At 45.6% G+C, this 66,853-nt stretch overlaps 4 protein-coding genes across 6 annotated transcripts; 2 read left to right on the top strand and 2 right to left on the bottom strand.

Moving 5' to 3' along the window:
- Positions 1-15,009: 15,009 nt before the first annotated feature.
- On the bottom strand, positions 15,010-29,899 carry bbox1 (butyrobetaine (gamma), 2-oxoglutarate dioxygenase (gamma-butyrobetaine hydroxylase) 1). Of its 2 annotated transcripts, XM_030377944.1 has the most exons (9): positions 29,756-29,864; positions 29,114-29,185; positions 28,228-28,731; positions 25,342-25,456; positions 17,991-18,189; positions 17,214-17,319; positions 16,888-17,084; positions 16,425-16,591; positions 15,010-16,074 (listed from the first exon to the last, which is right to left on the bottom strand). In XM_030377944.1, the coding sequence occupies exons 3-9, from the start codon at positions 28,708-28,710 to the stop codon at positions 15,908-15,910; spliced, it is 1,434 nt and encodes a 477-aa protein (XP_030233804.1). In that variant the 5' UTR covers positions 28,711-28,731; positions 29,114-29,185; positions 29,756-29,864; the 3' UTR covers positions 15,010-15,907. The 2 variants fall into 2 exon arrangements, with proteins under 2 accessions (XP_030233804.1, XP_030233802.1); XM_030377942.1 differs by lacking the exon at positions 29,114-29,185 and having other exon boundaries at positions 29,756-29,899.
- A 920-nt stretch (positions 29,900-30,819) lies between these two features.
- Positions 30,820-32,507, bottom strand: fibinb (fin bud initiation factor b). Its single transcript, XM_030377965.1, has one exon. It carries the CDS (start codon positions 32,151-32,153, stop codon positions 31,536-31,538), a length of 618 nt encoding a protein of 205 aa, XP_030233825.1. The 5' UTR covers positions 32,154-32,507; the 3' UTR covers positions 30,820-31,535.
- Positions 32,508-35,970: 3,463 nt separating this feature from the next.
- On the top strand, positions 35,971-37,624 carry LOC115559206 (placenta-specific gene 8 protein). Its single transcript, XM_030377983.1, has 5 exons — positions 35,971-36,201; positions 36,314-36,408; positions 36,499-36,623; positions 36,743-36,857; positions 37,047-37,624. Exons 2-4 carry the CDS (start codon positions 36,324-36,326, stop codon positions 36,845-36,847), a joined length of 315 nt encoding a protein of 104 aa, XP_030233843.1. The 5' UTR covers positions 35,971-36,201; positions 36,314-36,323; the 3' UTR covers positions 36,848-36,857; positions 37,047-37,624.
- A 14,428-nt stretch (positions 37,625-52,052) lies between these two features.
- Positions 52,053-58,149, top strand: LOC115559175 (cell surface glycoprotein 1). Of its 2 annotated transcripts, none has more exons than XM_030377918.1 (4): positions 52,053-52,139; positions 54,453-55,800; positions 56,893-57,060; positions 57,451-58,149. In XM_030377918.1, exons 2-4 carry the CDS (start codon positions 54,468-54,470, stop codon positions 57,582-57,584), a joined length of 1,635 nt encoding a protein of 544 aa, XP_030233778.1. In that variant the 5' UTR covers positions 52,053-52,139; positions 54,453-54,467; the 3' UTR covers positions 57,585-58,149. The 2 variants fall into 2 exon arrangements, with proteins under 2 accessions (XP_030233778.1, XP_030233777.1); XM_030377917.1 differs by lacking the exon at positions 52,053-52,139 and adding an exon at positions 52,815-53,197.
- Positions 58,150-66,853: the final 8,704 nt, after the last annotated feature.

The raw sequence follows: 66,853 nt of genomic DNA, 5'->3' as shown, positions 1-66,853 counted from the left end.
AAAACATACCTGTTTTAAGTAAAAATATGCTTTTCAACACTCTGGCCACCTTGATCAGCACTGCTGACTCAGCAGTAATGAAATGTTTCATTTCTTTTTTTGAAATGAAACAAAAAAAGATTACATACATTTCCAGCATTTGTAGGGACAGAATACCATCAATGACCAGCACCCCAGAAAGTCACTGAATGAAATGACAGTAAACTAAATATTCACATGACATCACACAACACTAGGCTACTTCTTTTTTTGTTAGCATGTTTTTGCAACTTGGCGACATGGACATCTTTTAATCTAATTCATCACTCCGTGTTTTAGAAAGTGGTTCTAAGGCGTAGAAAGTGACCGTCTAATTACAATAATGTTATATTTCAATAACCCCATGTACCCCCACTGTCGATATTTATCCATTAAAACATAGGGGGTAACATTGTCTTTTTTATCAAATAAAACATGGGGGGTAACACTGTCGTTTTTCATTGGTCGTCATGAAAAAAACCATAAGGGGTAACACTGTTGTTTTTTATTGGTCGTCATGAAAAAAAACATAAGGGGTAACACTGTCGATATTTATCAATTAGTAGATAGGTTGTTTTTATGAAATGAAACATGAGGGGTGACACTGTCGTTTTTCTTTGGTCGTCATGAAAAAAACCATAAGGGGTAACACTGTTGTTTTTTATTGGTCGTCATGAAAAAAAACATAAAGACTGTCGTTTTTCTCAAATGAAACATGAGGGGTAACTGTCATTTTTTATTGGTCGTCATGAAAAAAAACATAAGGGGTAACGCTGTTGTTTTTTTATTGGTCGTCATGGATAAAAACATAAGGGGTAAAACTGTCGATATTCATCAAATAAAACATAGGGGGTAACACTGTTGTTTTTCTTTGGTCGTCATGAGAAAAAAAACACAAGGGGTAACACTGTCGTTTTTATCAAATGAAACATGAGGGGTAACACTGTCGATATTTATCAAATAAAACATAGGGGGTAACACTGTCCTTTTTTATCGGTCGTCATGAAAAAAACATACCTGTTTTAAGTAAAAATATGCTTTTCAACACTCTGGCCACCTTGATCAGCACTGCTGACTCAGCAGTAATGAAATGTTTCATTTCTTTTTTTGAAATGAAACAAAAAAAGATTACATACATTTCCAGCATTTGTAGGGACAGAATACCATCAATGACCAGCACCCCAGAAAGTCACTGAATGAAATGACAGTAAACTAAATATTCACATGACATCACACAACACTAGGCTACTTCTTTTTTTGTTAGCATGTTTTTGCAACTTGGCGACATGGACATCTTTTAATCTAATTCATCACTCCGTGTTTTAGAAAGTGGTTCTAAGGCGTAGAAAGTGAACGTCTAATTACAATAATGTTATATTTCAGTAACCCCATTCCCCCCACTGTCGATATTTATCCATTAAAACATAGGGGGTAACATTGTCTTTTTTATCAAATAAAACATGGGGGGTAACACTGTCGTTTTTCTTTGGTCGTCATGAAAAACACCATAAGGGGTAACACTGTTGTTTTTTATTGGTCGTCATGAAAAAAAACATAAGGGGTAACACTGTCGATATTTATCAATTAGTAGATAGGGGATAACACTGTCTTTTTTATCAAATAAAACATGGGGGGTAACACTGTTGTTTTTTATTGGTCGTCATGAAAAAAAACATAAGGGGTAACACTGTTGTTTTTTATTGGTCGTCATGAAAAAAAACATAAGAACTGTCGTTTTTCTCAAATGAAACATGAGGGGTAACTGTCTTTTTTTATTGGTCGTCATGAAAAAAAACATAAGGGGTAACGCTGTTGTTTTTTTATTGGTCGTCATGAATAAAAACATAAGGGGTAACACTGTTGTTTTTTATTGGTCGTCATGAAAAAAAACATAAGGGGTAACACTGTTGTCTTTGTCAAATAAAATATAAAGGGTACCACTCGTATTTTATTGGTCGTCATGAAAAAAAACAAAAGGAAATAATGGAAATACACACATACATTTTAATGTCATGTATATCCTCTTTATTGATGATTGATTATTGTGTATTTTCATCGCCTCAGTGGTGCAGTGGTGTGCACTCTGCCTAAGCCACTGGAGACCGCGGCTCAATTTCTGAGAAAAACACAATATCATTCATTTTAAACGTAATGCTATCATGTCTATTGCACTGCCATATATAATCTCAGACACAATTCAATGAAAAGTCTCTTTGGGAAGTGGAGAGAGCTGTGAGCTATCCACCTGGAGACCGGGGTTCAAGTCCGGTTGGCGTACACTGTTGGAAGTCTCTTATTTCTATTTCATGCGAATTAAAAAGTCAATTATAACCATTGTGATGAATTTATTCTGGTTCTTGATGGTGCATTGATTAGTTCGGAGGTTAACACTCTAAATAGCTCAGGTTCGGATCCCCGCAAAAACGTAGACAGGGGTACCACCGTCGATATTTATTGGTCAACATGGAAAAAACATGAGCGGTAACTCTGTCGTTTTTTATCGGCCGTCATGAAATGAACATAAGGGGTAAAACTGTCGATATTTATCAAATAAAACATAGGGGGTAAGACTGTTGTTTTTCTTTGGTCGTCATGAGAAAAAAAACACAAGGGGTAACACTGTCGTTTTTATCAAATGAAACATGAGGGGTAACACTGTCGATATTTATCAAATAAAACATAGGGGGTAACACCGTCCTTTTTTATCGGTCGTCATGAAAAAAACATAAGGGGTAACACTGTCGATATTTATCCATTAAAACATAGGGGGTAACATTGTCTTTTTTATCAAATAAAACATGAGGGGTGACACTGTCGTTTTTCTTTGGTGGTCATGAAAAAAACCATAAGGGGTAACACTGTTGTTTTTTATTGGTCGTCATGAAAAAAAACATAAGGGGTAACACTGTCATTTTTTATTGGTCGTCATGAAAAAAAACATAAGGGGTATCACTGTCGATATTTATCAATTAGTACATAGGGGGTAACACTGTCGTTTTTATGAAATGAAACATGAGTATGGAGTCAGAACAGTCTCATTATTAATGAATGCACAGAGAAGGATTCACAAATGTATTTTGTGATTTATACATAAATTACTCTCTTCTCACAAATACATTTCAATGCACACACAAATGGATATCGGCATGTATAAATGTAAAATAAATCCATAAACAAAAATAAGTTTCACAAACATATTTCTGATCCACACACAAATATGTCTTGTTTTAAATAAAGGTAATATAAATCCATAAATATATTAATTTAAAAAAGATTTGCAATTCTCATCAAAAATGTATTTGGATGTTGTTACATTTATGTACAAACTATTAAACTTGAATTTACAAGACGCTTTTCATTTGTGAGCTTGTTTGCATTTGTGTGTGAAACTGTCTGCATTTATGTGTGGATTTTTGAGACTCTCCTGACGTCGCTAGATTCACAAATGCATTTTTTTCAACAAGGAACTCTCTGTAGCCAATCAGATGCCTCCCTCGTTTTCAGCCAATCACATGGCTGCAGTTCCGACCTCTGAGTCCAGCCTCCGAGCCTCCCGGTTCTCTGTCAAATGTCTACTCTATCGGAAAGAACATGTTTTTTTGAATGATCGTACATAACAATCTCTAGGTGGTGAAGAAGTGAATGCTGCGTCACGACACTTTTTCCATCTAATTTCGACTGGGTTTTGGGATGATCGGTGCCGTTAAAGTAGTAAACGGCACCGACGTAAAAACCCAGTCACAGCAGTCATGTGGTTGACTGAAAACGAGGGAGGCATCTGATTGGCTACAGAGACTTCCTTGTTGAAAAAAATGCATTTGTGAATCTAGCGACGTCAGGAGAGTCTCAAAAATCCACGCATAAATACAGACCAGTTCCCACACAAATGCAAGTAAGTTCACAAATGAAAAACGTCTTGTAAATACAAGTTTAACAGTTTGTATATAAATGTTACAACATCCATGCGAATTAAAAAGTCAAGTATAACCATTGTGATGAATTTATTCTGTGTCTTGATGGTGCATTGATAAGTTTGGAGGTTAACACTCTAAACAGCTCAGGTTTGGATCCCCGCAATAACGTAGACAGGGGTACTACTGTCGATTTTTATTGGTCAACATGGAAAAAACATGAGCGGTAACTCTGTCGTTTTTTATCGGCCGTCATGAAATGAACATAAGGGGTAAAACTGTCGATATTTATCAAATCAAACATAGGGGGTAACACTGTTGTTTTTCTTTGGTCGTCATGAGAAAAAAAACACAAGGGGTAACACTGTCGTTTTTATCAAATGAAACATGAGGGGTAACACTGTTGATATTTAACAAATAAAACATAGGGGGTAACACTGTCCTTTTTTATCGGTCGTCATGAAAAAAACACAAGGGGTAACACTGTCGTTTTTATCAAATGAAACATCAGGGGTGACACTGTCGTTTTTATCAAATGAAACATGAGGGGTAACACTGTCAATATTTATCCATTAAAACATAGGGGGTAACACTGTCGATATTTATCAATTAGTAGATAGGGGGTAACACTGTCGTTTTTATGAAATGAAACATTAGGGGTGACACTGTCGTTTTTCTTTGGTCGTCATGAAAAAAAACATAAGGGGTACCACTGTTGTTTTTTATTGGTCGTCATGAAAAAAAACATAAGGGGTAACACTGTTGTTTTTTATTGGTCGTCATGAAAAAAAACATAAGGGGCAACACTGTTGTTTTTTATTGGTCGTCATGAAAAAAAAAATATATGAAAAAAAAAAAAATTGTCCTTGTCAAATAAAATATAAGGGGTAACACTGTTGTTTTTATCAAAAGATACGTAAAGGGTAACACTGTCGTTCTTTATCTGTCGTCATGAAAAACCCATAAGGGGTAACACTGTCGAAATGTATCGGATAAAACATAGGGGGTAACACTGTCGTTTTTATCAAATGAAACATTAGGGGTGACACTGTTGTTTTTTATTGGTCTAAATGAAAAAAAACATAAGGGGTGACCCTGGCGTTTTTTATTGGTCGTCATGGAAAAAAAACATAAGGGGTAACACTGTTTTTTTTTTATTGGTCGTCAGGAAAAAAAAACACAAGGGGTAACACTGTTGTTTTTTATTGGTCGTCATGAAAAAAAACATAAAGGGTAACACTGTTGTCTTTGTCAAATAAAATATAAGGGATAACACTGTCATTTTTTATTGGTCGTCATGAAAAAAAACATAAGGGGTAACACTGTCGATATTTATCAATTAGTACATAGGGGGTAACACTGTCGTTTTTATGAAATGGAACATGAGGGGTGACAATGTTATTTTTTATTGGTCGTCATGATAAAAAACATAAGGGGTAACACTGTTGTTTTTTATTGGTCGTCATGAATAAAAACATAAGGGGTAACACTGTTGTTTTTTATTGGTCGTCATGAAAAAAAACATGGGGGGTAACACTGTTGTCTTTGTCAAACAAAATATAAGGGGTAACGCTGTCGTATTTTATTGGTCGTCATGAAAAAAAACATTTGAAAAAAAAAAATCCTTGTCAAATACAATATAAGGGGTAACACTGTTGTTTTTATCAAAAGATACGTAAAGGGTAACACTGTTGTTTTCTTTATCTGTCGTCATGAAAAACCCATAAGGGGTAACACTCTCGAAATTTATCGAATAAAACATAGGGGGTAACACTGTCGTTTTTATCAAATGAAACATGAGGGGTGACACTGTTGTTTTTTATTGGTCTAAATGAAAAAGAACATAATGGGTGACCCTGTCGTTTTTTATTGGTCATCATGAAAAAAAACATAAGGGGTAACACTGTTTTTTTTTATTGGTCGTCATGAAAAAAAACACAAGGGGTAACACTTTTTTTTTATTGGTCGTCAGGAAAAAAAACACAAGGGGTAACACTGTTGTTTTTTATTGGTCGTCATGAAAAAAAACATAAAGGGTAACACTGTTGTCTTTGTCAAATAAAATATAAGGGGTAACACTGTCATTTTTTATTGGTCGTCATGAAAAAAAACATAAGGGGTAACACTGTCGATATTTATCTATTAGTACATAGGGGGTAACACTGTCGTTTTTATGAAATGAAACATAAGGGGTGACTCTGTTGTTTTTTATTGGTCGTCATGATAAAAAACATAAGGGGTAACACTGTTGTTTTTTATTGGTCGTCATGAAAAAAAACATAAGGGGTAACACTGTTGTTTTTTATTGGTCGTCATGAATAAAAACATAAGGGGTAACACTGTTGTTTTTTATTGGTCGTCATGAAAAAAAACATGGGGGGTAACACTGTTGTCTTTGTCAAACAAAATATAAGGGGTAACACTGTCGTATTTTATTGGTCGTCATGAAAAAAAACATTTGAAAAAAAAAAATCCTTGTCAAATACAATATAAGGGGTAACACTGTTGTTTTTATCAAAAGATACGTAAAGGGTAACACTGTTGTTTTCTTTATCTGTCGTCATGAAAAACCCATAAGGGGTAACACTCTCGAAATTTATCGAATAAAACATAGGGGGTAACACTGTCGTTTTTATCAAATGAAACATGAGGGGTGACACTGTTGTTTTTTATTGGTCTAAATGAAAAAGAACATAATGGGTGACCCTGTCGTTTTTTATTGGTCATCATGAAAAAAAACATAAGTGGTAACACTGTTTTTTTTTATTGGTCGTCATGAAAAAAAACACAAGGGGTAACACTTTTTTTTTATTGGTCGTCAGGAAAAAAAACACAAGGGGTAACACTGTTGTTTTTTATTGGTCGTCATGAAAAAAAACATAAAGGGTAACACTGTTGTCTTTGTCAAATAAAATATAAGGGGTAACACTGTCATTTTTTATTGGTCGTCATGAAAAAAAACATAAGGGCACTGTCGATATTTATCTATTAGTACATAGGGGGTAACACTGTCGTTTTTATGAAATGAAACATAAGGGGTGACTCTGTTGTTTTTTATTGGTTGTCATGATAAAAAACATAAGGGGTAACACTGTTGTTTTTTATTGGTCGTCATGAAAAAAAACATAAGGGGTAACACTGTTGTTTTTTATTGGTCGTCATGAATAAAAACATAAGGGGTAACACTGTTGTTTTTTATTGGTCGTCATGAAAAAAAACATAAGGGGTAACACTGTCGTTTTTATCAAATGACACATGAGGGGTGACACTGTTGTTTTGTATTGGTCGTCATGAAAAAAACCATAATGGGTGACCCTGTCGTTTTTTATTGGTCGTCATGAAAAAAAACACAAGGGGTAACACTGTTTTTTATTGGTCGTCATGAAAAACACTTAAGGGGTAGCAGTTTCGTTTTTTATTGGTCGTCATGAAAAAAAACCAAAGGGAAATAATAGAAATACACACACACATTTTAATGTCATGTATATCCTCTTTATTGATGATTGATTATTGTGTATTTGTATCGCCTCAGTGGTGCAGTGGTGTGCACTCTGCATAACCCACTGGAGACCGCGGCTCAATTTCTGAGGGAAAAAAAATATCTTTTATTTTAAAAGTAATGCTATCATGTCCATTGCACTGCCATATATAACCTCAGACATAATTAAATTAAAAATCTCAGTGGGAAGTGGAGAGAGCTGTGAGCTAACCCCCTGGAGACCGGGGTTAAAGTCCGGTTGATGTCCTCTGTTGGAAGTCTCTTATTTCTATTTCATGCGAATTATAAAGTCAAGTATAACCATTGTGATGACTTTATTCTGTGTTTTGATGGTGCATTGATAAGTTCGGAGGTTAACACTCTAAACCGCTCAGTTTCGGATCCCCGCAAAAACGTTGACAGGGGTACTATCGTTATTTGTTGGTAAACATGAGGGGTAACTCTGTTGTTTTTTATCGGCCGTCATGAAATAAACATAAGGGGTAACACTGTCGATATTTAGCAAATAAAACATAGGGGGTAACACTGTTGTTTTTCTTTGGTCGTCATGAAAAAAAACACAAAGGGTAACACTGTCGTTTTTATCAAATGAAACATAAGGGGTAGCGCTGTCCTTTTATATCGGTCGTCATGAAAAAAACATAAGGGGTAACACTTTCGATATTTATCCATTAAAACATAGAGGGTAACATTGTCGTTTTTTATCAAATGAAACATGAGGGGTGACACTGTCCATTTTCTTTGGTCGTCATGAAAAAAAACATAAGGGGTAACCCTGTCATTTTTTATTGGTCGTCATGAAAAAAAACATAAGGGGTAACACTGTTGATATTTATCTATTAAAACATAGGGGGTAACACTGTCTTTTTTATCAAATGAAACAAGAGGGGTGACAATGTCGTTTTTCTTTGGTCGTCATGAAAAAAACCATAAGGGGTAACACTTGTTTTTTATTGGTCGTCATGAAAAAAAACATAAGGGGTAACACTATTGTTTTTAATTGGTCGTCATGTAAAAAAACATAAGGGGTAACACTGTTGTTTTTTTATTGGTTGTCATGATAAAAAACATAAGGGGTAACACTGTTGTTTTTTATTGGTCGTCATGAAAAAAAACATAAGGGGTAACACTGTTGTTTTTTATTGGTCGTCATGAATAAAAACATAAGGGGTAACACTGTTGTTTTTTATTGGTCGTCATGAAAAAAAACATAAGGGGTAACACTGTCGTTTTTATCAAATGACACATGAGGGGTGACACTGTTGTTTTGTATTGGTCGTCATGAAAAAAACCATAATGGGTGACCCTGTCGTTTTTTATTGGTCGTCATGAAAAAAAACACAAGGGGTAACACTGTTTTTTATTGGTCGTCATGAAAAACACTTAAGGGGTAGCAGTTTCGTTTTTTATTGGTCGTCATGAAAAAAAACCAAAGGGAAATAATAGAAATACACACACACATTTTAACGTCATGTATATCCTCTTTATTGATGATTGATTATTGTGTATTTGTATCGCCTCAGTGGTGCAGTGGTGTGCACTCTGCATAACCCACTGGAGACCGCGGCTCAATTTCTGAGGGAAAAAAAATATCTTTTATTTTAAAAGTAATGCTATCATGTCCATTGCACTGCCATATATAACCTCAGACATAATTAAATTAAAAATCTCAGTGGGAAGTGGAGAGAGCTGTGAGCTAACCCCCTGGAGACCGGGGTTAAAGTCCGGTTGATGTCCTCTGTTGGAAGTCTCTTATTTCTATTTCATGCGAATTATAAAGTCAAGTATAACCATTGTGATGACTTTATTCTGTGTTTTGATGGTGCATTGATGGTGCATTGATAAGTTCGGAGGTTAACACTCTAAACCGCTCTGTTTCGGATCCCCGCAAAAACGTTGACAGGGGTACTATCGTTATTTGTTGGTAAACATGAGGGGTAACTCTGTTGTTTTTTATCGGCCGTCATGAAATAAACATAAGGGGTAACACTGTCGATATTTAGCAAATAAAACATAGGGGGTAACACTGTTGTTTTTCTTTGGTCGTCATGAAAAAAAACACAAAGGGTAACACTGTCGTTTTTATCAAATGAAACATAAGGGGTAGCGCTGTCCTTTTATATCGGTCGTCATGAAAAAAACATAAGGGGTAACACTTTCGATATTTATCCATTAAAACATAGAGGGTAACATTGTCGTTTTTTATCAAATGAAACATGAGGGGTGACACTGTCCATTTTCTTTGGTCGTCATGAAAAAAAACATAAGGGGTAACCCTGTCATTTTTTATTGGTCGTCATGAAAAAAAACATAAGGGGTAACACTGTTGATATTTATCTATTAAAACATAGGGGGTAACACTGTCTTTTTTATCAAATGAAACAAGAGGGGTGACAATGTCGTTTTTCTTTGGTCGTCATGAAAAAAACCATAAGGGGTTACACTTGTTTTTTATTGGTCGTCATGAAAAAAAACATAAGGGGTAACACTATTGTTTTTAATTGGTCGTCATGTAAAAAAACATAAGGGGTAACACTGTTGTTTTTTTATTGGTCGTCATGAAAACTAACATAAGGGGTAACACTGTTGTTTTTAATTGGTCGTCATGTAAAAAAACATAAGGGGTAACACTTGTGTTTTTTTATTGGTCGTCATGAAAACTAACATAAGGGGTAACACTGTTGTTTTTTATTGGTCGTCATGAAAAAAAAACAAGGGGTAACACTGTTGTTTTTTATTGGTATTCATGAAAAAAACATAAGGGGTAACACTGTTTTCTTTGTCGAATAAAATATGAGGGGTAACACTGTTGTTTTTCATCAGTCATCATGGGAAAAAAACATAGGGTCTAACACTGTTGTTTTCATCAAATGAAACCTATAGGATAACACTGTATAGAATAGAATAGAAACACACACGCGCACACACACACACACACACACGCACACACAGTGCCGCCGCTCCCATAAGACGCGCTGCACGTAGGGCCTCAAGTCCTGAGGGGGGCCCCAAAAATTAAAAAAATAGGCTGTCTCTGTTTACAAAGTAAAGTTTGTAAATATTTGTGTAAATAGTTTCTGCTTGTAAATCTTTGCTTCATAGAAGAATTTTTCTTACTTGTATACTTCTGGTTTTAAGTTTGTATTTATGGATAACTATTTAATTTAAAAGATTTTGGACATTCCAATACTGTGTGTACTGTATGTATGTTTTGGCTGTTCTGTGAACTGTGTTTACAAAGTAGATTTAACTTTTGCGTTTTAATAAACTGGCAGAAACCAATTTTTTTTTTTCGGGGGGGGGGCCCATAAAGGAGTTATGCTTATGGCCCCAAAATAGCTAGCAGCGGCACTGCACACACACACAGACGGATCCGATCGGGATTTCCGTTGCGATGGGTTTCCTCCATCAGTGACTTATACAATAAACAAATTATGTAAAATAAAACCCCTCTTTCGTTTGAAAATAATAGCATGCAAATATTTTGAATAGGCCTCCATCTTTGTTATACTTTTAAAATGTTCCTATATTATGAAGGTATTATTGTAGCAAAAGTCTTTAGCACCTGTAACTGCGGAATTTGAATGCGTACACTAAAGTCACAGCAAATTTGAAGTCGTATATATTTATTTTGCATGTGTACTCTAAAGTCACAAATGTGTAACAGTACATTTGTAGTCGTAAAAAATATATATATATTTTTTATACCATTGTAAACACAAAATAGGGTCTACGAGTACGCTAATCTGTGTTACAGGTGCACAAATCCTTTTGCTACAATTATTGCAGCGCAGTTGGTGCAAAACACATTCGCACACCCGTGTTTCATAATCTGAGAACATGCCCAAAAGGGCTGCATTCGTAAACCCAAATTTGAACAAATGCATCAGAAGTTGCACATCTGTGAACGCTATGTTAATTCAGCATTTTAATGAGCGAGCACAAAACCATTTTACAACTGCTCGAATCTGCTCCTGCAAGTCTCAGCTGTGGGGATTTTTGCAGGTTGTTTTGCAACACGCCTAGGTGGTAAATGTGTAGCAAAAGTATTCGTATCCGTAGATGACAGAGCGTCCGTGAGCGGGACAAAATAGTCCCGCCCATAATTTCCTAATCCAATGAAAATCGCCGGCAGGGATGCATTTCTCAAATTACAGTGACGGCTGGTGGTGATTTTGGGTGGGTGGGCTAAAGAATGCATTACATTTATCAATACTTCACAGGGCTCCAGACGTCATGAGGTCACCTTTATATCTCTGTTCATAACTTTCATATAATGTGAATGATTTTTAAACAAGATTAAGGTGTAGAGAAAGGCATGTCTTTATTTGAAGCACAATTATAAATAAAAAGAAAAATAAGGTGTTTAAAGTGCTTCACTGAGCTGAAATTGAACATTTCGAACTAAACCATTAAGCAAAATAAAACTTTTTTTGTGCTTAAAGTATTACATAATTAAAATGTTGACTGGTCTCCCTTTGCGCAAAATGCGGCTGTAGACGATCACACACTCTTTGGTAGAGACGTCTGTGTCGCCGTCAATCATGAAGGACATGTAGGCCTATGTGGCGTTTCCGACGTCCGCAGCTGTCTTTTGCTTTAAGGTGTCGCCCATTAGGCCAACTGCAATGAATTGTGCACATTCCATCTCATTGCTATACGTCGGGTTGATGTTTAATCCATTTCTCTTCATGAGAATAATTTCGGATTTAAATTGAGAATGGCAACTCCTCTTTGGCAATGTTGTATGCAACATTAAATGAGATCATTTCCGATTCCTTAGAGAACCTTATTGTTACTACCTGTCGCTGAAATGCAGCTTGGAGGGGCCACTTTCTCTACACACTTGTCACGTCATGTTGGGTTATTTAGACAGCTTTTTAAATGTTTCGATACGAAACGTAGTTGACCCGCTTACAAATGCACTATTACCGGCCATATTCTGACCGCACTCCTGACAGTAAATCTGTACATCGTTTGGTTGATGTGTCCCCAATCTTTTCACTTCCAATTTTTCCTCCAAAGACATTAAAGAAAACCGATTAGAAAGTAAATAATCCACTTCATCCATTTTCATGCTAACGCCCGCCATACTGCACTTGCGCTACTGTGCTGTGATTAGTCGAAGGTCACTGTACTGTAGCTTATAGCTTACACGCTGATATTTTAAAACAGAAATGCGAAATGCATCCTGGGATATTTAACGGTCCCAAGTCCACACCATGGACATATTGGGCTAGCCCCACCAGTAAGTAAAATAATCTCCGTCCACTTCAACGCAGAAACACTCTGAGCATGCGCATTTCAATGTTTCAAGTCCAATACACATTGCATTGGGCTGGTGGGGTTAGAGCCCCTCTTGCCCCTCCAGAACTCAGCCGGAAGAAGCAAGCCAGGGTCGACTAAAAATTTAATAAAAGCGCCGAACTTATTATTTTACAGTAGGGGAGATTATTTAAAAAAAAATATAGATACATAAAAAAATATGCATCTTCTATTTTTTATTTATTTCGTTTTTTTCATTTTCTGTTTCTTTTCTTATTGTGAGAGTAGCGACTTGCCCCGAATGACCATTCGCCCTGGTCATTCTGACCTGTGACATTTAGAATTGTCGGCCCTCCTCATTTTTTTCCGGTCATTGACCGTTAATAACCGAAAACGGAAACTCTGCTATAAACCGGCCTAACTTTCACCGTCAACACCGAACCCCTTCTTCTTCGCACGGCTGTCAACATCCGAAACATACGCTAGTTCGATTTTCTCAAACAGCAGTTTCAAGTACGGGTAGCATAGAACTAACGTTAGCCAAGTGGGGGCTCCATGATTGCTAAATCTAATGAGAGGGGTAAAATTGCCATTAAGGAAGGAAAGCATAGTATGCCTTGCGACTGTGCTTCGCAGTATGCCTTTGCGAAACCCAGTATGCCTTTCGAAACACCTCGTGATTGGTCGATGAAACGCTACCAGGAACGCCTAAAGGGCGTTCTTGTTTCATGACGGAAACGTCCAAGCCTGCAGCTGGACCCTTCTCCATAGAGGCGGGCCCATTTGAAACGCGACTTGAATCTGACGATTCTGATTGGACAATGACAGATAATAGGTCTAGAACACTGAAAACTACTTTTGCCGTGATAGAATAAAAAAATTAAAAAAATAATCCTCTTTCTCCCAGTTGGTAGTGCGTCGCCCAAATCGCCCCTATACACCATCCGCCCCTGACTGTTCTACTATAAACATAATATGATATACTATCCAAACACTATGTGACACAACTTGTATTAACAATATAATGACAAAGGTTATAAGCTGTAAGAAACGCGCTAAACTATTGGTTGGGAAGCCGGTCCAAAAAGTTTGCAATGGTTTTTGGGAGGAGTAGTTCCTTCACTCGTTCATAAAATAATGTTCACTGTGAAATCAGACGGCCCAGCATCCTAATCAACATAAACCCAAATAAACAGGTCTGTTTATTTGGGTTTTTATATTCAAAATAAACGTCAAGCACGAGCAAGATGGATTTCCCGAACCAATCAGGGAATGGATGATGGGTGGGAAATGAGCCCGGAGAAATGTGAGCTCTTAATAGTCCGAGTCAGAAGCCAACTCAGTCGACCGGAACAGATGTTCTCACAGAGCGTTTCACCACTAATAGCTGACGGATGGCTTTAGCATTTCTAACAAATTGCATTCAAATGTATTCATTTTTGGATTTGGTTTCTTATTCTTTCATCTGCATTGACAGACAATGTGTGTGTGTGTGTGTGTGTGTGTGTGTGTGTGTGTGTGTGTGTGTGTGTGTGTGTGTGTGTGTGTGTGTGTGTGTGTGTGTGTGTGTGTGATGATAGACTGAATTAGGACGTATGTTTGGCATTGGCATTGGCATTGACGTCTATTGGTTAACTGAAACATTTCCACGGGCATTATCTAATTTGACCAATGTCCTGACAGCTGCACTGCACCTGTCTGCTTAAACTCAACCATCACCTTCACTTCAAACAATGAGATTCTTTATTTGTGATGCAAGCGGTTGTAAGACCGAAGCTGTTTTCAATCCTCATGCGAGCGTGATGCATGGAGACAGAGATGAGCTGCGTGTTTGATTTCACGCATATAAATCCGTGCTACAGCTATACATAGAAGAGATAGAAGCCATTGAGATGTAGCAGGCTAACAGCCCCCCCCATCATTGAAATCATTCTGCTTTATAGTTAAACCCTGCAGGAGTCCTACACAGCCAGCCCCTCCCCCATGCTGCCAGCCCCTCCCCCATGCTGCCAGCCCCGCCCCCATGCTGCCAGCCCCGCCCCCATGCTGACAAAGCTTCAGGTTCCCTCCAGCTCCACGGTGGACAATAAGCCGCTCCGAGTGAGGGTTTCAGTCTAATCCCAGGTCACTCATTGACCGGTCATGATCAGTGACTGACTCACTGATAACCTGGTTCTCCGATAACTCGGGTCTAATCGAGTCCCAATGCTGTGGAGATTGCAGCGCGAGTCCCAGAAATGGACCTGGAGCCTTCCAATAAAACAGGTGGAATCTTTTGACTAATTCTCATTCTAAGAACACCATCCACTCATAATGCATCGTCTCATTCCAAATGGGATGTTTTATTGTTTTACATGCATCTCATCATACATACATACTTGACGCCATTGTTAATAAATGAAAGTTCACTTTACATTGTATTACTTTTGTATTCATCTCTTCATTTATCTACCAAGAAATTGTAACTTTTGAGTCAAAATCTTAACACTTAAATACTTTTTTTAACTTCATTAGAAAATATACAAGGCATTTAAAATACACTTGCCATGGGGTGTGAACACCTAGAAAAATAATTTAAATTTAGAAAAATCACCACTCAAACTATATTGCCACACCTCTTAAATCTAAAACTTAGAATGAAAAAATATAGATCTGTGTTGCTGGTTGCCTTTCTGGCCTTTCCCCTGACAAAAATTTACCTTTTTGTAGTTTCTAAATTTATTTAGATAAGATACAATTGTTACTTTATAAATCTAAGGCAGGTTTTACTCCATACACATGGTATGTATGGTATTCATTAGGTCTTAATGGGGTATTCCTGTGGTATTCGTTTGGTATTCACTTGGTATTCAGCATGGTCCTGTGGCGTTATTTGTGATTGTGATGTTTACCTCAGGTGTCCGGTCGATCTCCTAGCTCTGCTAGCGCAATGCTCTGCTAACTCGAGGCTATGCTAGCTCCATGCTCTGCTAGTTCGATGCTTCTTTCAGCTGGATGCTCTGCTAGCTGGAGGCCGGAGGCTCTGCTAGCTGGAGGCTGGAGGCTCTGCTAGCTGGAGGCTGGAGGCTCTGCTAGCTGGAGGCTGGAGGCTCTGCTAGCTGGAGGCTGGAGGCTCTGCTAGCTGGAGGCTGGAGGCTCTGCTAGCTGGAGGCTCTGCTAGCTGGAGGCTCTGCTAGCTGGAGGCTGGAGGCTCTGCTAGCTGGAGGCTGGAGGCTCAGTGCCGGTCCTCGCGGCCGACGGCATGGCGGAGGATCCGAAGGCGGGACATGACCTCGTCCCAGTCCAGGTACGCCCCCTCCAGGTGGCGCCGCTTCTCGCTGGAGCTGGTGTAGCTCTGACGCCCGTGGAGCAGCCGCCAGTTGTCAAAGGTCACGATGTCGCCTGAGACAACAACAACAATGTGTTGCAGGCGGACGTTTCACAAGATGGATGATCAGTCAAAACTTACTTTAAGGAGGGGCTTAAGTCTTCCTGGTAGTTACGTCTCCAGCTCTAAAGCATTCACAGTGGAGCATCACCTTGAGGAGGGCTGCCTGCTTGGGCATGTGGGACTTCATTCTGTCTCGCTACTCCCAATACCGGTTATAAAGACTTTGTGGTCATTGCAAAGTCAAGTTACTAAAGCGACAAAGTAAGTAAGTAAAAGGGATTTGTTCCTAACTTCTAAACCATCATCCTCCCCTACGTCAGTGTGATGCTGATTTTCTCATCATAAAGAGGTGCACCCTGACCTGGCTCCATGCGGTATGTCACCACGTTGGTTGGGCGGTTCATGATGTCCACATAGGCCTTCAGCGCTCTGTAGAACTCCTGGACCTGTTCCAGGGGCAGGTCCAGCACCGAGTCTCTGGTGGCGTTGTTGTAGTTGATCCTGGAGACCTGACCCTCACAGTCCACGCTGCTCCCCACATCAGGACCAGGGATACAGAGGAGAGGTTAACAGCCAGTCGGAGCGCCCGGCAGTTCTCTACCTCTTCTATCGTATTACTTATAGCCCTGGGCCTATCACAGAGCTCGTGCTGTCGGGGCTAGAGAACATCAGTAATCTGACCAGCAGATGGCAGTATTCCCCTTACAAAACCACATTCCATCCCCCACACAGCCCTGTATTTACACCCAGTTATTGTATTCGTACAAAGGTTTTTCTTTCCTACACAGATACAGTCATGAATGTGGAGATCGCACGGCACTCACTCGATGATGTGGTTCTTGGAATGCACCCTGAAGTCGCAGTAGTCCTCTCCCATGTCAGAGAAGTCCACCCTGAGTGAGCTGAGGGTCCGGAAGGCCTGCGGGTCTTCTCTCCGCAGGACCTCGGCCATGTGGAAGCCGTCCACCACCTGGCTCTCGCCCCCCAGCTCCGCCTGCTGGATGCAGTGCAGGAACTGGACCTACGGGGGTCAGAAACGCAGACACTCCCCCATCAGATGGCGTTGTGGCAACGTGCCCCACACCTGTCCCCCATTGTTACAACGGAGATAAAAGGACCCTTCAAAGCTGCTGTGGAAGGAGAGACTCACTCCAGGCGGATGGTGCAGCGCAGGGTAGTCTGTGTGGAGGCTGAGGTCACCCGCTGTGTAGGCTACATTGACCGCCATCGCCTTGTCCTGGACCTGCCAAGTTGGGCTGCACAAAGACAGGATGTTCATCTCCTCCACTCCGCTACTCCATTCATTTCATCTCAACTCGCTGTTGATCAAATGCGGGGACGGGTGAGAAGCGAGGGTGAAAGTGATGGAGGAGGAGGAGGAGGGGGGGTTTGATGAGGGCTTACACACAAGGTTTGCATTCAACCAGAGTCTCCTAATGAGCCTTGGTTTGTTGTTGTTGTTGTTGTTGTCAACGTCTGTGTCTACATGCATGGCTTGAGCTGACCTGCTCCTGAATCCTCTCTCTCCTGGCTAAAGGGTTTTGCCGCTCTGCCCTCTCAAGCGTTATGAGCTCATCCACTGGCAGCGGAGAGCCTTTGTGCTCCAGACCTGTTGTTCTGATCGAGTACACCGGGTTATTCCTCTGGTTTAAAGAGGAACATCAACCTTCCAATGGCTGGAAGGTTTAGGGAGGGGTGGCTGCTCTGCTCCTGCTCCGTCTCCAGGAGGAGCCGCCCAGCCCTGCCACCGTGAGGCCGGTCGATGGAGGGGAAACCGGACCCCCCCTCTCCCTCCATCGCTCCACAACAGCTGCTCCCAGACCGCTCGGTCGGACCCGGCCTCGGGTACGAGGTGAGAGGAATACGCTGAGAGCAGCTGTCTGCTCCCTCAACACCCGTCACTGCTCATCCTATCTCACTCTCTCACCCGTAGAACGTCAGCCTCAGAAATCCAATCCGCTCGCTCAGTCGGGCCACCTGGCCTCTTTCCGACGGCGCCCCCCGCAGGTAGACCACGCCCACGCGCCGAAGCGCCAGCAGCCAGTCCAGGGCCGCCTTATCGTCCGTCAGGACCTCCTCAAAGCTGGCGCTGGGGATCAGGAGCTCCGAGTCCCAGTGGCTCCGCTCTGGAGAGAGAAGGTTGACGTCGTCACATGACCCGCACCGCACCGCCAACATCCACCAACTCAATAAACAAGGGGTTCATTTTAGTTAGGAAAATATTGATTTACAAGGTTTACAGGAGTTTGTGGCCAAAACTATCCTCTATTTGGGATCCAGCTGTACAATTTGTAGAACTGGCAAATTCCACAGACTGAGCCCACTTCCTCCCCTGAGAGGGCCAGCGAGGCTCTGAGGTCCGCCTGGCGTCCTCATCAGAACGACGTGAGGCTTGATGCCTCATCAAACACTTGATGACTGCATTGGACGTTTTAATGTGAACAAAGCCATGAGCAGCTGACCGTGATAATTAATCAATTTGTTGCAACCACTCTGCTTCCATAGCAACAGCTGTTGCCACGTCGTTGCTACGATTAATTAAAACCTCGTCGCCTCACGCATTCGGGTTTCTGAGCACTCAAATAGACTAATAGGAGGTTGGTTGAGGAGAAGCACACACCATCACTCACACACATGTCTCACCGAAACAGAGAGACATCAGTGGAAAGAAACCCTCCCCCTGCTTCCCCCCGGCTGGCTCAGCTCAATGTTCCACTCTCCACCCTGAGACTCCAGCCTGAAGCCAGCGCTCAGCACTTCTTGGTTGGTTGGAGGATGGAGGAAGGTTACCGTGGCGACGTGTGGTTTTTGTGGCCGTCCATGTCGACCCTTACTCACTCCACCCCCCCCCCGACCCCCTCAGAGAAGCGGGCGTGTCCACCGGAGGCGGCAGGCTGCCAGGAGAGGGTCTTCAGCGGGGGAGGATGATGCTCGGCGAGCCCCCCGCACCGTTTATCATCGTCAGACGGGTTCCGGACCGGGACACCGGAGATCCTGCCGCTCGCTGACGTGGGGCTGATTTATGGCGCTCACTGGCTCATGCTGTGGAAAAGGGCGACTGCACGACTGACGAGCTGCGCTCTGTGGACATGTTGTTGTTTCTTTTTGTTTTTGTGCGTGTGCGACTCCTCTGGCATGAGTCCATCCCGGAGATGACAAGTGAACAAACCGCACGACGCAGCATCAACTCAGAGAGAAACTCTGGAGCTGTGCCAGGCCCTCCTCGGCGTGGTCTTGAGAAACAGAAACAGCCTCACACAGTTCAGGAGGGATATGACCTCTCCCTTGTTAGGCCTTGTAAAGAGGGCAGGGTGAACCCTTTGGGAGACGACCAAACAGGCCCGTAAAAACCCTTTGCTGCCCGGATACGAGCAGCACTAACCACAAAGGCTAAGCATGGGGCAGAGGAGCAGCTGAAATGTAGCAAGTTCTCCCGGGTGTGCGTCTCAGAGGGCCGGCTGTTTGTGACTCGGGGGGGGGGGGGGGGCAGCCTCTGCACTCACTGCAGGCCCACAGGTCACATGACCTGTTGGCTGCTGCCACGTAAGAGCCTCTGGTCCATTTACGGCACTTTAAACCAAACGGGAACAATAACACTCCGTAATGACCACTTGGTCAGGACTCAGGTCGGTGTCTTCATGGATATTTATTTCAAGACTTTACATACACGAAAAGAAATGTTGACTTTCGTTTGGACGGAACGAAAAACCCTTTCCTACCATTAATCATCTCAGAACACGGACGCGTGCGCGGACACACTGTGTGTGTTTCCATCGACGCGGGCCCAAGTATGTCAAACTGGGAAGCAGCATTATTTGTGACATGCACAGAAGTAGTCTCAGACTAAACTGAAGACATGAGGCAGAGTCAGACCTTTTCTCTCGCTTAGTGAATGAATCAAGAGGTTAAGGGAATGATTGGGGAGCGGAATGGTGTGTGCAGAACGCGGGCAGTCAGCGGTGATTGGAGTGGACGCGGCCAAGCCCAGTGGGAGGCGGTCTGAGCCGGGAGGCCGCTGACGGCGAGCCGAGGGCCAGACGGGCCGAATGTTCTGCTCGCAGTGGCGTGTAATGCGCGACACCTTCTCACTCACCCAGGAATGTGAATTCACGCCACTGGTTCTCCCAGCGTGGCCTTTTGCTGCCGCAGAGCCAATCAAAGATTAGTCTCACCCGCTCTGCCCAGCATGCAGCTGGGGGGGAAGAACTTTACGTCTTCTTCCTGGCGAGCGTGCGCGTGTGTCGGGCAACAGAAGAGAGGTGAGCGATGCGGAGGCCGTATCATGTTCCTCCACCGTTGCCGTTTCCACACCAGAAGGAGGAAGGCTCTCCGGTAAGGCGAGGATGACATCATGTCGTTAAAGGAGACGTGTATTTGACAGGGTGACAGGATGGTTTATGGGCCTCATCCGCCGTACCGCACGGCGCTCCGGCTCGGTTCTGCTAAGGTTATTTTTCCAGACGGGGGGAAACGCGGGCCCCTGGCATCCTGGCTCTCCGGCCCCTGGGATGGTTTCAGACAGAGGCCTGAGCTGCGCTGACACTGCGCTGTTCCCTCTGGAAACAGGGTTATCAGAGAGCTCTATTTGAGTTAGTGGAGTTTTAATCACAGAGCTGCCTTCAAGAGGCTATCTGTGGAATGTCTTCTGACGGGCTGAACACCAGAAGGCAGTGGGGATTCAGAGGGGACAGTAGCTTAAGTTACTGAAAAGTGACATTGTTGGGATCCTAACGTATTGCTGTGCTCACTCATCTTGGAGGGGGACCATTTATAAGCAGCATTGCTTAAGTAGCCCATGGTGTGTGAGATGTGTTTGTCTCACAAGGCTCGGTATAATAAGCCTCTGCCTCAGGGTAAGCTAGGAACAAGCTAACCTACCCCACCCTCCGGTCCCCCTCTGGTCAAAACAAATGATTGGGTAACTAATCACTGCCATCAGTTTACACAAGAGCAAGTTAACCTGTTGTTAGTTCAGCGTCCGTAGAAGATTTAAATGTGGAGCATTCCATGTCTTCCAATTGGTATCTACTGAACATTTAATGATGTTGGAAGGAGACATCCAAGGTTTAACCGTTTCCAATTCTTCATCCTTCTGCCAGAACCCGGTTAGGGGTTAGCCGTACTTTCCAGTTCGTCTTGGCTTGGAGGCCTGTGAACCAGTGGATGACTGGTGCTGTGATTAAGAGTTGAGCAGCTCTGACGTCAGAAGAATCCAAGGTGTGGGTCTCAAGGTGCCCGCAGTGATCACGTGTCAGGGAATCAAATTGTGTTCAGAGTAATCAGAGCAAGAAGTGATGTGAGGCTGGGGGAAGGAATGTTTTTCCATTGATGTAACACCACAGTTATGTTTCCAGAAGCCCTGGAGTGCACAGTGATGACATAGTGCCACAAAAGCCCATAGATCGAGGGAGAGGGAGGGGGCTGAATCCACAACAGATGGGGAGAGGCAAACAAGAGCCAGACAGGAAATTGCCAAATCAGTTGCTACTTGTTTGATCTGGAACCAATCCGTTAATTGGAGCTGTGTAAACTAATCATAACAATCAAGTAACCGATGACTGTTAAACATATATGTACCACCGGAGCTGCCAAGTTTGAAAGAATGTTTAGAGCCGTCAGCATCCAAGAGGTAGCAATATATCCAACACAATGGAACCATCGTCCTCCAAGAAACGTTCTTGGCGTAGTATCGCGGTATTCTTAGTAAGAATAATGAATTTATAAGGGATTAATTAATTATTACATCATAACATACAATCAATGTAACGTTAAATATGGAGTGAGGGATATTTTATTAGCACAATGATAATTATTATTATCTGTTCCAGCAAATAAAGACAATAAATACAATAAAACACAATACCAGTGCAGTGCCAGTTGCTCCTGCATGCCGCAGAGCGTACGATTGCATGGGGCACAAAGGCATTTCCCCTCCAGAGATCCAGTCTATTTTTATAGAAGCTTCATATCTGGCTGCTCAGATCTGTCTAAATTACATTCACAAACACACACCAGGACGGGATCATGAAATGGAAGCACGTAGATGATGACCTGGTTTGAGTATCAAAGAGGTCCGATACGGGAAAAAATGGAAAAGGCTGTCCGATTTTATGGGTGATAGGGGAAGAATCCATCCAGATAAGGAAGCCAACAAGCAGAGCCAACGGAGCTGCCCTTCCGTGTGTCGTGTGCTAAGGATCGAAGTTCACATGTACAGTCAGCGTAATCGAGAGGGGAAACTCCATAGGTCACAACTCCATATAGACAGAGTGGGAGGGTAATGGCTTCAGCTGGCTCAAGTTTAAATTCTTGAGAGCTAAACAAACTAACTGTGAATAAAAAGTTTCCTTACTTGGCCTCAATTTGGCTGGAAGATTTACTTAAATACTTTGGATGAAAGAGGAAAAAGATTTTGATTCCAGAGAACTGCTGTGTACTAGGAATGCAACACAGGGCCATATTTCACTTGGTTATAGTTCTCTGAACTTTAGAGGGTAATACATAATAGTTTTCTTAAAAAATACAATGATGCACTTTGCAGCAGATAATATAAGGACTGCATATTGGACAACTATTGGAACAAAACGGGATTGTAATCAGGGAAAGGCCTTCTACTTTGCAACCCGTACAAATATAATCAGTCCAGTGACTAAAAGGAGATGAAATATTGTTGCTCCCACTTTTAGACATCCTTGAATAATCAATAATCCAATAAGCTGTCAATCATAGAAATAGTCTGCTGCTATAAAATGTTTTCTGATGTCCCTCCAAAGAGAGAACTCGGACTGAAAGTAGTTTATTTAAAAAAACATTATAGCTGCAAATTAAAATCAATCAAACCGTAATCATTGAACACTAAGCTACCTTCAGATGCATAGCACCAATTGATATGCACACATATGGCTGCAAGCAATTAGAATTAGCAATTAGCATCAGACCAACACAAGGGTTAATAAATAACCACTGCAGGTGTAGATCAGTGCTGTTCAGAGATCCCAGAAGACAACGACACCTGGAGGCGTAATAACACACCCTCCAGCCCTCCAGCCCTCCAGCCCTCCAGCCCTCCAGCTCTCCCTCCTGCCAACAGCTGGAGGCTGGGGGACGCCTGCGGGACAACTGGCCGTCCAGAACGCCTGTCTGGACAGACAGCCGCCTGACAACCGGGTCCCAGGAGAGACAGATGACAACCTCTGAAGACGAGGCGGTTTGACGAGTGGAGGAAGATGAAAGAATCCTCTTTAGTCTAATTTTGTAATAAAATAGAAGAAGGACGTTGTTGACAGGAAACATCTTCCAATGAATCAACAAACATAGAACACCAACGCATACTTGAAACCAATTCATGTTGTGATGGGCTGAACCATAAGCCATGAAGAAGCTACAACAACGAGGGTCGGACACAACTCAAGCAACAGTCGATCAGCGTCTGTAGACGCCTAGACGGAGCCGTCGCTACTGGCAACAGGCTCTGTTTGGGCTTCAGAATGCTCTCTGTGGTCAAGAGCAATTTTAAAGTTGGCAGGAACACAGGACTCAGTCTCAGGACCGTACCCATGAATCACTATTCCACATGGCAGGACGGGGGTCCGCGTTACACAGACTCAGCAGAGCCTCAAACCTCCCATCTTGATTCATTCCCCATGCAGACGTCAGGATAGAGTTCTGGGTTACTTACTTCAACACATTACTGGGTCTTAAGGACATATTGTTAGGGCGAGCTAACAAAGAAACTAACTAAACAAGCTTCAAATAAATGTGTCAGTCAATGGGTACTTTACCTTTACATTCAGAGTAGTGTGTGCGCGCGTGCGTGCGTTAAATTATTGACTACTTATACCACTACCTAGTCTCTTGCCCTCTTAATAACATCCTTCCACTCAGTGGTGGGGGCCGGTTCCGAAACATGGTTGAGGAAAATAACTCAATAACTCAGACTAGAGTTCTATTCATGATAGTGAGAGTGAAGCGCCCTTGAAAAAACTAAAGAAAACAACCAACCCCAGAGCTCCCATTAGCTTAGTGACCTCCCAGTGCCCTGAGTGGACTCTACTTCCACTGTGGAGAGGTTTTACAGACACACAATGACCTGTAAAATACACCAGGTACACCACATGACAGGAGAGAGGGAGAGGAAGAGAGAGAGAAAGAGAGAGACAGGTACACCACATGACAGGAGAGAGGGAGAGGAAGAGAGAGAGAGACAGGTACACCACATAACAGGAGAGAGGGAGACAGACACACAGACAGAGAGAGAGAGACAGATACAGTCATAGAGAATCCTAAAATGTATGCAATTTTTGTACACATCAGCAGAACTTTTGTTAGGACTGATATTAAATAGTATATAATTTAACCCAGAGATTGTGTATCTGTGTGTGTGTGTGTGTGTGTGTGTGTGTGTGTGTGTGTGTGTGTGTGTGTGTGTGTGTGTGTGTGTGTGTGTGTGTGTGTGTGTGTGTGTGTGTATGTGTATGTGTGTTCGATTGGGATGCAGACAGTTTAAGCTTTGCTCTTATTTCAAGAGTCTCCTGGCTCTGAACAGGCAGTGGTTGGAAAACAAAACAGTTTTACTCTGACACAGGACCCTGTGTCAGAGTACACACACACACAGTGTGTGTGTGTGTGTGTGTGTGTGTGTGTGTGTGTGTGTGTGTGTGTGTGTGTGTGCCACCCGTGTGTGAGCCTTTTGCACGCATAATCTGTCAGATTGTCTGTTTGCCTGTTTGCGTAATTTGATGGGGGAGGATGAGGGGGAGAGGCTGTTTCCATCTGCAACACGGGGAGAGGGTTTTTCATAGCCTTTTACACACACACACACACTCACACACACACACACACACACACACACACACACACACACACTCACACACACTCAACCCCGTCTGGAAGGAAGTCAAAGCAGGAGCCGCGCAGTCCCTGCGGTCCTTCAGGACCACGAGGACAGTCTGCAGCCATCCCCCGTTCTATTAGCAGCACGCCTCCTCCAGCACTCAACTCCCCGTGCCCCGGCGGCAGGGCTCATAAAGGCCGTTGGGCTGGGGGTTGTCTTGTAAATGTCTCGTAAAGGGCTACCTTTTCCCCTGTGTCGGCGCTGGAACCTCAGCGACCCAGACAGCTCATCTCAATCAACCCCAGACATCGCTGGACAAGGCACTCGTACGTTCTACTCTACTGTCATGAAAGGCAACGCCATTGGGACAATAGAACTCAGCCTCATCTAAATGGGAACAATGTACAGATATAAGCGCTCTGAATGCTTCTAAATTGTGTCTCACCGTTGATGAAGAGCTCTTCTTGCATCGCCTGCCTGGCAGCCGGAGAGAAGCAGCGTCTCCGCAACCACTGCAGCTCAAAGCGACTGACGTGGTGGTCGGGCCACAAAATGGACACCTGTGGAACAGGGACACTACAGTCAGACTGACGAATTATCAATCACATGGTGTCTAACTATTGGTTTTGATTCATTGATTTAAAAGACACATTCAAAGTGACATCGTAGTTGTTTAGGGAGAATAACATTTATATTAGAGTTCATCAGCTCTTTGGGATTTCAACCTCAGCGAAAGACAGAGTTGAACCTCCCCTTGAACATCTGTTTTCTTTTCTCTCCTTAAAGAACTGCAACTATTTTTTTGATGTAGTTCAGTGTAGTCTAGGTGTACTCTAGGTGTAGTCTAGGAGTAGTCTAGGTGTAGGCTTAATAGTCTTTGGCAGTTTGCAATCATCAGCATTTATAAGCCCATTAGCAGAGCGACCGCATGCTATAAACAAAGCATGAAGTGAAAGGTGCTTGATATCAAGTGTTCAACCTTTGATCCACTTCCCTGAGTACTTTATGTGTCAGTTATTATGCCACTGCTGTAGCAATTAAGGGATGATGTTAACACAAGCAATAAAAAGCTCCTGGCAAGGTTCAACATTGCCAGCGTCATTTATTGAAACCGACCAAACCAAACTAGTCACAGGGAATAATAAAGCAGCAGTAGTAGATACATAGAAGTGTAAACAGAAGAAAAATGTACATATTTAATTTCTGCAGCAAGGGGTGCCTTAAATAAAACAATAACAAAATACGTAGTTTGATGACGCGGTGAAGTAGCTTTGTGAAGTTAACCACCACGCCGGTTCAAATCAATCGGACGTGGCTCAGTCAGGAATCATGTTGACGACTCACGTTGGATTGACAGCCCAGCGCTGTCATCCAAGATCAAAACACTCGTACCAAAAAACAACTTTATGAGTCTGTATAACGTTGCTTTATGACGTCGGGGTAAGGGGAGGGAGCTACGTTTGTCTATTTGTCTGCTTAAAAAATTTTTTTTACGGCATCACGATGTTACCATACGCCACCCAGTAAAGGCGCAAGCACATTAAACTACAGTAAACGACACGCCTTATTGCTATGTGGCAATGAATGATCAGATTCAAAAAGATCTGTTCATTTGAATGAACGAGATCCGAATATCCGAGTCCGGATATAGATCTGAACTTCGCATCACTACAAAAACGGACCAGAAAATCCAAACCATAAAAAAAAAGTGAGCGACCAGGGACAGGCCTAAGCAGGCCATGGCGCTCTGAGAGGCAGGCAGTAGATTGGATCGCATTCAGTCTCGATTGCTGAGGCCTGTCCTAACACATTTTTATGACTTTTATGATTTTTATTTTCTTGTCTGTATTTTGACCGCTTAAATATGAATATCTGCAACTTGGATTTTTGTATCTGAAATAGTGAACATTGAAAAAATGATATCTTAAATAGTGATTTTTTTGTATGGTTTAACTTAAAATGCCATGTGTGAATTTCAAAGAGGTAAATTCAAAACGAATCAATTCAGAGGAACTTGTTTTGAAAGTATAATATCTGAATGTTATGAATTCAATGTGGTTTACATTTCCATTTACTAAATGCAATGGCTTCTAAAAGTCAAACATTATGGCAGTGGTTTGCTTCCACACAAGCACTCTGATTTAGACATAGAGTTTCTGGTATTTCTGGGATCCCTCATACTGATTTGAAGAACTGATTATTTTAAGAATTCAGGCCGTCTGCTCTGTGCGGGAAATGCCAGCAGCTCTATAATGAAATAGGATTGGACCTATTTTGAATAATAAAATGATGGAAAAACCATAAATCGTGGATGGCATCATTCTCTCGGAACAAAGAAAAAATGCAAACATTGTATGGTTTTTCAGATATTTGATTGAGGAAATGTAACATATTAGACCTTTCATAAGTAAGCAGAATGTCAACAAAAACAAAATGAAAGAATATTCCATTATCTTTTTCACTGCCAAGACAATCAGAATTGATTGTGACCGATTATATTGTTTAATGATGCACTGTATTCTTATGGCACCCAATAGAGCGGACAAAACGCAGGAATCAATGCAGGGCAAAGAACACATGACACACTCCATCAGTGAAGGTACTGCTGGAGGCAGAGAGACAGCACGGCCAACCTGACCTCCAGTGCTTTAAGCCTGTGCTGGAGAAGGCGTTGTTCTTTGCTACGTTTAGGCCAATCGGGTTCCTCGCCTCGAGCCCAGATACGAGTTAAATCCGGGCTCATGAAAATGGTTTTTAATATGCAACCATACAGGAACACAGAAAGGGGTCACCTTACATTACCAGGTAATAGGTGACCAGAACCGGTACTGCACACAAGTGGCGTGAATCAAAGCAGCTAACAGGGAGGTAAGCAGTACCGTGATGTTCGGGAAAGGATTGGCATCCATTGTGAAGTGGTCCTGAGCCCTAACCTCAACCCAGGTGGACCAGGTTATTGATAAGGATGGTGGGGGAGTACTAGGGCTGCTCGATTATGGGAAAAATCATAATCACGATTATTTTGGTAAATATTGAAATCACGATTATTCTAACGATTATTTTTGAGTTTGAAAACATGTTGTATTTATTCAGCATGTCTCCATTATTTATTTTTTTTGCAACAGAACTTTGAAATTTCGCCTTAAAAAAATACACAAAATGGTCAAAAAGTAAATGTTCCAATCTAAACTGATAGACAGATAAGTATCCAGCTGTTCTGCCCTTTCTTTAAAACATAAAAAAATTATTATGTTAATTTTGTGATCGTTTGACGCTAAAATCTAAATCGCGATCAAAGTCCGATGGACGGCCCGGGAGGACCTCAGCCTACCTGGTTGTCTCCAGCGAGCCGCACCTCCTGCAGCCCGGTGTGGACGTCCAGCTGGGAGAACAGCAGGCTGCGGGCCCGGGCCGACTGCAGGGTGCAGGCCGGACACTGGCAGTTGTCTCTGAGCCAGGTGTAGGGGTAGAGGCTGCGCTCGCCGTCCCCCCACACCACCTCCAGCAGCCTCTCCTCGTCCCGGGCGCCCAGCGCCGACACCTGGCAGCTCGCCCCGGGGAGGGGGGCGGCCCGGGCCGTCTGGTGCCCGCGGGACGGCAGCGCGGTGGGGCGCGGCCCGGTCCGGGCGGGCCACTGCCCCGGCCTTCTGCGGCAGCTCAGTGAGCCAAGGGGCCGGGCGGGGGGGGCCCCCAGGGGCCGGGCGGGGGGGGCCCCCAGGGGCCGGGCGGGGGCCCCAAGGGGCCGGGCGGCGGCGGCGGCCCCCAGCAGCCCCCGTCCTGTCAGGCCGTACCGGGCCAGTGTGCTCAGGGACATTGTGGCTCCTCTGGAGGTAGGCTGGGGACGGTGGGAAGAGGGACCTCTGATCAGGATCCAGAATCATGTAATCAGTGAACAGATGCTGGCTGGACGGTGATCACTAGCCCGGTGGACCACCAGGGATCTGAGCTGTGGGCGTCTGCACCAGCAGCACAATGCTCTCAACAGGTCATTCTCAGCTCAACGCAGTCCTTTGGACGGCTTAGAGAATTAGGCGGTTAGGTAAACGAATTGGGGAAACCACACTTATCTTATTATCTTACTAGTGAAATACTTTGACTGTTTAATTGGATCTGAAATAATAATAGCCTATTAGAAACCTCCCTCACCTTAGGTTTCTCAATGCAGCTCTCTGTTAGTTATAAGCATACAGTACAAAAGAGACATCGGATAACCTTACCTTTCAAATGTGTCTGGTTGGCCTATCTGAGGTCTTCCCAAGCAGTCAGCAACATCAAACATCAGAGGTTACCTACATATATAGGCAGGAGACCTCCGTGAGCCCACAACGGGGTGGGACGACCTCAGCTGGCTGCTCTGATTGGCTGCTTCCAGGATGCACCTGATCATTTATATTCTTACTTTTTTTTTTTATCTTTTTTCCTGATAAATTGTAGATTTACTAACGATAATAGCTACCATGACGAATCATGGAGCGGTTTCTGTCTTATCTCTTTCCGCACAGACTATGTTCAACGCGGAATGAAAGTCACTATCAGCGCGCTATAACATGTGGGCACCTCATAGACATGTCCGTGCGCTTTAGAGGGACTAGTGTTGTTAGTGAGGGAATGGGTTCGCCTCAGACGGACTAGTGTTGTTAGTGAGGGAATGGGTTCGCCTCAGACGGACTAGTGTTGTTAGTGAGGACATGGGTTCGCCTCAGACGGACTAGTGTTGTTAGTGAGGACATGGGTTCGCCTCAGACGGACTAGTGTTGTGAGTGAGGACTCACTTCCGCTCTGGACGAGTTACAGATTTACACTTTCACATTATAAAGTAAACGTAAGCAGCGTTAACGAGCCTTTTATAGACTTCTTACCTTTAATATTCTGTCCACCCGATAATATGACGCCGATCCAGAGCGACCGGCGGGAAGTAGGTGAAAGGTTGCGGGGGCGACACGCGCCGTGACACCACGTAGTGACAGACTGTAGAGTAGACTGTAACCTCTGATCTACTGCAGCTGGACGACGACGTCACTACAACCTGACGGGCCTGCCTCTATATTATATCTATAGAACTACATATATTATAACTCTATATATGCTATTATAACTCTCTCTCTCTCTCTCTCTCTCTCTCTCTCTCTCTCTCTCTCTCTCTCTCTCTCTAAATATATATATATATATATATATATATATATATATATATATATATATATATATATATATATATATATATATATATATATATATACATATATATCCTATTAGAACTCTATATAACCCTATATTATTATTCCATCTAACTATTATAACTATATATGCTATTATAACTAAATCTGTGTAACTATATACGCTATTATGACTCAAGAACTATTATAAATCTATATATTATATTTCAACTCTATATATATACTATACGATGTATAGTCGTGTGTTGGTGTGTCTACATACAGGTATGTCCATACGTTGTTGTTAGGTTTAAGCCTGCATAATTTAATCGAATTGGCCTACCATGGGCTTAATATTGTATTGATAGTTCTCTCAAAGTTACCTTTGCCAAAATATAACCATAGGCCTGTTGCCAAAAACTATTCTGGGTGGTGTTTGCATCCACGGTGGATGTAATAGTAACCAAAGTCAGGTTATATAAAGCTACACGGTACAGGAACTTCTCTTTAGAAGTCTCTAGTACTATCTATCTATAGAGAGACCCTGTGTGTTTGTGTGTGTGCGTGTGTGTGCGTGTGCGTGTGTGTGTGTGTTTGTGTGCGCTATCCCTCAAAATAACCAGTTGATAGCTAACCATGAAACCTCTGATAACACAGAGAGCCACGTTCTACCATATGTGTTGACATGCAATGTTCATATAGTCTTCTAATTGTTCTCCTGCAAGCAGATCCTGGAAAGAGTTTATAAAACATCCGGATGCACACGACCATTTGAGTTTAAAACAGGGCTTTATTTAGGAGGACATAGTGTTTATTAACGTGTTACCATACAAAACGTTTGACTCTGAAGTCCACAAGTGCTGCCTGCAGTCTTATCAGTCAAATATTATTATTTGAATATACTTTGACAAGAATAGATAGGATGCTCTATTTTCAGACATATTACAGAAAATACAAATACAAATTATTGTCAACTAAAAAATAATAATTCGACAGTCACAGTATTTATTAACTTTAATAATACATTATTAACAATAACACAGATTACATCATCTATTCAGATGTAGGCATCTAGCATTGAAACAGTCAAGAACTGTGCAAAGTCAGCCCACCATAATGTAAATAGTGTAAACATGTAATCCTCCAACATCCATGTTTAGTGAAGTGTGAGTGACACCTGTCATCGAGGAACAGTCAACGTCATCACTTCGATAGTTTACTGTCCGGTTGAAGGCCTCGTTTAAAACCGATGTATATGATCAGATATAATAATCAGATAATGTACAGTTCATCCCTGATGAGACACCTCCTCTCCTCGAACTCCTCGTTCTTCTCCTGCTCCACAGAGCTCCTCTAGAACTTGAGTTACTGTTTCTTCTCCTGCTCCCCATTTCCTCTGGAACTTGAGGTACTCGTTCTTCTCCTGCTCCACAGACCTCCTCTAGAACTTGAGGTACTCGTTCTTCTCCTGCTCCACAGACCTCCTCTAGAACTTGAGGTACTCGTTCTTCAGGCGGCTGAGCCGGGTTCCGTGGCTGCGGATGATGAGGGACAGTAGCTCGTGTTTGTCCTTCAGGCCCAGGGAGAGGTCCAGGGTGTCTTTCAGGACGTCCCGGGTGTGGACCACCATGCCCAGGAAGTCGTCGTGGATGCGGTGCTCCGCCTTCAGCTCGTTCTCCTGGCTCTGCTTGAACTTCACCTCCAGCTCCAGCAGAGACTTCTCCGAGTTGGTGAAGGCTTCGTTGATCTGCGCGGTTTCCCTCCTCAGGTACTTCCCGTAGCTGTCCTCGCCGTCCAGATCGTAGGAGATGCTCTTCCCGATGCCCTCCAGGACCCGGGCGGAGTCCTCGATCTGCCGCTTGATGATGGTGAAGTCGTCCCGGATCACCGAGTCGTGGTCCTCGTCCAGACCACACTTCCGCTCGTCGGTCATCTTGAAGAGCATCTGGCACTTCTCCGGGTCGTCGTTCTCCTCGTAGTCCCCGTCCGGGACGAAGTAGTGGTGGAAGGTCCCGTTGGACATCTCGGGGTGCAGCGGCCCGCGGTACGACGCCCGGCCGGCCGAGAGCATAAGGGCGCACAGGACCAGGAGGAGAACCGCCATGGAGCCTCTGAACCCAACACCGAACACCGAGTCCTGGGTTTAACGGAGTCCACAACCGAGAGACTACTGGACCTTCTGAACTTAACCCAGCGGAGAAAACCAAACCATGTCGGAGAAGCTTCAGCGTCCTGGTGAGCTTGTGGTTCACAGGGTGTATAACTAGGAGAACTAGTCCTCGTTGAGGTTGAACCAGCCCCGACCCAAAGCCCGTTACTACTGATTGTGCGTAAATCCACGACCGAGTTCGAAGTAGAGCTCAGCGCCGAACCTCCAACACAACATCTGGTATGTGCAGAGCTGGTTTGTAGAGTGCTGTTTGGGTTCGACCCCCTGGATCAGGTTACAGTCTCCGTCACTGAGGACTCCCCCAGCTCAGAGGAACCACGGAGAGGGTCCGAGGAGTTAGGAGCGATCTGGTGTCAAATAGCATTACAATGTGGAACAGGCCTCTTTGTGTTAATGCATTAATGCATCGGCCTACATTGTTTTATACAATGCATCACATTATCATATCAACTTGCAATCACTCGGCTTGAAATTAGCGACTAAGACTATTTTTCTGTGTTGATTTCATCCAGTCACGTGAAACACATTCCTCACTATAGAACACATTTCCCCATAAGCCTATAAAATATCATAGCATTTATCTTTATGCTTTTTGTTGATTGTTTTCTGAATATTCCTAAATCTACTCATTTTACTATTTATCATTGGCCTGCATTGACATTCTTTCAGTAAATAAGATCATTGTTTCTGACAATTAGGAAAATGACATGTAGCCAGAGGAATCCATCCAAGAAATACTTGAAACAGTGGTAAGTAGTGTAGCAGTAGTAAGTAAGTGTGTGTGTGTGTGTGTGTGTGTGTGTGTATGTGTATGTGTATGTGTATGTGTATGTGTATGTGTGTGTGTGTGTGTGTGTGTGTGTGTGTGTGTGTGTGTGTGTGTGTGTGTGTGTGTGTGTGTGTGTGTGTGTGTGTGTGTTTGCGCTACCCCTCAAAAAATAAATTAAAAAAAACCTGAAGGAACATGAACATCAGCCTGGACGGACCACAGAACCATCTCAATCTCCCATTTCCTCTATTCAGGATGATAATTTTTTGGTGTTGTTCGAAAGTTATGAATAAGTGTTTGAACCTCGGTGAGTCGTGTGGATGCAGTGCTGAGCAATAACCATGGAATCACTGGTCCTTGATGCATGGAAACGTATGGCTGGGCTGATTCTGGGGGAATAGGAGGTGGTTTACTGCCTCGACGTCGCATGAAAGGGGGGGGGGGGGGAACTCACTTCAGCAGGATTTATTAATCTGAAGGACAAGGCTGCTCTGTCATTACTGCAGTACAGAGGTAATAAAGCTCTGCTCTCTTTCTGCTGGAAAATATAAGATGGAGCCATTGAAATGTGCTTTCGAGTGCCATAATGTTAGACAAGTTCAGTCTTTAGTTGCCAAACTTTATGAAAACTTTAAGGACATGGTGTTTTCTCTTCTTTTAATATATTTTTTTAAAACAATAAACTTAACCATAGATAACAATACAAGTTTAACTATGAAAAATCTGAAGTGGAAAATAAGTGTCGTTCAGAGCCAATGTTGCCATAACCCAAACTGTGCTGTTTAAACCTGAGTGTAGAACAACACTTCTCCTGATTGGCTACATGGGGAGTTAAACCACTCTAATGCTAATAAACTGAACCTCATCATTAACCTCCTGTCATCTTTCAAATCACAAAAGATGTTTGGATTCACATCAAAACCCAATTCCCAGCATGGCATAATCAGCATAATCATGGTGATTAATCTAAAATGAATCATCTAATGCAAATGTTTGATATCAAAGTTCCCTGGTAGAGTGACGGGGTGTTGGGTTATAGAGACATCACTGTGTGCTGGGTTTCAGAGAACCCCTTTACAAAGTGGACCATTCAAGAGATAATCTCCACATTTTAAGGGAGAGGTTTTGAAAAGCTGGGTAGAAGTTAAGTTAATCCTGTGTCAGTACATTTGAGAAATCAGTGGTTTAAAACTTCATAGTGCTCCCAATACAAACTTCATAATACGGCCAAGTAATGACATCAGAAGGACTGCCCCAGTTATTACTACAAAAACACAGCTGCAAACAGCTCTAATTGTGAAACTCTTTAAAGAATGCTCCAAGATACGATAATGGCTTCTATTCTTCTCGGCCCTGTCTGGTCTGGTGTACCGATGCCCTCACCGCAGATGAAGCCAACTGTTCAGTATTTTTATTTGGGGATGTTTTTTTAACGGCGCTAGGAAAAAAGATTGGCTTGGGATTGCTATGGGGTAATGAGCCGTGAAAAGAAAGGAGTTGAACGAGCGGGTTTCTGCTCTTCATAGAAGCAGGAAAGAGAGTTCCCTGAGCAGTCCTCTGAAGGCAACAGTGGAGCAATTAAGTATGGAAAGCCAACAAGACCATAATTCACTACACTTTCCTCATGGCCTTCATGAATGCTGTTATGATGCCAGCTGCTTTATATATTTAATTGTATACAGGGGTTAGGGTTAGGGTCAAGCTTTATTGAGCCTTTTTTAAGCTTCCTTAACTGTGCATATGCCTATGCATTATTTCTTATAGTTGGCGAAAAAGATAAAAAATAATTAAAAAATATTGATTTATTCTTTTATTAGAATTGTGCAAATTCCTTTGCTGTTGGCTGTGTTTAACTCATGCCTTGCTCGTGGCAACCGGCTGGTTAAGTGCTCATGGTTTTGAAAACATTAAATTTAAATGATATGTGAATCACTGGCCTTCTGTGTTTGCTTGGTCAATCGATTCTCAACTCCCACAGCAACCTGTGTAAACCCTCTCGTAAACTGTTTATGACGGTGGAATAAAGGGTTTGAGGATGCAGGATGGAGGGAAATGCTGTCAGGTTTCAGAGATTTAAAAGGTAATTGTATCAAGTTTTCCCTTTCAGCATGGACAGATCTTATGTGATCTATACTTAGATTCAGCCAGGGGCCAGGGCCCCCCTTTACCTTCACCTTGTTCCTGTCTGATACCTCCTGACTCGTTTAACTAGTTTACCGCTCCATGGACCTTTCAGAGGTTGAAGGTATGCCAAGGTGACGTAAACCTGGAGACTTTGCCTTCTACTTGGATACTTTCATTGTGTTTTCCTCTCACATCACTCTCACCATAAAAAATCTAGAATTAGTCTTCGACAGATCGGCCAAAACATGGATTGACCCTCGGAATAAAACAACCCTCCAGCCGAGTGTGAATAGCTCAGCATCTTGTCTGAGATGGGTCCCCCAGTGCTTCATTAGGTCAGGCTTCAGCTGAACGACCAACGCCTAAGACACTGGAGAGCCTCTAGGCCTGTGGGATTCTAAAGATGCTTGGAATACCTCTCCCTTCCTCTTTCATACCCTCCTCAGTGTGCCTGAGGACAAGCATAAAGGTATACCCCCCCCCCCCACTAATGGATCCCAGAGCTGCTGAGTACTGAAGGGGCAGTACTGGATCAGAACCAGGTAGTGATGAAGGATCCAGTACATCCCACCGAACCATGGTTCAGGAGGATGAAGAGATGCTTCCTCTTGGCTGTAACAGAGAAGTACCATGGGTTCCACTGTAACAGTGTGTGCCGCGACAGCTCTCTGAGCATACCAACAGAACGCCCTAGAGGCTGACAGCCAGCTCGCTCTTTGGGTTTTAACGAGCATTGAACCGGCAATACACAACACAAGAAGCCTGGAAAAATGGGCCAACAACTTAATCATACGTTGATGCATTAAAGGATTTACGTTGTTTGGTCTGGAAACGTAAACATATGTTGCTATATATGAGAGGTAACACGTCTGTGACTCTTAAAGGAGCCTCCTTGGATCAGAGGGTGGTCATTCCTCTGTGTGGCCCAACCTCTGTATCGTCAATCACTGGAGGAGGAATTCTTGCTCATCTGGTTTACGACTGACATATTAAGGCGTTTCTCTCTCTCTCTCTCTAATGCCGTGTATCCAGTGGCCATTCAAAATACTTTCTAGTGGCATCCACAGCTCTACGGATCCATTCACTACGGTAAGATGGATGTGTTAACGTGCCTTTAGATTTACATTTACCTTAATACATTGTAATTGTGTGTTAGTGTTTATTGTAACATTGTTAACGAAGTTTGTATTTTTAATGACAGTTCTGTGATCATGCCGGTGACCAAACAGCCAAGCGCCTTCGCCCCGTCTGACTTCCAGACCGGGCTCTACTCCATCTGTGACGACTGCAGCACATGTACGGATCACTGCGCCGTATTGATTTGTGATGTGGGAGACTCAAGGTGGTGGAGTTATCTGAGTTGATCCTTCGACACTTGTGTTGCAGTCTGCTACGGCCTGTGCTGCTTCCCCTGCCTGGCGTGCTCCATCGCTAGCGACATGGACGAGTGCTGCCTGTGCGGCTGCTGTCCTGCCCTCAGAGGCGTCTACCGGACCAAGTACAACATCCGGGTGGGTCCCAGTAGAGCGCCTGTTAGAGTCCCCTGTTGGGGTGACGGGCGCATACGTTGACACGCACACGTACCATCTGATCCATGGGGTCACTGCTTTAACCCACCGTGTATCTCCAGGGATCCCTTTGTAAGGACTACATTGCGTATGTCTTCTGTGGAGCCTGTGCTATCTGCCAGCTGAAGAGGGACATCGACACAAGGAAAGACCAGGGGGTCTTCTGATTGCACTGGCGTAAGTATTACAACAAGGCGACACACACACACACACACACACACACACACACACACACACACACACACACACACACACACACACACACACACACACACACACACACACACACCTGCAATCAAAATCAAGTTCTATGTTAAAAGTAATATGTTCTTATTCATGTTTTAATGTGTTCTCGTTGCTGTTCAGATTGGGGACCTCAGTTTCAATGTTCACCACATGAAGAAGAGAAGGCTTCATAATTATGTCAAGTAATTCAAAATGTATTTAGTTATTCTAATCGACTGGTTTTAAGTTTTTAAAGGGGTGGCATCACGCCACCAGGTGTGAGTGTGATCAGCCATTGCAATCCATACGTCTTGTCCTGTGCCTTATGACATCACAAGGGGGCGTGTCCCCATAGATGTACGCTGGATAGATCAGTTACCAGCCTACCCAGTTGACTGTGGCAGATGTTGCTGATCTATCCATCATACATCTAGGTGATCAATCCAACTTTTGATGTCACTAAAACACAGGAAAAGGCTGGGTTCCAAAGGGCTTGTAATGGCTGATCACACCCACTCCCGGTGACGTGATGTCAGCCCTTTAAGGACGGGTGAGAGGGAACTGCATGCACTTTCCTGATGTTTTTACCCTGCTACCTGCTAGTACTTTTATACTGTTTACGTTTAAATATTAGTTCAACTGTGCTCATATTGTTACAAACACAGTTCACTGAATTAAGTATAAATGCAACATTAATAAATCTACCTGTTCAAGCATGACATGTTGATGAGTAGTTTGTTCTTGGCAATTCATTCTTTGACTCGGCGGCCGATACCTCAGTTAAAACAATGAGCAGGTTAATTGATGGTTTATCAAGACGGACTTGTTTAACATACTGATTGATGAGTGTCAGCCAGTGACTCACACTGGGATTTAAAAGTGATTTTAGAGCATTCATTCCAACCTGTTGACACCTGGAGGTATTCAGGCTGGAGCTAAAGCCTTCTAGACCTGTAAACTACAGGGCGTCTCTGCTAGGGTGCTGGGGGGGGGGACTCCATCTCCATGGTCCTCCAATTTTTTCACGCATTTCTAATTGGTCTTCGATAACATAACTATATAGCACATCGAGCACACAAGGTCTACGGTCTACGGTATGAAGGCCAGCTCTCTCTCTCTCTCTCTCTCTCTCTCTCTCTCTCTCTCTCTCTCTCTCTCTCTCTCTCTCTCTCTCTCTCTCTCTCTCTCTCTCTCTCTCTCTCTCTGATGAAGAGGTGGGTGAGTAGAGAGGTCATGTCTCCGGTGGCAGAGTGGAGAGGAGACAGTGACAAAACTGTTGAAGAACTGGTTCAATTGGTATCGACTTCTTAGTCAGAATGTCAACAAAGGTCCCCATTGCGTCCCATGTAGAGGCGCCTATCTTTAGACTCACATAACCTGGACACAGGGGACATTATAGAAACCACAAATGTAGAAGAAAGAGTTTATTACACCGGTTTACTTTGGAGATTTGAAAATCCAAGAAGACAGCGGAGGAAAGTGTTTCTTTGTACTTCAAACCAAACCCCAGGTAACATTCCAGGTAGCTAGTTTCACCCAGAACCAGGCCATTGTCCCCAGGGAAGTGCTCCTGCCTCCTTTCGTTTCAAGTGTCACAGGTTTGGACTGTGACTTTGTATATCTCTGACACGTGGCTTATCTTGGAAGCAAATAACCAACAGAACACAGAGTGACGTGCAGAGGGTGGCTGCACATGTGTCCATGGGACCAGGTTAGCAGGGACGTGCACAGGAATTTTGAGGGGCAGTTGCTATGACCTGAAAAAAGGGCACCCCCCCCCCCCCAAAAAAAAAACAAAAAACTCACAGGCTATATGAAGGACTGAGAATAACAGGGTCTTTATAATATATTAATACAAATAAGTAAAACACTGAAATAACTACTACTAACGATAATGCAGAAAAACATGACTTGAAGAAGAAGAACATAACATGAACACAAACATAATTAAACAACATCCTATCAAGTCACTGATAAGTTTCTCCAAATTGACATTTTAAAAATGCAAAGCTTCAAAAGAGAAACCTTCAGAACCTCTTCTTTGTCGATTGGTATGTCCTTCTCTATGGACAGCAGGAGGAGGTCAGACAGCCGCTCTTGACCACACTGATTTCGGATTTCGGGACACGGCACATCACTACAGGGTAGTGATGTGCTCCTCTTTGCTGCCTCCTTTAGTTGTCTCTCTCTCTCCTGAATCCTCCTCTTTTCACTGGACATTTCGGCTTCACTCAACAATAACAAACAATACCCAAAATAGTGATAAGATTTAGGCATGAACCATTTTGAATGAAAGAATTCATGTGATGCATTACTTCCATCATTTATTCTTCTTGTTAAAACGAAATGTTAGAAACTAACTATCAGCAGACATGTAGCTTAGTTTGCCTACCAAAAAATGTGTAGACTATGTGATAACGGGGCTGCTTGTCTGCAAGCTAGCTAGCTGTCTGATTATTTAGGCTAAACGTTACGTGGCAAACTGAGCCTGGATTTATGAAGATTGTAATTCATTTCATAAAACGTGATGATGATTATTTGTTTCTAATACATCTCAAATTCACCTTTTCCGAGAACATCAAGGCAGTCGTCTCACAGGTGCCGGTGTTCCGGTCGCGTGCAGCGCTGCACGCGCCGGTTCACACGCCGCGCGGCAACTCACGGCCTCCATTCATTTCAATGGGGGAACGGCGGCAGAGGGGAGGCGGCAAAAGCGGCTGTTGCCGCGCGGCAGAGTTTGCCCTCCCCCTACTGACTTTCACTCTCAGTGCCCGAACGGAATTGAATGAGGCTACGCTTACTTTATGAAATGTTTCGAGTGGCGATTTTTATTATCTAGGCCTACATGAAATTCTGCATCCATTAAATGATTAAAAAAAATATATATATATATTTTTTTTTTCCTCGGAAGGGCAACCTGAGTCGAGGAGGGCATATGGGCAGTTGCCCAAGCAACCTGAGCAACCCCCCTGTGCACGTCCCTGCAGGTTAGGGTGAGGCTGTTAGCTGCTCAGCTAAAGCCTAACCCTAACCTGGTCACAGAGTTAGGTTAGGCTACTATACTATTACTACTACTATTACTATACTACCACTACTTCTACTACTACTATTGGAATGCTACCATCATGACCTGTATTAATATTACTATATATTATTTTATATGAGTTATATATGATGATAATAAGAGTAGACAGGTTTATGTGATGAAGGGTGAACATGACCTCCTAATGATGGGTTCAACTGCGGGCTGTAGAGAGATACACCGCGGTCAACGATAAGTGGTCTCACTCTGCATAGTGTCATGGGTTCTGGAACACGCACGCGCACGCGTGGTCAAAAAGAAAGATCAATGGTCAAAAGAATGTGTGAGTAATAGGACCAATACAAGGCGCTTCCATTCTGGATCCTCTGATGAATGTTCAGGCGGTTCCATTCCCAGGAATGGAACCGCCTTGCTGACAGGCTGTGAGGGGGAATGGATGGGAACCATACAGAGAGTCGGTCACACAGGCAGGGAGAGACTCACACTAATCTATGTTCCCTCTTGGCACAACAACAGTCGAAGCAGCAAAATGTAATTGAATTGTAGGCTCCCCTACGGTGTCTGAGTGCCTTTAACACCACTGTTGTAAATGTGTCAACACGGACTCGTGTCTGTTCTAGTTTCACCGTTCTACACTCACCAGAAGATAGTTGAACCCGTACCTTGAGTGTTAAAATCCCAGCCGGAGTTCCACTGTTCACCTGGGAGTCCCTCTCAGTCTGATGTGGGGACGCTCCTGGTGGTCTAGCATCACCTACCAGGGCTAGCATCACCTACCAGGGCTAGCATCACTGGCCAGGGCTAACATCACCTACCAGGGCTAGCATCAGCTACCAGGGCTATCATCACCTACCAGGGCTAGCATCACCTACCAGGGCTAGCATCACCTACCAGGGCTAGCATCACCTACCAGGGCTAGCATCACTGGCCAGGGCTAACATCACCTACCAGGGCTAGCATCAGCTACCAGGGCTAGCATCACCTACCAGGGCTAGCATCACCTACCAGGGCTATCATCACCTACCAGGGCTAGCATCACCTACCAGGGCTAGCATCACCTACCAGGGCTAGCATCACCTACCAGGGCTAGCGTCACCTACCACATCACCTTCCAGGTCCAGCCAATAACAGCTGGCAATCCACCAGGTTAGGTCTCAAAAACATGCAACTGCGAAAGGCTTTATTTTGTGCTATTTAATTATACATCCTGCTTCAAAACTTCCAGAATACATTACAAGATAAACATACAAAGTTTTTCTTGACCAGTACTTGTTTACTCACACCTTCGTCCGAAACTGAGAACCGGGAGCTAGCTTCTTGTAGCTCATAGCTCCAGTCGGGGAAGTGGGATGTTGTGCCATAAAGCGTTTTTATAACCCCCCCAAATCTTCCATGAGATGACATATTTTCATGTTGGTATAGAATACATCACATAATGCATTAGACTTGCAGAGTGGCTCTTCTAGGTGAAAAGACTAGACTCATAAATATCAGGAGAGGCCCAAATCAATCAGGAACAGACAGACTCCTCAGCCCTGAATCGTTTTGCCCTTGACTCGGAAAACTCATCTTTTCCAAGTATGAAATACCAGATTAATAGACAGAGCGAGAGAGACGCAGGCTGGAGGGGGGGTATAGAGAGTACGTAGCAAACAGAAAGAGAGAAGAGCCACTGAGGGCAGGTAGGGCCAGGTAGGGCCCCTTCCCTCCTCTAACGGAGCATATGTTGTGCGCAGCAGGGAGCAGCGGCGTGTAATTACCCGGAGCACTTAGCAGGAGGTAAAGGTCACAGGGGGGGGGGGGGGGGGGGGGCTATAGGGCTGCGCCCCCAGCGTCTATCAACCCCGGGAGCTGGGGCGAGCGGGGGGGGGGGGTGAAACAGATGCTTTGTGGGAAAGCTACAACCAAACACTGGGATGTTGTTTACAACAACAGAAGGGACGTCCAAACAAATAATGCAACGTGTGCTTTGGGCCGGCCGTTCACTCTCTCGTGTTCGCTGTCGTGTTCTGCTTTGTGTTGCCGTGTTTAACGCAGCAGACCACCGATGTGGAGCCGGCGTTGAATGAAGACCTTACCATGCTTAGTGTCAGTAAGGCAGCGAGGGACGCAGTCTGGGCCGTCAGTTAGGGTACGGAGGAGCCTTCCCTCCCTCTGAAGGGGCGCTGCGCTAACACGAGCTCAAACGGGCTGGTGGCTAACGCTAGAGATGAGGACATCAACACGGCTCTCCTTTAGGGCCCTGTGTCAGCCCCCCAGGAAACATCTGTATACCAGACACATCTGTCTTCAGGGATACATTTGTATAGAGAGACATCTGTACACAGGGACAGATCTGTCTGCAGGGACACATCTGTCTGCAGGGACACATCTGTCTGCAGGGACACATCTGTATAGAGGGACACATCTGTATGCAGGGACACATGTGTATAGAGGGACACATGTGTATAGAGGGACACATCTGTCTGCAGGGTCACATCTGTATAGAGGGACACATGTGTATGCAGGGTCCTTGTTAAATCCACCGGCGGTGTTGCAGAGCTGCTCCCAGAGGCGCCGGTTGCGGGCCGCTTATTATAGCTGTGTTTGCACATGCTTTCCATGCGCTGTAAGCAGTCCATGTGGTGGTTGGCCCGAGGGCTGAGACAGTGCGGTAATGCCCGGACTCGCCCCCGCTGTATGAATGGTGGCAGGGGCTGTGTTTACGTTCTGCCCCGGGGGCCGGCCACACCGTCTGTCCACCAGCGGCTCCCTGAACGGGCGCTCTGTACCTGAAGGAGACGGACGCTCTCCCTCCTCCCCAGAGACCCACGTCCACACGGCGCTTTGAGGACAGTGGAACTCTGTCTTCAGAAATGAACCGCTATTAGTGTCAGCTTAAGCAGAGTATGGTTGAATTATCTCTGTGATGGTAACTTTTATGCACTGTTTTACTCTTGGCCGTGTGTTATCTGTGGGTTTGGTTGTCACGGTTCCCAGACTTGAGGCCAGGATTTTCCTTTCTCATGGCCGGATCCAAAGTGGTGGATTTACAGAAGGATTGTGAAACAATACATCCATCTATTATAACGGCTGATTACTCTGAGAGCCGGCCGTTCTCAAACCAGTTTAGCTCATATGGATGCTCTTGGATGTCCACACTCCAATATATGTTTCCCACGTTCACAATGTGATGGTGACAGTTTGATACTGAAGACCTAAACATGAGTTGACCAGATGTAGGCCATACATCACTTTACCTATTACGTGGAAAAAGAAACACTGAACAATCCGTGAGTGTTGGGAATCATCTGCAGATTCACAAGCATGATCAGCAGCATCATTACCCTAACTCTAAGCTCATAAACTCTGCAATGTTTTATGTTGTCATCTTAGCCTCCTAATATCCATAACATAACAACCTTGGCATTTGCCATTGCGTGTTTCCTGAGGACAACAAGTCAACCAAGAGCACTTTACTCCACGCTTTCCATTTTGTCACCGTCATCAATCATTAATGAGTGCCTAAACGCCACCAGCCAAGAGCCAGACTCACAGATGTGATGGCATCACACTACCGCTCTGAGACATATGAGCATTGATGTGAGACTTATAAAAGGTTTATGAACGAGTGACATCAGCGAACTGGACCCGGTCCTGTATCAGGGAGATCGTAACTGAGGTTGTTGGTTTGAACCTCTGCCACGACCTGCTTTAACCGCAGCTGTCATGTGCTGGCGTGAGTTCACTGTAAAGAATGTGGAGATTGACCAAGAACAACACGAGCTGTCCTGACGCCACAAACATCTCAAGCATTCGGATCATTCCTCTCTCAAAGAATTGCCTTAGTGGTTTGTGAGACTGGTAGGACTGGACAGGTGAAGTGACGTCAGAAAAACGATCCTCTAATATAAGCCAAAGACAACCTACCAATGGCCGCCCTGGGCCAAACGTCTACAACACCTCCTCCAGACATGCCTTAAGACTCAGAGAGCAAGCTCCAACAGGCCTCTGGCGCTTCGCTAACACGGCGGCGGGGAGGGGCCTCAGAGCTCTTGTTCTGTTGGTGTCTAATTGATGAAGTTTCACTCACAGCTCGCAGGCAGTCGTCACCTGCTGGTCTGTTTCCTGACAGATTGGATACGGCGCTCTCACGAGAAGAGGGGCGACGGAACTAGGTCACTGTATCCCTCTGTGTCGTTCCTGGGCCTGTGTGTTCCTCTCTGTGGTGTCAACCTGACGTGTTATTATTCCACTTATAAATGTTTGGATTCTTCTGTCCAGATTTTTCTTTTCCCGCAGAGATACGACTCTGGTGCTGAGTGCTGTTGTGAGGGGGTTCAGCGGATGGAAAGTGATGTCATCGCTGTGGAAGGCTCTCTCCCTCTCTCCCACCTCTCTATCTGTCTCTCTCACCCACCTCTCTCACTCTCTCTCTACCCCACCTCTCTTGCTCTCTCTCCCCCACCTCTCTCTCTGTCTCTCTCTCGCCCCTCCTCTCTCTCTCTCTCTCTGTCTCTCGCCCCACCTCTCTCTCTCTCTCTACCCCACTTCTCTATCTGTCTCTCTCACCCTCCTCTCTCACTCTCTCTCTACCCCACCTCTCTCGCTCTCTCTCCCCCACCTCTCTATCTGTCTCTCTCACCCACCTCTCTCACTCTCTCTCTACCCCACCTCTCTCGCTCTCTCTCCCCCACCTCTCTCTCTGTCTCTCTCTCGCCCCTCCTCTCTCTCTCTCCCCCCCCCTCTCTGTCTCTCTCTCCCATATCTCTATCTGTCTCTCTCACCCACCTCTCTCTCTCTCTGTCTCTCTCTCGCCCCACCTCTCTCTCTCTCTCTCTCCCCCCCTCTCTCTCTCTCTCCCCCCCTCTCTCTCTCTCTCTCTCTCTCTCTCTCTCTCTCTCTCTCTCTCTCTCTCTACCCCACCTCTCTCTCTCTCTCCCCCACCTCTCTCTCTGTCTCTCTCGCCCCACCTCTCTCTCTCTCTCTCTCTCCCCCCCCCTCTCTCTCTCTCTCTACCCCACCTCTCTATCTGTCTCTCTCTCCCACCTCTCTCTCTCTCTGTCTCTCTCTCGCCCCACCTCTCTCTCTCTCTCCCCCCCCTGCTCTCTCTCTCTCTCTCTCTCTCTCTCTCTCTCTCTCTCTACCCACCTCTATCTCTCTCTCTCGCCCACCTCTCTCTCTCTCTCTCTCTCTCTCTCTCTCGCCCCTCTCTCTCTCTCTCTCTCTCTGTCTCTCGCCCCACCTCTCTCTCTCTCTCTACCCCACCTCTCTATCTCTCTCTCTCTACCCACCTCTCTATCTGTCTCTCTGACCCACCTCTCTCGCTCTCTCTCTGTCCCTCTCACGCCCCACCTCTCTCTCTCTCTCTCTCTCTCTCTCTCTCTCGCCCCACCTCTCTCTCTCTCCCCCCCTCTCTCTCTCTCCCCCCCTCTCTCTGTCTCTCTCTCTCCCCTGTCTCTCTGTCTCCCTCTCTGCCCACCTCTCTCTGTCTCCCTCTCCCACCTCTCTCTCCCCCCCCCCCCCCCTCTCTCTCTCCCTCTCCCACCTCTCTCTCTCCCCCCCCCCTCTCTCTCTCTCCCTCTCCCACCTCTCTCTCTCCCCCCCCCCCTCTCTCTCTCTCTCTGTCTCTCTGTCTCCCTCTCTGCCCACCTCTCTTGTTCTGTGAATGTCTATCCCATTTATTTATTAACACTCTCTGTGTTTCTATGTCCACAGTAAATGGAATACTGCGGTACTAAAACCCTTTACCTAACCTAGTAGCAGTGACCTCTACAGTGACCTGTAGAGGTCATGCAGCCACACATCGCCGGTGTAAACTATAGTATATAACAGTATTTAACTCCGGTGTAAACTATAGTATATAACAGTATATATCTCCGGTGTAAACTATAGTATATAACAGTATTTATCTCCGGTGTAAACTATAGTATATAACAGTATTTATCTCTGGTGTAAACTATAGTATATAACAGTATTTATCTCCGGTGTAAACTATAGTATATAACAGTATATATCTCCAGACTGGAGATATACACTGTTATATACTATAGTTTATACTGGAGACTCCAGTATAAACTATAGTATATAACAGTATATACCTCCAGTATAAACTATAGTATGTAACAGTATATATCTCCAGTATAAACTATAGTATATAACAGTATATACCTCCAGTATAAACTATAGTATATAACAGTATATACCTCCACTATAAACTATAGTATGTAACAGTATATATCTCCAGTATAAACTATAGTATATAACAGTATATACCTCCAGTATAAACTATAGTATATAACAGTATATACCTCCAGTATAAACTATAGTATATAACAGTATATATCTCCAGACTGGAGATATAAACTGTTATATACTATACCTCCAGTATAAACTATAGTATATAACAGTATAAATATCCAGTATAAACTATAGTATATAAAAGTATAAATATCCAGTATAAACTATGGTACAACATTACAGTATATAGCTAAAACATTCACAATTAAATGACTTTAATTGTGATAGAGATGTCCTTCCTGTCCTTCCTGGCCAACATGGGGGGGAGGGGGGGGCTGTGATGTCATCAGTCACTCGTGGTGAACTGGACTCAGAGGCTGAATGCTAACAACAAGGCCCCCGTGTCCCCACCCGGTGGAGGCTGCGGGCGCCATCTGCAACGCGGTAGGAAACAACTGTTGAGCGGAGCAGTCGTCAGCAGGGGGGGGCCACATGCTGAAGCCCCCCAGGCCCCGGGCCGCTGGGACCTCTACCATCACCAGTCCTCACCCTCTACTGGGTCTGGAAGCTCGGATATTCTAGAAGATATAAAACACACTTCAAACGAGCTGTCGTATTTGAGTAATTAGTTTGTGGAGAGGTCCTTGTGTATCTCTGTATCCCCTGTTTTATCCTCCGGGGAACATTCTGTCTGGAACACTGAAGAGCTCAAAACAGTCAGAAGGGTTTTTTTTATAACTTGGATCGTAATGAAAGTCTTTCAGCGGGCTGCATGTGTGACGCCCGTATTTGGGGTTCCTGTGAGTTACCATCTCTGTCAGTCTGGGAGCTGTCAGACCTTTGTGTGGCACAGTCATCATGGGACTTTCTTGGATGTTGCAACCGGTGGCCACATAGAATGATGGTTCCTCTGCTCGCTGCTGTTTCTAAGCAACACAAAAAAATCACTACAGATACAAAGATCAACGCAAAGACACACACACACACACACACACACACACACACACACACACACACACACACACACACACACACACACACACACACACACACACACACACACACACACACACACACACACACACACACACACACACACAAGCCTAGCAATGGTTCATAAACAAACTATTCCAGCAAGCATAGCCAACTTCAAACGTAGCCTACATGTTGGAACATCAATGTAGATAAATGTAGGTCTTGTCATTTTAATTAGTATATTTAGAGCTGTAGGTATGAATCAAATGATACCTCTAGTTGGAATAAATTGATTCTGTAAAAAACGATTTTTTAAAGTGAGTGACTATTTGAGGAGAGGGAGCCAGGTGATTGTCCTATACTGACACCTAGTGGTACGAAAGCGGTTCAAACGAAATTATTATGGCTAATAGATTTTAGAGTAAAATTGGCCTATCTAAGCATGATGCGTTTTTAGCTAATAGTTCGAATCCTTCATTAATTTTTTTTTCTGCCTTGCCTTGAGTTTTCAATGTGAAAGCTGCTAAAATGTTTTCATTTGTCATCATAATTGCATGTCGCTTCATAAGCTCACTGTGTGTGAGCTTATGAAGACACACAAACACACGTGGAGGTTTGTCGTCTGTTTCTTTGTTGAACATTTATAATCGCCAAGCTTAATGTTTACTTATATCGTATGAATAGACTGTTGACAATCTAAATAAGTATTGCGCTCTTAAGTACTTTAGAGATGATTAAAGCATCAGTAGCCATCAGTAGCCAGTCCCCCTGACCCCAAGTGTTGCTCTGTCTTCACCAATAGGCTATCTCCCGATTAGAACGTTTTATTGTTCCACTGGTGGACCAGTGGTTGCATGACTGTTCGGGTCTGTTTGGTCAATCCCTTGATTGGTATTTGATTGTCTCACTGCGACTGCGCCAGGGTGTGGTTGGAGATGCAGAGATAACCCCATTCTAGGTGGAGTGCTCCACCCTTATGGTTGGCCTACCGCGGGCGTACACACATCCTCCTCATCGGTTTCTGAGCTCTTAAGGCTCAAAGGAGTTTAATTGCTGGATCATATCCGAAATGTGCGTCCAATGAAACGCGCAGATGGAACAGTGCTCACGGATCGCTCGTTTTACCGCCACCGGTTTACAGCCTTGATGCTTATGATCCGTTTGACGCCATTAAAAGCTCTGTCTCCTCCGCGGTGGTTTTCTGATGCGCTCCTGAGCTGGTCTGCAGCAGATGGGTAATATTAACGTCCTGAAGAGTGGCACTGTAACGTCTCTCCGAGGCAACAGTTAGCAGTGATTGTATCCTCGTATGTAAACGCTCCGCAGGGAGAACGGCGTTTTGCTCTACGCGTATCGTTCGCCCAAAGAGAGACCAGAGAAGGTAAACTAGTCGGGAGAGATAGGAGGCAGATGGCCCATGGTGTCATGAAGGTGATTGCTCATTGAACACCTTGAAGCTAAACTGGACTGTTCTTAATGATCCGCCCCTCGCTGCTCTGACTATTACGATTAATCAGGACGGCTTTCTGAAACAACGCTCAGACCCTCATCGGTGATACAGGGACCAGTAACCCGTTTAGGTCTGGATTTCACTTTGTGTTCTGATTGAAGGATCGAAGACACATGCACACACACGTACACGCACGCCTGCCCGCGCACAGGCACGCACACACACACACACACACACACACACACACACACACACACACACACACACACACACACACACACACACACACACACACACACACACACACACACACACACACACAAAGTGTGCAGGGCTAATATAGTGTTTTAATTTTGGGATCCACCAGTAGTTCATTAATTAAACACAGACGATTTAGCCAGTGGTGAATCTAAGGAGCCGTTATATATGGTGCTCAAATCAGCTCATGTTTGTACATAATTTAACACACAAATAGCAGGGAGCTATTTGGATGTATTTCATGACTGGCACATTACACAGAGCCCTACGTCAGAGTACTATGAGCAGTCACAGGTGGGCTCTGCTGATAGAGAACTCTCTGACAGTGAAGGACCAACCCAATTTAGGGATTCCCCCGAGGACATTGACTACTACAGAGACGAATAACCTCATTTAAGCACACAGCTAATAGCACCACTGCTTATTACCACATTCACCTTCCCCAATGGTCAGGAACAACCATCACAGAGGTGTACACATAGAAATGGATTCGAATGAAGCAACAGAAAGGATAGCTAAAGTGAATAATAATACTAATACAAACCCTGAGGTGCTCTATCGGCCCCGCCGGCTCCGCTGGGCTGGAGGTGTCAGTCAGCGGGCCGACGTGTTGCTCAGCCAACACGGGCTCTGTTGAGGGGCTGGATGATCAGAACTCACACTAACGCATCTGCAGGCAGAAAGTGTGAAAGACAAACAGTCAGGGTCGGAGGTTAGAGCGCAGGTCAGCAGTGACCAGCAGTAACCAGCAGTGACCAGCAGTGACCAGCAGTAACCAGCAGTGACCAGCAGTGACCAGCAGTAACCAGCAGTGACCAGCAGTAACCAGCAGTGACCAGCAGTGACCAGCAGTAACCAGCAGTGACCAGCAGTAACCAGCAGTAACCAGCAGTGACCAGCAGTGACCAGCAGTAACCAGCAGTGACCAGCAGTGACCAGCAGTGACCAGCAGTAACCAGCAGTAACCAGCAGTAACCAGCAGCATGGTAATGAACACCATTCTACCATAGAGGAGGTTAGCCCCCAATACACACACATGCGCACACACACACACACACACACACACACACACACACACACACACACACACACACACACACACACACACACACACACACACACACACACACACACACACACACACACATCCATAAACCGCATTGAGTTGGAGGAAGCAACACTCAGCAGCAGAGTAAAGGTTTCAGAGCGGGAGCAGAAAGCAGCAGTAAACCAAATGCAAACGAGCCGGGACAGAAACAAGCACATGGCAGCAGACTGCTGTAGCAGAACCAGCAGCAGACTGCTGTAGCAGAACCAGCAGCAGCAGCAGCAGCAGCATTAGCAGCAGACTGCTGTAGCAGAACCAGCAGCAGACTGCTGTAGCAGAACCAGCAGCAGCAGCAGCATTAGCAGCAGACTGCTGTAGCAGAACCAGCAGCAGCATTAGCAGCAGACTGCTGTAGCAGAACCAGCAGCAGCATTAGCAGCAGACTGCTGTAGCAGAACCAGCAGCAGACTGCTGTAGCAGAACCAGCAGCAGACTGCTGTAGCAGAACCAGCAGCAGCAGCAGCATTAGCAGCACACGTTACCAGCACTTCAAAGCAGCCCTCTCCTGAAGAACACACAGCAGCTAATTGGATAACGAGGATTAGAGAAAGGAGTCAATAACTTCCCAGGGTCGTGCTCCACAACGAGCTACAAACCGCTCCTCGGAACTTCAATGTTCTATCAACTGTGTTGTTCTAAAGATAGGGAGGAAAGAGTTCACCATCATTCATGTTTTCTACATATATGTATATATGCATATTTCTAGGGCATATATCGAAATAGATGCGATTATAGAAGTCTTTTCCACCAACAGGGTATAGGTGTTGGCCGGTAGGTTTTCAATTAGCTTCAGTTTTGACAAAACTGAGAACACAGGGTTCTCCTCTACTGCTGAGGTTTAAATAATCAATCAGGAATACAATCACTTCGTAACTTAAGTTAATTACTTTTGTTTCATTGAATGACAACATTTAACCGTGCATTCCCTGGTTGTAGATAAAAACACCCACAAAGCTTAAAATGATATTTGAGAGGGATTAAGGCGACTAATACTGTACCCTTTAAAAAGACGAGGCCTACACTGAGTGCGCTCTGAAAGTTCACCTGGTTGACCTCGTCAGAGCCTCCCTCACAAACCCCCGGTCCTTCAGAACAAAGCCTTATCATGCGCAAACCTATGGTTTAATACATCAGGAGTCTTTATGTTGCTGCATTTCATGTGCTTTTGTTTATTTGTTAACGTGTTATTTGTTGTTTATCACCTCAATCGTTTTGGTTTTAAAAATGTGTAAGAAAGAGAATTCTGCTGTCCTAGCATACGGTCACTTTCTGAACCGTGACGTGAGAGTGGTCCAGTGGTCGAGTGTTCAAGGAGTGGGACGATCAGTCTCTTGACTTGGCACTCAGTTTAAACACACACACACACACACACACCTCAGTAAAATAAAGAGTCTAGAAGTGTTTATTTTAGTTAGTTTATGCGTCGTTTTGTACGAGATGGAGTTTGATTTGTAAACATACAAAACTCATCTATTATTCAGGCAGACTCAGCTGGAACCTCAGGGGAACAAGCTCACACACACACACACACACGCGCACACACACACACACGCACACGCACACACCATGCTGAGCTTCACTTGCGTGTGCACTGATCCCATTGGCTGCGTCCAGTGTTCCGCGCTCAGGTACAGGACAGACAGCGGGACGCGGGCGTGACGTCATCCCCCTCCCCTCCCCCCTCCCCTTCTGCGTCACTCCAGCTCGGAATAAATCCAGACAAAAGGTACCGAGGAAATGTGAGCTTTGTCAGGCTCCGTGGTGTTGCCATGGCAGCCGTGACTCCGATCCTGCAGCGTCGAGGCGGGAGAACGGAGGGTACCTGTGGGCTCTGGCCCCGCCCCCTTTGGGGATTCACACACCTGAGCCACGCCCGTCTTCTCCAGGTCGGCCATTCATACGTTCAGTTTATGACCCTGGACTGATCCCCAGGCCTCGTCTGTTCAGACCAGGCCTGTTTCCGCGTCGGCGGGTTTGCCCCAGTGGTGGGAGAGGCCGTGTTGCTTCGGCTGGCAGGTGAGGAATCAGGTCCAGCCGGTTTCTGTCACCTGGACAGCCCTACCTTCTCTCCCCCCGCCCTCCCCCCCTCCCCCCCTCCCCCCCGCTGTATTGTTGAATCCGGTACATTACACTCAGATGCTGAACTGATTCAAACACACCTGTTGCTACCTGAGCTAGAAGGTAAGCCTCTGCTTCTCTCATTCTGTCTCTTTAACCGCTGGATCATAGTCTGAACTCATTCTCTATGTCGGTATCGATCGTTGTTTGGTTGGTTTACTTGAACAAGTGAACCGGATAAATCTGAATTAAAAAACATTCCACTTGATGATTCAAAATTAATGAAATAGTTATGGCCGTTTTAATTTTAAAGTGTTGAGTCATCGTTAATCGTTAAACAATCAATTACAAAAACGCTACACATTTAAATAGATTAGGTGTCAAGCCATGGGTCCGAATATTAATCTGAATCTATACGTCTTCACAGCCACACAGCTATTAAGGAGCAACTAAACACGGAGGCTTTTGACAACACTGTTAATACACACACGCACACGCACACATACACACACGCCCTGCCACGAGACAACTCTGTTACATCAATATTAGCCTACCAACAACAAACACTAGCTGAGTGATAAATAACAACGGTGTTTGGAGCGTTATGGGTCACCAGAGTAGGAAGTCTGTCAGGTAATCGATCTGTAAGGGTGGTCTGATAGAGGAAGTCCTCGGGGAGGGGGCGGGCTGGACGTTAGTGCGGCGCTGGCGTTTCGAGCCGTCGTGTTTTGCCATTCGACGGGCTGGAGACTCTGCTTGTTTAGTGTTGAACACGCGGGAGTGGGAGGGGCAGAAGCAGATCCTCTCGTCTGCTTCTTCTTAATCTCGGCGTGATGGAGGGAGGGGGCGAAGATGACAGCCTGCTATGGCATTATTAATGAGAGCGGCTTCGCTCCGAGGGCAGCCAGGGGGCTGTGCATTCCTGTTAGTCATAGCACTGCGGGCTCCATAGATCTGCTGAGATGTTGTTGGCTACACAAGGATGGGAGCCCTGAACTTTGATGAGCAGAATGTCTTTTAGCTGACGACGAAGAAATATGTTTTGTCCGTATTGTTGCATTGTTGTTGTCGAAATCATTCCATCTGAAGCGTTAGTCACCGTGAAGGCCAGTGTTGGTCTGAGAACGGCTCGGAGAATGTTGCTTGTGCAGAAAAACTCGGGCGGCCACTTTGCTATTTCGGTAGGCCTATTTGTTGTTTAACGAGTCCACCATAATTCCTCTGTATATATGTCTATTTTTATTAATCTTATTTTAGACATTACAGATGTGAGAGCACCTCTGGGTTTAAGATCAACGATTACAAACGGCAATAAAGAGTCCAAGAAGATCATGTTTAAGGTATTGATCACATCAGATGATGGATTCACTTTGAGGCCCATCACGTGACAGCCAGATGAAGTCATCAATGTTTCTATTTCTTCTCACGGCCATATGGAGAGGAACTTAGATGATGACAAAGAGCCATGACTGATTAGGCATGATAGCAGAAGGATCTGAACATTAGTGACACAGTTCTTCCAGGTTAGCTGCCATGTAGCACACCTGGCTCCTCCAGGTTCAGCCCACCAGCCGGTGAGCAGATGGCTCCCGTGTGGAACAGGTGCGGAATCCTAGCATGGTGCAGCTAGCCGCCAAGCTAATGATGGCCTCATTAATGTTGTTATTAATATATAACAGTGAATGTACCCAAAAAATCACTATCAATTATAGTACATCAAATGATCTTCTTTGATGCATTTATTTCAAATCCAGGTTTTCGATTTTAGCATTTTTTTTTTAAGTATTCTACACATAGCCTATTAGTGAATATAGAATAAGATACATCCTAGTTTTGTCTAACAGAACAAGGAAATGCTATTAAAGGTATAATTGATGGGCTTACAATAGTTTAATCGTTTTTTGGGGGTAATTTAAATGTTTAGGGTTAACAGTTGAGCTAACAGTGAAGGATAATTCATTATGGTGTCAGATCTAGACCACCCTCTACAGTTTATGCAAACGTGAGCTTTATAAAATACATTTATCTGACTTATGGCCGTACGAGGGCCAGTAACTCCCATCACATTATTTATGATATTGATATCGTATCCGTTAGGCGAGTCAGAAACGCTGTGTCAGCTTCTACTTATATAGCTCTGCAGAGCTTTTCAATCTTACTTTCGTATTCATTATTTAATTTTTTATTCATTAAATGAATATTCACAAACCGCAGTTTGACGATGTGTAGGGCGTGCCTCTGGACCAGACCAGCGTGGTTCTGAGTGGTGGAACCTTCCCCTGGTGGAAGGGCTGCCGAACAGACAGAGCCCGTCCGGGCCCAGACAGAACCCGTCTGAGCCCGGACAGAGCCCGTCTGAGCCCGGACAGAGCCCGTCTGAGCCCGGACAGAGCCCGTCTGAGCCCGTCTGAGCCCGGACCTCCTCTTGTCTTCCAGAGCGACTGCGGTGAGATGGGACTGAGCTTCAGACTGGCGGCGGCGTTGCTGCTGCTCCTTCAGGCGCTCCCCCCGACGCTCCTCCTGGACTCCACCGACTCCCCCGACTCCCCCGGCCGCACCATCGACAAGGGCTGGTACCGGGCCCCCCCCAACAACGCTGAGGACCCCCCCGCGGGGGGGCAGGAGACCCCAGGGGAACAGGAGGCCCCGGGGGAGGGCCAGGGGGCCAGACTGGGGGAACAGGAGCCCACAGAGGAGGTCTCCTCTGGGGAGGCCCCTGGGGAGGTACAGGACACCCCCGCGGGGGAACAGGAGCCCACAGTGGGGGCCCCGGAGCCCACCGCAGGGGCCCCGGAGGACACCACCGCGGGGGACCAGGAGCCCACAGTGGGGGCCCCGGAGGACACCGCGGGGGAAAAGGAGCCCACAGTGGGGGAACAGGAGCCCACAGTGGGGGCCCCGGAGGACACCGCGGGGGGGCAGGAGGACACCACCGCGGGGGACCAGGAGCCCACAGTGGGGGCCCCGGAGCCAGTGGGGGACCAGGAGGACACAGTGGGGGAACAGGAGCCCACAGTGGGGGCCCCGGAGGACACCGCGGGGGGGCAGGAGGACACCACCGCGGGGGACCAGGAGCCCACAGTGGGGGACCAGGAGCCCACAGTTGGGGCCCCGGAGCCCACAGTGGGGGCCCCGGGGCCGGTCAGCGAGGGCACGTCGTCTACGGTGTTCGCTGCGTACGGACCGCCGACCGGCTCCGGGGCCAGCGGAGAGGAGGAGGAGGAGGAGGGCCCCAGCGCCCTCCCCCCCGCCGGGCCCCCGCTGCCCAACAACACGTCAGAGGCCAACGAGTCCAGCACCCCCGCTGCCCCCCGCGCCGAGACCACCCCCCCGTCCGGCCCGGGCCCCGCCCTGAACGGCTCCGGCTCAGAGGACACGCCTCTGAGCGACCCGACGCCGGCGTCCAACTCCAGCGACGGGGCCGCCCCGAACGCGACCGCCGCCCCGACGGTTAGCGCCTCCGAGGGGACCACCCTGGCTCCGGAGCCCCCCGTGAGCCCCGAGGCACCCGGAGGGACCGCCCCAGGGCCCGGGCCCCGCAGCACAGAGGGGCCCCCGACCGGCGGCCCCCCCGCCTCCGAGAGCGCAGCGACGGAGGAGACGACAGCGGGCCCCGCCGCCCCTCGAACCCCCGGCACCGCCACCGCCGGGCCCCCCCCCCCGGAGGCCACGCTGAACGCAACGGCTCCGGTCACCATGACAACAACCCTGGCTCCCGGGACAACAGAGAAGAGCAACGCCACCGACCGGGACGCGGCGTCGGAGGAGAGCAACACAGACCGAGGTACACAGCGCCCCCCGCCCCCCGGGCTGAGGTACTGCGCCCCCCGCCCCCCGGGCTGAGGTACAGCGCCCCCCGCAGTCCGGGCTGAGGTACTGCGCCCCCCGCCCCCCGGGCTGAGGTACAGCGCCCCCCGCAGTCCGGGCTGAGGTACTGCGCCCCCCGCCCCCCGGGCTGAGGTACTGCGCCCCCGGAGTCCGGCCGAGGGGTGAGGTACACAGCGCCCCTTAGTCTGGGCTGAGGCCGCTTCGGGCTTTAAGACGCCCCTGATCACGTAGTCCGGGCTAAGGCTGTTTAGGGCTCTAAGACGCCCCTGAGTCCCGTCTAAACCTGCTTTAAGCGCTAGTGAAATCATTAGAGGGCATTTGCATTCCTCCATGCAGGGCTGGGCTGAATCACCTCAGACCTCCCGCCCAAAGGCCCTTGCACTTAAGTTACATCACCACTGGGCTTCATTTACACACTCGCCTCTCTCTCTCTCCTCCGCTGACCTACTTTGACCTAGTGTCTCTTTCCCCCTATTGGTGGAGAGCACAAAAACTCCCTTCTTTCAGTGGGAGAAACTGGGTTGGGTTTCGAGTGCCTTTCCCTTTCCCTGCAAAGGGAAAAGGGGTCCGTTACATGTCCCTTCTCCCAGCACAATGTGGCCTTGTGTGAGTCCCAGGAGGACAGGCCATGGGCTGGGGTTACACAGCTCCCTAGAGGGGCGTGGGATCGCCCGGTCCTTTTGCATCATAACAGCTTCTAAATGTTGTTGACCTGGTAGCTGTCAGCCGCTTATTCAAGTAAACCAAAAATAGGATGTTGTTGTTGCGTTGATCGGTGTTGAATCTGTTGATCAGCTCTTGCTGCTCACGCTGGTACAATCCTACATAAATTTGAATCCTTCTGCAGTGTTTGTTAATTGCATTCATTGTTCAATATTCAATCAATGGTGAATTGTTCTTGTACAAATTGGAAAAATGTAACTGACAGCTGCCTGCATGAAGATTAATCAACAGTCTTTTCACTGAGAATTAGGGTTAAATGAAGGGAATACGTTACGGTGACACGTTACACGGGGTTAAGTCCTGGGCGGTGTTCCTCCCCCTGCAGGGTTGGTCTCCAGTTCCAAGGGAAACAAACAGAACGGGGCCTGGGCCGCAATCTTGGGGACAGCAGTGGCTGTGTGCGTGCTCGCGTTGGTCGTCTTTGTCATTCTGAAGAAGAAGAACCAGAAGGCGTTCTCCCACAGAAAGCTGGTGGAGTTCTCCTCAGACCCAGGTAAATTTAAATCCACAAATCAATGCAAAATTATTAAATGTAAAATGTGCAATTAATTTATGTATTTCAAATGAGTTTCCCGAAGTAATTTTAAGTGTTGCAGAAAATGCAGTACAAGCACACGATGCTTGTTATGTAATCCGTTTCAAGTTGAAACCTTAACTATGAATGTTTCTATTGCAGAGATTTACTCCCAATATATCTGAACTAGCAAGTCTCTTTACACTTTCTCAGTATTATCTTATTCTGCTCTAATTAGAAGAACCTCTGAAGCTATAACTGGAGCTTCAGAACGGACACAGTGCAGGTGTCCGTCAGAGGAAGAAAGGTCTTTGGTCGGGTTGTTTTCTAGAAGGAGTGAAAGTCGTTAACACTTGTTCCTGTTCCCAGTTCTTACCCTAGACAACAGTGAGTCTCTGGAGTCGACTAACTACGGCCGGGGGGGCTACTACAACCCGGCGCTGCAGATGACCACCATGCCACCACGATACAACGCACCCATCCCAGACGGCTACGTGGACTGAAGTCAGCGTCTTGTAGATCAGAAGAACTGTGTTCATAGAGGTGGAAGATACAAAGGAAGGGTTGTGAATACATAACATGAAGATGACTCGATAACATATGATCAAAACCAATATTTTTTATTTGTACCTGTCCAGCTTTAATGCAGTTGTATCCAACATTGTGCTTAGAGAGAGCGTAAGGCGTAAGATTATAAGGCACAGCTTTTATATTTTGTTGCCAAATAAAATGTATGTTTTTTGAAGGATTAGAAATAGCTTAAATGTGGTAGGGGTTCATCAGTATGTTTGGACGTCATTATTTACAGCCTGGAGTTTAGATACCAGAGCCCCCCCCCCCGACCTGAGCTGTATTAGGCATCGTACCGACACACAGTATGGCCTCATGTAGATACCTCCTCCATACAATCGCCAAGATAAGGTTTGATATCGGAAGCGTTTTCATGCTGCACACAATCTGTCATCTGCACGTCAACCCAGAATGTGATGAAGAAAGGAAAAATGAAGGATGTGAGCTGCTTGTCTGATCAAATTGATGAATGGTTTCATATTAAATGGCCAACAATAATCTACGTATGTTTTCATTCCAAGTTTAACAGAATAACACTGGGACTGAATGGCAAGCATTCTCTCTCTGATAACTGTACAGTAGCATGTGTTTTACTTATCCCAAACATTTTCAAGAGAAGTGTAAACTAAGTCATTGAATGCTTTAGTTTACACTTTTGGAATCCGTGCCCCGAGTCCGTCCTCTTGGTTTTAGGCACACAGTACTAAAATAAACATGTCACATTCAATTAGCAGCCGTTAGATAACATCACATGAACAACGTCATATGAACAGGCCCTTAATGTTTGCGTCCTGATATAGTTTGAATGTCATCATATTGTTCAAGTTTCAGCCATTTGAGGGGGGGGGGGGGGGGGGGGGTAGATAGTTGACCCACAACGGGAATAAACTTTGTACTTCTTAAACTGTTGAGAATATTAACATCAAGCTCAGATTTCTATTGAACCCGAATCCCAAACGCATGTTGGAGCAGCCACCGAGCTCAGAGAGGGTGGTACATGTGTAAGTAATAAATGCTTTAATTCAATAGTCACTAAATTGTGAACACCTGTAGCCTGTGGATAGAGATCAGGTCTTTACAGATTGCGGTAAATGCTGCCATTTTTTATTACAATGAACACACCTTTTATATGTATGTGTACATTGCAGAATCAAAGAATGAATTCTTTACATGAATAGAGATTGTATCAGATGTATCTGAGTCATCACATCTACGGGTACAGCCCCATCGTAGCATGTTGCACGGAGTCGGATATCATGAATCACTGTCCTGCGTGACGTCTATTGGGCGCTATGAAGCTCAACCTGCTCTACCTAATGACAGGGTGTCTCCTGCCCCAGCTGCTGTCAATATCTCTAGCCCGGAGTGATCAGAATCACAGCCGTCTCTGATATTGCTACCGGCTTGCCACTGTCACTCTTTTAATGTTGTCAGGTTGTGTCGCGCAATGGCTTTTAATAAGTGGAGATGATCGTGTCACTGTCTACTTTGAGCTTAATTAAATACAAATTTGAGTTTGCCATGACTTCTAATAAAGTGTAGCTATGTGCCACCTGGATTCAGCGTAGCCTATCTGACATGCTGAAGATGACAGAAAAAGTGTCGCCATGTTCCTTTCTGTGACGCAAAATGTAAGCAAATAATATCAACATAAAGCTTACATGTTTTAACCATTACTCAACAGAAATGTACCTTGAGAGTGAATTACTCCTTCAAAGTAGATGCTAAAATTGTTAGATGGACGACTCCATACCTTAAAGAGAGAGGGATGGTACACGCACACGCACGCAAACACACACACACACACACACACACACACACACACACACACACACACACACACACACACACACACACACACACACACACACACACACACACACACACACACACACACAGTGAGAAGACATAACCCCTTTGTATTATGCAAAACAATTTAAGCCAAGCAATTGATCGATGCTGTTGATATCAATTAGCTTTTGTCAAGTTTTTTGTCAAGTCATTATTTTCTTAGGCCTAGGCTTTGGTTAATTTACAGGTATAGCTTAGGGAAATTAATTGAGATTAAGTTAAATGATTGCAATCTAAATTGAAATGACTTGACGTTCATAATAAGGCAAAACTGGGATATTATTAATTGAGCACACAGGGGAAAACTGATTGTCCTGAGATTAGTCTTCTGTTTTACCGTCTTTATCTGTCCACGTTGAATTAAAGTGCTTTGCTGTCATTCTGATTGAATTAATATGCGATGGTTAATCATACCCTATCTCCAAGGTTAAGAACACAAATAGAAGACATGTCAGAATCCACAAAAAACGTTCAATTCCGAGATTTAGCCCAGCGGTGCCTCCGCAGACACCCACTGAATATTAAGTCAAACATTCCGAAGGAAAGGAATCTCTGTTTGTTTCTCCCCCTCCAGACAGTATCATCCTGAAACACACACTCTTAATCCAGCAATAACTGGTTTACTGAATATTCAAAAGAGGAATAACAGTTATTTTATAAGTGTAAAAATGTAGCCTACCCTAACTATAATCCCAATGTTTTCAAATAAAATATCAGCATTGGTTATTTAATAACCAATACGCAGTGATGACGGACGGCTGTGGGTTTCGACAGGTCTCATGGAACTCAAGACAACCATAAAAAGACAGAATAAAAAATGACCAGAGTCTGAGATCTGCCATATGGCAGTGATACCCCAGCTGTCGCCACAGAGGGAGAGCAGAAGCCGACGTCTCCACTGCACATATTTACAGAGTTTAGACATCCGTTGAACAGTTTGAGTTCTGCTTCTGTTGGAAGCGTTTCAGCCATTCTCTGCTGGAAGGCACACCTCCATGGACGTGTTTCTGTATTCTGTTCATGCAAGTAAATATCTAATAACCAAATGTCTGCATTTTCCATTTATGTTTAATCATTATTATTTTATAGAAAAGAAAAACGTTATTATTTCTAAACGGTCGTATTAGCTCGTTTTGATTTTTTTATTTCTTCCAATTGTAATCATGGGGGATGTCTTATTCGAATGAATTAGCAGCTGACTTTAATTAAATGCCCCAATTGCCAAAGTTAATAGACAATTCAATCCACCCTAAGAGGCGGAGGCGAACATCAGAGTGGCAGACGAGTGGCAGCAGCGAGCAGCGAGCGAACTGTGAGCCAGACGCTCAACCACAACGCGCTCCTCTTTACAATATGTTTCCGTTCTCCGCTCCTTATTTTGTCTGCACTGTTTTTCTGACAACGCCTGCGCAACCCAGCGGGACGCCAGAGGGCCCAGCGTCCTCCACGCCCGCGCGCATCTGGGAGGAGCTCAGACGAACACAACGCATGGACACACAGCAATACACCGACATCAAGGCCACACGCGTCAACACATATGAACACATACACACTCGCATCGACACGTTGACACAACTCACGTGAACGTACACACTCACATAGACACCACACACATGAATACTTGTGAACACACTCACATCATCAAGACACACATAACTACTACATACACACACGCGTGCGCACACGCACGCAATGAACGATAAAGCACTCTCACAAGATGTGAGGGACACGAGTGGAAGGAGGGTAGAGAAACAGCAGCTTGCCTCTGGTGGAGTCCCGCCTGTCCTCAGTTCACAGCTGGTGCTCGAGTCTGCGAGAGAAATGCTGCTCTTCCGTAGCGCATAGTGTTGTATTAACGAGCCTCTTCCTTTTGTATAGATGTGGATGTTAATACACTTTACAAATAGCTGATGGTGAAATTGTGATGATGGAACATAAACAACTGCTTCAATATGTAAATGTTTTTTAATAATTCTGCCCATTTGCCAAGAAGAGCTGAACGCTGGCCTAACTTTCTCTCTGCGGGAAATAAAATTTCCGGCTCTCATGCGTGAAATTTGCATTTCAGGCATGGGTTGCCCTGGTAACCTTAGAACACGTTGAGCACGTCGACGCAAGATGAAACACATGCAAGTGAGCGTGGACACACACACACACACACACACACACACACACACACACACACACACACACACACACACACACACACACACACACACACACACACACACACACTCTCCTAAAGAGCAGATAGTGTTCCATAAAGCTCCATTAGCTGAGGGCGTGAGCGCGGTGAGGCGGACCTCCACCAGCCCCGGCCCGCGGACTGGAGGAGGGCGGCCCGCAGAGGGTCTGGGAGCGCACAGCTCAGCATCTGGGGAACGACTCAATGAAAAATGAGCCAGGCCATCGCAGCCGGAGCAATCACTGGGGAAAATGTGGAGCAAAAGTAATCAATTATCACACCTTCCAGTGCGCTCCGGTCGTGGCGGGCCCCTGATTATTTAAGGGAATTAGCTATCGATCAGCGCAGCCAGAGCAGCCCCGCACCGGGCCATCGACTACCAGCCGCGCTCGGCCGCTAAACCGGGAACGGCTGCTTAAGCACTTACTTGGCAGCTGACTTACGATGACGGGAAGGGAACGCGGGAATGAATAGGTAGTAATTATATATGGGGTAGCCGGACTGAGTGTCCCACCACACGGTGTTGGGATGCAGAGTGCGCCCTCCGTATCGACGCTCCGGGCGCAGTTCATGATCAGCATTATCATCAGGGTCTGAGTCTACCCCGCTGCCATTAGCCCCTTCTCTTGGATAAGAGGAAGCAGCGCATTACGCAGAAACGCTGCTGCTGAGGGCGGCAGTAAGTCTGCTTCCTGTTGCAGAGGAAGGGCAGTCTGCTGCGGAGGGTGACTGGAGGTCCAGTCCAGCTATGGCTAACAGAACTAGCTGTGGCTATATACTAACCCCTTGACTAACAGGTAGCTAGCTGGGGCCATCTGTTAGCCCCAGCTAGCCAACAGATAGCCCCAGCTAGCTAACAGATGGCCCCAGCTAGCTAACAGATGGCCCCAGCTAGCTAACAGATGGCCCCAGCTAGCTAACAGATGGCCCCAGCTAGCTAACAGATGGCCCCAGCTAGCTAACAGATGGCCCCAGCTAGCTAACAGATGGCCCCAGCTAGCTAACAGATGGCCCCAGCTAGCTAACAGATAGCCCCAGCTAGCTACCTGTTAACCCCTGGGATCAGCGATAACAGGCCTGGTGCCACAGACTATTTTCGATGGGGAATGTTTGTGGGCATAAAAACCTCCAAATAGTCCACAGAGAGGTCATCTCTGCTAAAACATCAATTAAGGCCAGGAGTCCAGAGAGAAAGGGTGGAAAAACAACATTTAGGACAGATATTATCCGATCCAGGCGATGAACCAGCCGATGCCTGCTCATGTGTGGCCTGTTGACGTCATGCACGTTGAGGGCTCTGCATTAACGGCTGCCTGGGTTCCCACCAGTCTACACCGAACATGGATAAACCTGCACTCAGAAGTTTAGATTAAAGCTAGAAACATATTCAAAGTTCAGCACACGACGGGTGCTCTGGATAGGCTGCGTTCTGTTCTGTGGTCGCCCCGCAGTGCGGCCGCCCCGCGCTGCGCGGGCGAGGCCGGGGGTGCGTCTGTCAGCGGCCAACGGCGTTCCTCAACGCTCTTTGAGGTGTGAGTGCACCGCTGACAACGGCGTTGGGCGGGGGGGCGGGGGGCTGAACGCACATCTCAGACGAGAAGAGAAGAAAGCAGAGCGGAGACAGATGGAGGCAGGGGCTGATAGAGAGGCAGGGGCTGATAGAGAGGCAGGGGCTGATAGAGAGGTAGGGGCTGATAGAGAGGCAGGGGCTGATAGAGAGGCAGGGGCTGATAGAGAGGCAGGGGCTGATAGAGAGGCAGGGGCTGATAGAGAGGCAGGGGCTGATAGAGAGGCAGGGGCTGATAGAGAGGCAGGGGCTGATAGAGAGGCAGGGGCTGATAGAGAGGTAGGGGCTGATAGAGAGGCAGGGGCTGATAGAGAGGCAGGGGCTGATAGAGAGGTAGGGGCTGATAGAGAGGCAGGGGCTGAAAGAGAGGTAGGGGCTGATAGAGAGGCAGGGGCTGATAGAGAGGTAGGGGCTGATAGAGAGGCAGGGGCTGATAGAGAGGCAGGGGCTGATAGAGAGGCAGGGGCTGATAGAGAGGCAGGGGCTGATAGAGAGGCAGGGGCTGATAGAGAGGCAGGGGCTGATAGAGAGGCAGGGGCTGATAGAGAGGCAGGGGCTCAGCCTCTGGACTCAGCCTCTGGGCTCAGCCAGGATGCTCCTCCAGACAGAGGCTGGGTGTGAGGGGTGCTGTCCCTGTTTGGAAAGGGACAACCGTGAGTCTGCACGCATACATACAGACGTGCACGCACACACAGGCACACACACACCAGCAGTTGCTTTACGCACACACACACATGCACGTCTTTAAAGTGAGGCTGAGATGAAGCAACAATCAATATTGGAGCAACTACACATTTGATGCCGCAGAACTGTCTGTGTGTGTGTGTGTGTGTGTGTGTGTGTGTGTGTGTGTGTGTGTGTGTGTGTGTGTGTGTGTGTGTGTGTGTGTGTATGTGTCAGGTGCAGGACGCCGGGGGAGTCAAATTATGGGTTATTCTCCTTTTCTTTTCCTCGGTGCGAATAAGTCAGTGCGATGCGTCGGAGAGTCAATAGCACCTTATGGTCTCACTAATGGAACGGTACATCAGTCGTACACTGACTGAGACACAGCCCTAATGAGCACGACATGAAGAGCTCTGGGATTTCCTGCCTGGACACTTTCTACATGTATGCACCACACGTGCATACAACTGCACACATGCACACGCATGCATACACAAACACACAGACAAACCCACAAAGACACAGCGTAGCCACGCGCTCAATTCCTCAGCAGTATTCATTAGCTCTGGTTCTGTGTCCTCATGGAGACACTCCAAGACACCAGGGTTCACATGTTCCACTAATCATTCATGTCCTGCTTTATTATTCTCTCTCTCTCTCTCTCTCTCTCTCTCTCTCTCTCTCTCTCTCTCTCTCTCTCTCTCTCTCTCTCTCTCTCTCTCTCTCTCTCTCTCTCTCTCTCCCCTCTCTCTCTCTCTCTCTCTCTCTCCCTCTCTCTCTCTCATATATTAAGATAGCCTCAGTGTCACCCTTCTACGTGGGCGTCCCTCCTCTCTCCTATGGTCTGTATCATACTGGGGCTGAGACAAAGCGCTGATTATAATCTGCCACAAGCCAGTGCACAGAGGACACTGAGCTGCTTGAAGCCTGCAATGCAGGGGATGAGAGCGCTTTACTCCGAGCTGCTCTCGGCCGCTGTCCTCAGTGCTCATTACGGCCGCTTTCTTTTGACAACTTTGTTCAGGAGTTGGTCGATGAGGCCGGTGAAAAATGTGCAAAAAGGAAATCTGTCTTTAGTAACGTAACGTGACCTTTGTGTATCTTTCCATCGTAAGATACACATGCACACCTGGACCATGATTCTTTTCTACTATTTACTCTATTAAAAGATCTTAAACGTTTTTCAACAATAAAACGTGGCCAACCACAAGTCAATCCATTCAGACAGTTGGTGTCGTCTGGAATATGATTCTATAACGACAGCTGAAGCTACAACTCATCACTAACTAAGACACTGACATAGAGCAGCTTTAGACCCGTCAGGTGGGCCTTGAGGAGCCAGACGTCTGAAGAGCGTCAGAGGGAGAATAATGCTCCAATCACAAACACATTATCACTTTGTCAACTCAATATGCCAAACTTTGACAACTGAATAGCCCACTTTTGCACCGTATAATTGGACAGAGCTAATCATTGTGTGGCAAAAAACAAAAAAATAAACATTTTGGACAACCACATTTATGGTTTTAATGAAGTAACAGCAAGCCAACAATGAGCCAAACACATACACAATTAGAGAACAAAAAACAGCCAAAGCAAGAAGTCTCGTCAAGTTAAGTGTGTTTATTAATGCTTAATCCCATAAAAAAAAGCGATTTCATGACCGTATTACCATTACCATTTAATGACAATGGGCGCGCTGGCAACGGTCTGATTGGCTCTTTTGCACTTTGCCAGCTGAGGTTTGTGTGGCTCTGTGTTGACAGACTTGTGTGTCACTTACAAAACGTTTCAATGCTCAATTGCAATTACTGGCTATAATCTTCCATCACACCACAGCAGCGACACAAAAAGCCGGATCCCATTTCCCTGGTCGAGCTTTCCGCCCGCACGCGTCGCGTTGGAATGACGGGTAACAGCCATGCAGCACTGAGGGCAGATGCCTGAATGCGATAAGAGCAACGTCGATAAGGGGAATGAATTAATGGAGAACATCAAAAAGAAAAGAGCTGTCGGCTGTGAGGGACACTCGCAGGATAATATGGCCGCAGCAGGGGGACAAATAACCTTGAAACCTTTTATTTGATACCCTTTGGATTTGATTTTTATCTCATTATTCCAATTTGCCCCCGTCATTCGGAAAACACCACAAACCCTCTTTGTCTTCCCGGGCGCTTGAAGCTCCCGGGGATTATTCTGTTTTTTAAGCATGGAAATGTTCTTTACAAAAGAGGATGTTTGGCCAACTGGCCGAGGACTGTGGGTCTGGAGGTCCGCGTCATTAAGATGTTAGATACCTCCGTCCCTGTGGCCTACCACCATGATGGAGAGAGGCTAACCTAACCCTAACCCTAACCCTAACCCTAACCCTAACCCAGAGTCGGGCTGAGAGGAGCACTGATGCCTTTGGGTTATTTCGAGGCATTCTCAGCTGAACAATGGGGCTTTGCACTGCAGACAAGGACTGCATGTGAAGCCAGGACAGAACCCCCCCACTTTGGCTTCAAAGCAAGCTTTCCATTCGGTCTGATCGCCGACGTGCAATCTCTTAGAGCGGCCCGGCTGTGATGTGGGCCGGACTCATTAATCAACGAGGACATCAAATGTAACGTCTTTAGATTTAAGGGCTGCAGCTGGATCTAAAGGTGGCAATCTCCAAGATTTCCCAGTAAATAAATGTGTGTTGAGGCCTTTTCATCCCTGAAGGAGAACACGGCGGTGTAGCAGCCTTCGGCCCACGGAGGAGAGCGCTCCACTCTGCAGTATTATGAAGGCTTTCAAATAGGGGGCAAAACATTTTGTATCTCTGGAACAAATTAACGCTTATCGTCAAAAGGTGTTTGCCAAAGAGAATAAATCCGAAATCTTCGAGATTGCCAATTGAAAGAAGAAGAAAAAGATGACATCAAAGGTTTCCTCACTTGCCCTCTCCCCGG

This window comes from Gadus morhua, chromosome 14, assembly GCF_902167405.1.
Source record: "Gadus morhua chromosome 14, gadMor3.0, whole genome shotgun sequence".
In the NCBI taxonomy this organism is placed as follows: domain Eukaryota; kingdom Metazoa; phylum Chordata; class Actinopteri; order Gadiformes; family Gadidae; genus Gadus; species Gadus morhua.
Note: the sequence above shows the minus strand (reverse complement) of the source record. Positions and strands in the feature narration are given on the sequence as shown.

Excerpts from the sequence above, each read along its gene's own strand:
- bbox1 (XM_030377942.1), bottom strand. The coding sequence starts at position 28,710 with ATGTCCCTGAGCACACTGGCCCGGTACGGCCTGACAGGACGGGGGCTG. Across the intron at positions 17,320-17,990 it reads CTGAGGCTGACGTTCTACGG|CCCAACTTGGCAGGTCCAGG; the intron begins GTGAGAGAGTGA and ends GTCTTTGTGCAG. Across the intron at positions 17,085-17,213 it reads CGCTGCACCATCCGCCTGGA|GTCCAGTTCCTGCACTGCAT; the intron begins GTGAGTCTCTCC and ends TGACCCCCGTAG.
- fibinb (XM_030377965.1), bottom strand. The coding sequence starts at position 32,153 with ATGGCGGTTCTCCTCCTGGTCCTGTGCGCCCTTATGCTCTCGGCCGGC.
- LOC115559206 (XM_030377983.1), top strand. The coding sequence starts at position 36,324 with ATGCCGGTGACCAAACAGCCAAGCGCCTTCGCCCCGTCTGACTTCCAG. Across the intron at positions 36,409-36,498 it reads CTGTGACGACTGCAGCACAT|TCTGCTACGGCCTGTGCTGC; the intron begins GTACGGATCACT and ends CTTGTGTTGCAG. Across the intron at positions 36,624-36,742 it reads GGACCAAGTACAACATCCGG|GGATCCCTTTGTAAGGACTA; the intron begins GTGGGTCCCAGT and ends GTGTATCTCCAG.
- LOC115559175 (XM_030377917.1), top strand. The coding sequence starts at position 53,054 with ATGTTTTGTCCGTATTGTTGCATTGTTGTTGTCGAAATCATTCCATCT. Across the intron at positions 53,198-54,452 it reads GCGGCCACTTTGCTATTTCG|AGCGACTGCGGTGAGATGGG; the intron begins GTAGGCCTATTT and ends CTTGTCTTCCAG. Across the intron at positions 57,061-57,450 it reads GGAGTTCTCCTCAGACCCAG|TTCTTACCCTAGACAACAGT; the intron begins GTAAATTTAAAT and ends TCCTGTTCCCAG.